Source organism: Oncorhynchus gorbuscha, linkage group LG03, assembly GCF_021184085.1.
Source record: "Oncorhynchus gorbuscha isolate QuinsamMale2020 ecotype Even-year linkage group LG03, OgorEven_v1.0, whole genome shotgun sequence".
NCBI lineage: Eukaryota > Metazoa > Chordata > Actinopteri > Salmoniformes > Salmonidae > Oncorhynchus > Oncorhynchus gorbuscha.
The window spans coordinates 87959686-88030028 of NC_060175.1; the positions used below are offsets into that span (position 1 = coordinate 87959686).

The window sequence follows — 70343 nt, forward strand, 5'->3', positions numbered from 1 at the left end:
ATGATATTCCAACCATTCACAAAGGGAAAGATTTAAAAGGAAAGGCGTCAATAGAGTGTGGGCTGCTGGCAAGAGCTCACTAGACACTGCTGCTGTAGACATGCACAATGTCTGACCATGTGGGTGTTTGTGTGGGTGGACAGAGAGAGCATTGCCAGATAGGCTGCAGCTTAGAGTGCTAATCATCAGAAATCATGATGTATAGAGGCCCTGCATGTAGGAATGACTCAATGGCATAAGAAAAAAGCCATGCAGTACTCTACCATGATGACAATCAAGATCACAATTTTATTTTTTTACTTCATCTTTACCCCACAGCACAAAAGATAAAAGGACACAAAATGACAAAACTCAATCCAAATGTATCTCATTATGGTGACACTAACGAAGTAGCATTGAAGTTAGATTTCCACATGGTTGTTTTCGACTGCATGTCTTTAGATCAAGTCCATTGTCACTCTATCAATCAGTAATTCAAAGCTTTTAGATAAAATAGTTTGGTAAAAATAAGAAATTGTCAATTAATATCAACACAAACAAGCATCAACCATTTATAAAAATAAAACAGGTAAAACTACACAATGTTACATTCCAATGGTTTAACGTCAATTGGCCCAACTTCATGTTCACTAAGTACAACGGAAGCAATGAACAATGAGCTTCAATTTTCTAAAATGACAAATGTATTTACATAACACAAAAAGCATCTTCAAGCATCCTGCTTCTGGTGTGGAGATCCCGCCCCAGCAGGTCTTCAAAATCTATAAATAAAATGCATGGCACAACAAAAATGTAATAAACGAGAAGCAAAACATCATGGCTTACAACTGTCATGACATGATTAGGAAAAAACAATGCTGAAGTGAGCAGAATGTCCAGAGCAGCATTCTTAAACACATGGATACCAACTGACAAAATCCACAGTCTAATTAGTGTATAACAAGAATAGCTTGAGAATGTGTATATATTTTTTCAATATAATATTTGTATTTACATGATTTTTTTTATATGAATTAATTTACATAGTACAAGGTGTAGGATGGGGGGAACCAGAGAAGCCTAGGAGATCAGGCATAGCTTTTATTATGCGACTCTCAAACATTCCATCTTAGAATATTCTGGGTATTATCAGTTAAGTTCTCTTTTTCCAGGTGTATTTGAAATGTCCTTTTAAGGCAAAGATATTAAATAAGCTCATATGTAAGTAATACTCTTCTGTTCATTTTAGGAGCCATTGATCTTTTCATTTCCCCTACAACTGCTTATCTTTAGAGACAAAAACTGACATATCAACTGTCATTAAGAAATAATTACCATATATTTTTTAGAGATGAGTAATAACTCAAGAATCAAAATGTCCGGTTTGCACTCCTCTCTGCCATGCTAGACCCCCCTGCTCCTAGTGTTGGGTTATTATAAGATCTACTTATAGGATCTCCTCCACTCCATGGGCAAAGATCATGACCAGGCCAGGCTCTAGGATCATGTCCTCCCCCATGTGTTGGTTCTCACAGGCCATCACCACCACCGCCTGTTTCCCAGGGATCCGCTTGGCCACGTAGTTTTCATAGTAGCGCCGGTTCATCTGCCGCGTCTCCAGCGTGGCCAGGCCCTGCGGCCAGTTCCTTTCGTGGGCATTCTCAATCAACTCGTTAATGATGGACAGTGGACAGCCGCTGTCGATGAGCGAACGCTTGATCACCGCCTGGAGAACTGCATCTGGCGTGGAGATCATCCCGCCCCAGCGCGTCACCCGCACAGGTTGGAGGGAGTTGACCCATCTGTTGGGCAGGTCAGGAACAGGTGAGATGTGGAATAGGATCTTTAGCTCTAAAGCACTGTGACAACAGGCTAATGTAAAAAGGGCTTATTAAATTAGATTTTTAAAGTGAGTTTGAATGATTGTAGCAGTCAAACAATATCCAACATAATAGACTTGAGGCTGAAATCAAGTGCTAAAACTCCTGAAAATATTCTAGAGGAGAGGGCCAAAGGGACAGGAGAGTAAACTCACTCCAGGATCTCGTTGTACTCAATGCTCTCCTCCAGGTTCTGCATGTTGGGGTTTGCACTGCGTATTGCTCTCATGTTTGCTTTTAGCAGCTGGATGTCCCGTTTCTGACAATGGAAGAAACACACACACACCAGATCCCTGAACATTGAGGAACAGAGCACTAATGGATTTGCATACAGGTATATCACAGGAGGTTGGTGGAGCCTTAATTGGGGAGGACGGGCTCACAATAATGGTTGGAGCAGAATGCTATCAAATACACTGCTCAAAAAAATAAACACTAAAATAACACATCCTAGATCTGAATGAATGAAATATTCTTATTAAATACTTTTTTCTTTACATAGTTGAATGTGCTGACAACAATCACACAAAAATGATAAATGGAAATCAAATGTATCAACCCATGGAGGTCTGGATTTGGAGTTACACTCAAAATTAAAGTGGAAAACCACACTACAGGCTGATCCAACTTTGATGTAATGTCCTTAAAACAAGTCAAAATGAGGCTCAATAGTGTGTGTGGCCTCCACGTGCCTGTATGACCTCCCTACAACGCCTGAGCATGCTCCTGATGAGGTGGCGGATGGTCTCCTGAGGGATCTCCTCCCAGACCTGGACTAAAGCATCCGCCAACTCCTGGACAGTCTGTGGTGCAACGTGGCATTGGTGGATGGAGCGAGACATGATGATGTGCTCAATTGGATTCAGGTCTGGGGAACGGGCGGGCCAGTCCATAGCATCAATGCCTTCCTCTTGCAGGAACTGCTGACACACTCCAGCCACATGAGGTCTAGCATTGTCTTGCATTAGGAGGAACCCAGGGCCAACCGCACCAGCATATGGTCTCACAAGGGGTCTGAGGATCTCATCTCGGTACCTAATGGCAGTCAGGCTACCTCTGGCAAGCACATGGAGGGCTGTGCGGCCCCCCAAAGAAATGCCATCCCACACCATGACTGACCCATCGCCAAACTGGAGGATGTTGCAGGCAGCAGAACGTTCTCCAAGGCATCTCCAGACTCTGTCATGTCTGTCACATGTGCTCAGTGTGAACATGCTTTCATCTGTGAAGAGCACAGGGCACCAGTGGTGAATTTGCCAATCTTGGTGTTCTCTGGCAAATGCCAAACGTCCTGCACGCTGTTGGGCAGTAAGCACAATCCCCACCTGTGGACGTCGGGCCTTCATACCACACTCATGGAGTCTGTTTCTGACCGTTTGAGCAGACACATGCACATTTGTGACCTGCTGGAGGTCATGTTGCAGGGCTCTGGCAGTGCTCCTCCTGCTCCTCCTTGGACAAAGGCGGAGGTAGCGGTCCTGCTGCTGGGTTGTTGCCCTCCTACGGCCTTCTCCACGTCGCCTGATGTATTGGCCTGACTCCTGGTAGCGCTTCTATGCTCTGGACACTACACTGACAGACACAGCAAACCTTCTTGCCACAGCTCGCATTGATGTGCCATCCTGGATGAGCTGCACTACCTGAGCCACTTGTGTGGGTAGTAGACTCCGTCTCATGCTACCACTAGAGTGAAAGTACCGCCAGCATTCAAAAGTGACCAAAACATCAGCCAGGAAGCATAGGAACTGAGAAGTGGTCTGTGGTCACCACCTGCAGAACCACTTCTTTATTGGGGGTGTCTTGCTAATTGCCTATAATTTCCACCTGATGTCTATTCAATTTGCACAACAGCATGTGAAATGTATTGTCAATCAGTGTTGCTTCCTAAGTGGACAGTTTGATTTCACAGAAGTGTGATTGACTTAGAGTTACATTGTTGTTTAAGTGTTCCCTTTATTTTTTGGAACAGTGTACATCAAACACATGGTTTCCATACCATTCCATTCATGCCGTTCCAGCCATTTATGAGCCGTTCTCCCCTCAGCAGCCTCTACTGGGGTATATGTAACGTGAGAGTGTGTATGCTTACTTGTTCCCCCAGCTGGTGTTTGTGCTCTGCAGCATTTTTCTCTAGTTCAGAGATCTTGGTCTGCTGCTGCTGTACCACACCACGTAAGTGCTTGATGCAGTTGTGGTTGCACATCTCATCTTTCGGCATCTCCAGCCTGCGGCAAAATTGTGACATTATGAAATTAAAGCCACTACGTCACTCTAGAGACCACTACAATACTAAATAATAAAAACAAGACCAGGTAATGTCACATTCTGCAGTGGTGGTGCGGCATCCCCAGCAACTCAAAAGTCACAGCCATGTTTTCCCATTCTGTCTGGTCTACTCTAATGTGTAATGTGCTTTAATGTCACCTACCCACAGCCCTCCTCACAGTTGACAGGTCTTTTGGGGTTGTGCTCGCAGTCCTTCAGGTGAGACTGTAGTTGATCTAGCCGCAGTGTGGCTGGGCAGCCGAAGCCAGCGTTGTCACAAGCGATTTGGAGTTTGGAGAGCATGTTGCGCATGATGCGGGGCACAGGCCGGAGGTGAGCCAGTGTCACCACGCTGCGGTCCACAGGACAGATCTGCTGCTGGTTGAACCACTGGGTGATGCAGGCGTTGCAGAAGGCATGCTCACAGTGTGGGGCCTAGACATAGGAGAAAAAGGAGCGGAGATGGGAAAAGGGAAGATGGGAAAATAAGTATATTGTTTGAAATCGGTGAAAGGTCTATATTAAGAACTCAGTGACAACCTGTCTAAATAAAGGATAAATAAAATAAGTCCTTGTAATAGATCTGGTCCAGAGGTATAGGAGGTATAGTAGGCCATTAACCTGCACTGGCTCCTCCAGTACCATGCTGCAGATGGGACACAGCAGGTCTTCATCCACCTCCCCTTGGAACCTGGTGACGTCGTACCCCATGGCACATCACTGATACACACCAATTTCTGCAGAATACAAGGCTAGGTGAGTCAATGCCTGGAGAAAATCCATCTCACCAATGTAAACCTGTCCAGGAGTGTTTATGGAATATCTGCAGAAGAAATGCAGCAAAATGAACATACCCACTTTATCCTGTGCAATTAACATAACTTCAAGGTCAAGCCTTGTTACCATATTAAACAACTTCAGCTATATCGTCATCCTAAACCATTTGGAGTGGCTCAAGCCAGTAGCTTAGTGAGTGAACAAAAGAAAAGCAGTAGTGGTACCTCACTCACAAATGGTCCTCATTTCTCCTATTCAGCAGGACTGTTAAAGGTCACATGGAGTGGTTTGGATGGCACACTGTATGGAGAGACAGACTCAATCAGACACATAGCTAAGTCTAACTGGGAAGCACATTTCCAGGCATTTACTACATTTACTGGACCTTACTTACTGACTATATTGTCCCCATGGGGAAATTTTGTTGCAGTGTCATGTACACGTTTAACGTGGTGTTTAAATACAAAAACAATTGGCAATACAACTTTCATAAGTCATATACCAATAAAACATTTTAAAAAAAAAATAAATAAAAAAAAGACTAGCCTGCGGGCCTTACTGAGTCGATAGGTATATTAGCCCGAGCTATTTAGGAGGGATATCACACCTGGCACAAATTAATGTCTAGTTCTGTTTTTCCTGCTGAGGGGTGCCCTATACCTGCGCCCAGAGGGGAGTAGTTCAAAGTCTGGGTACAGGGGGTGGCTTGGGTCTTATGACAATTACACAGTCATTAGGCCTACACAATATCCTTGGGATTAATCATGACATGCATCTTCGCAACAAAGCCTCCTTCACGCACGCCACCAAACTTACCCTAGTAAAACTGACTATCCTACCGATCCTAGACGATGTCCTCTACAAAATAGCTTCCAATATTCTACTCAGCAAACTGGATGCAGTCTAACAGTGCCATCCGTTTTGTTACCAAAGCCCCTTATACCACCCACCACTGCGAACTGTATGCTCTAGTCGGCTGGCCCTCGGTACATATTCGTCGCCAGACCCACTTGCTCCAGGTCATCTATAAGTCTATGCTAGGTAAAGCTCCGCCTTATCTCAGCTCACTGGTCACGATAACAACACCCACCCGTAGCACGTGCTCCAGCAGGTACAGTGGGGCAAAAAAAGTATTTAGTCAGCCACCAATTGTGCAGGTTCTCCCACTTAAAAAGATGAGAGGCCTGTAATTTATCATAGGAACACTTCAACTATGACAGACAAAATGAGAAGAAAAAAAATCCAGAAAATCACATTGTAGGATTTTTAATGAATTTATTTGCAAATTATGGTGGAAAATAAGTATTTGGTCAATAACAAAAGTTTCTCAATACTTTTATATACCCTTTGTTGGCAATGACAGAGGTCAAACGTTTTGTGTAAGTCTTCACAAGATTTTCACACACTGTTGCTGGTATTTTGGCCCATTCCTCCATGCAGATCTCCTCTAGAGCAGTGATGTTTTGGGGCTGTTGCTGGGCAACAGACTTTAAACTCCCTCCAAAGATTTTCTATGGGGTTGAGATCTGGAGACTGGCTAGGCCACTCCAGGACCTTGAAATGCTTCTTACGAAGCCACTCCTTCGTTGCCCGGGCGGTGTGTTTGGGATCATTGTCATGCTGAAAGACCCAGCCACATTTCATCTTCAATGCCCTTGCTGATGGAAGGAGGTTTTCACTCAAAATCTCACGGTACATGACCCCATTCATTCTTTCCTTTACATGGATCAGTCGTCCTGGTCCCTTTGCAGAGAAACAGCCCCAAAGCATGATGTTTCCACCCCCATGCTTCACAGTGGGTATGGTGTTCTTTGGATGCAACTCAGCATTCTTTGTCCTCCAAACACGACGAGTTGAGTTTTTACCAAAAAGTTATATTTTGGTTTCATCTGACCATATGACATTCTCCCAATCTTCTTCTGGATCATCCAAATGCTCTCTAGAAAACTTCAGACAGGCCTGGACATGTACTGGCTTAAGCAGGGGGACACGTCTGGCACTGCAGGAATTGAGTCCCTGGCGGCGTAATGTGTTACTGATGGTAGGCTTTGTTACTTTGGTCCCAGCTCTCTGCAGGTCATTCACTAGGTCCCCCCGTGTGGTTCTGGGATTTTTGCTCACCGTTCTTGTGATCATTTTGACCCCACGGGGTGAGATCTTGCGTGGAGCCCCAGATCGAGGGAGATTATCAGTGGTCTTGTGTGTCTTCCATTTCCTAATAATTGCTCCCACAGTTGATTTCTTCAAACCAAGCTGCTTACCTATTGCAGATTCAGTCTTCCCAGCCTGGTGCAGGTCTACAATTTTGTTTCTGGTGTCCTTTGACAGCTCTTTGGTCTTGGCCATAGTGGAGTTTGGAGTGTGACTGTTTGAGGTTGTGGACAGATGTCTTTTGTACTGATAACAAGTTCAAACAGGTGCCATTAATACAGGTAACGAGTGGAGGACAAATGAGCCTCTTAAAGAAGAAGTTACAGGTCTGTGAGAGCCAGAAATCTTGCTTGTTTGTAGGTGACCAAATACTTATTTTCCACCATAATTTGCAAATAAATTAATTAAAAACCTACAATGTGATTTTCTGGATTTTTTTCCCTCATTTTGTCTGTCATAGTTGAAGTGTACGTATGATGAATATTACAGGCCTCATCTTTTTAAGTGGGAGAACTTGCACAATTGGTGGCTGACTAAATACTTTTTTGCCCCACTGTATATCTCACTGGTCATCCCCAAAGCCAACACCTCCTTTGACTGCCGTTCCTTCCAGTTCTCTGCTGCCAGTGACTGGAACGAATTGTAAAAATCGCTGAAGCTGGAGACTTATATTTCCCTCACTAACTTTAAACCTCAGCTATCTGAGCAGCTAACCGATCGCTGCAGCTGTACATAGTCCATCTGTAAATAGCCCACCCAATCTACCTACCTCATCCCCATATTGTTTTTATTTACTTTTCTGCTCTTTTGCACATCAGTATCTCTACTTGCACATCATCATCTGCTCATGTATCACTCCAGTGTTAATCTGCAAATTGTAAATATTTTGCTACTATGGCCTATTTATTGCCTATCTCCTCACGCCATTTGCACACACTGCATATAGACTTTCTTTTTTTCTATTGTGTTATTGACTGTACACTTGTTTATTGCATGTGTAACTCTGTTGTTGCTTGTGTCGCACTGCTTTGCTTTATCTTGGCCAAGTCGCAGTTGTAAATGAGAACTTGTTCAACTAGCTTACCTGGTTAAATAAAGGTAAAATAAAAAAATTATTATGCTTCTCAGCCCAGGCACAGTGCAGGTACACACATCTGTAATAATGTCACCTGAAGTGCATGACAATGAAATCAATTATTGGTAGATCAGCTGTAAAATAAGTGGGGCACCGCGATAACATCTAGCTAGTATCTAAATATATGGTCTTTCTGGCATACTGACGATGATGAAACAGGGCATCAGCGTAGTTCGATCTGACTATGGTTTATCTTCTCAAGTGGTGGTTGAAAGTTGAAAGTATGTGGACACCCCTTCAAATGAATGGATTTGGCTATTTTGGGGCGGCAGGGTAACCTAGTGGTTAGAGTGTTGGACCGAAAGGTTGCAAGTTCAAATCCCCGAGCTGACAAGGTACAAATCTGTCGTTCTGCCCCTGAACAGGCAGTTAACCCACTGTTCCCCGGTAGGCCGTCATTGAAAATAAGAATTTGTTCTTAACTGACTTGCCTAGTTAAATAAAGGTAAAATACATTTTAAAAAATTAGCCACCTGTTGCTGACAGGTGTATAAAATCGAGCACACAGCCATGCAATCTCAATAGACAAACATTGGCAGTAGAATGGCATTACTGAAGAGCTCAGTGACTTTCAACGTGGCACTGTTATAGGATGCCACCTTTCCAACAAGTCAGTTGGTCAAATTTCTGCCCTGCTAGAGCTACCCAGGTCAACTGTAAGTGCTGTTATTGTGAAGTGGAAACGTCTAGGAGCAACAACGGCTCAGCCGTGAAGTGGTAGGCCACACAAGCTCACAGAACGGGACAGAGTGCTGAAGTGCGTAAAAATGGTCTGTCCTCAGTTGGAACACTCATTACTGAGTTCCAAACTGCCTCTGGAAGTAACATCAGCACAATAACTGTTCGTCAGGAGCTTCATGAAATGGGTTTCTATGGCCACACAGAAGCCACAAGCCTAAGATCACCATACCAAGCATCGCAATGCCAAGCATCAGCTGGAGTGGTGTAAAGCTCACCGCCAATGGATTTTAGAGCAGTGGAAACCTGTTCTCTGGAGTGATGAATCATGCTTCACCATCTGGTAGTCTGACAGACAAATCTGGGTTTGGCGGATGCATAGTGCCAAATGCATAGTGCCAACTGTAAAGTTCTGTGGAGGAGGAATAATGGTCTGGGGCTGTTTTATGGTTTGGGCTAGGCCCCTTAGTTCCAGTGAGGGGAAATCTTAACGCTACTGCGTTATTTTCAGTAATGTTATGTACAATGACATCCTAGACAATTCTTTGCTTCCAACTTTGTGGCAACAGTTTAGGGAAGGCCCTTTCCTGTTTCAGCATGACTATGCCCCCATGCACAAAGCGAGGTCCATACAGAAATGGTTCGTCGAGATCTGTGTGGAAGAACTTGACTGGCCTGCACAGAGCCCTGACCTTAACCCCAATGAACACTTTTGTGATTAATTGGTACGCCGACTGCGAGCCAGGCCTAATCGCCCAACCTCACTAATGCTCTTGTGGCTGAATGGAAGCAAGTCCCCACAGCAATGTTCTAACATCTAGTTGACATCCTTCCCAGAAGAGTGGAAGCTGTTACAGCAGCAAAGGGGGGGGGGGCAACTCTATATTAATGACCATGATTTTGGAATGAGATGTTCAATGAACAGGTGTCCACATACTTTTGGTAATGTAGTGTGGCTACCGGGGCTGCAGGGTAGCCTAGTGGTTAGAGCGTTGGACTAGTAACCGAAAGGTTGCAAGTTCGAATCCGAGCTGACAAGGTACAAATCTGTCGTTCTGCCCCTGAACAAGCAGTTAACCCACTGTTCCTAGGCAGTTAACCCACTGTTCCTAGGCCGTCATTGAAAATAAGAATTTGTTCTTAACTGACTTGCCTAGTAAAATAAAGGTTAAATAAAATATATGATAGACTGTAGTTTAAATCCAATTAGGCTGTTCATTAGGCTATTATGTTTTCCTAGATACAGGTGAAGACTGATCAAGGTATGTGGGGAAAGCTAGAACGACAGAACTATAATATTAGATTGAAAAACTATTTCCTAATGGTAGATTAAAATGACAATATTTCTGAAATTGAGAATCTGTTTTACACCCTTGCTGTCTAATCTTTATGCCAACTGTGTAGCCTCCCATTATATGGGTGGAAGCTCGTGTTATTCAAGCTGACCAGTGACCTATTTTCAGTAACGTTATGGCAGTGGGGTGGGTTTGAGGAGTGGTTAAAAAGAGATCCTTTTCGCATATCTAGCTATCTGATATTACTGGGCATTTTACAGACTGTGATAGCCAGCTCTAGCTAGCTAATGTTAGTTGGTTAGCAATATAACGTCAGCCACTACTAGATATACGAATGCACTGCAGCTTAAATATATTTTTGTTTTACTAGCTAGCTGCTAGTTAGTTAGCAAGTTGACACCAAGGAGTCAACATTCGTTTTTTTGTTTAGAAAATAGCTAACGTTAAACCCAACTAGCTAGTTAATGCTGGCTACCTAGCTAGCACTGCAGCTGACTAGCTAACATTAGCTAGCCAACTGTTGTTGACTTGCTAGCTATATCAGACTGTAACCATTAAAAAAATATATATATATAATAATCTGTGATCGGAATGAAAACTTACGTGTTTGAGGCACAAGCAAAATTGCTGCGACAATTTCACACCTCTCTGCTAACTAGGTATAGTAGCTAGTTTAGCAAGCAAGCCACTCCTACATCTCCTCGCGGTGCTATGCAACCAGAGCTTGGGGGTGTCCGAAATTATTGAAATCTATTTATATTAAAACATTTAGGATAAAAAGATTGTCTTTCGTTTTTCTGATGACATACTTGGGGGGGGGTCACAATTTTTTTTTTCAGCTTTGGAAACGGGCTCTCAAGTTTGGGGCCATTCGGGGGGGGCTCCATTTTCCTGTGTAAGTGGCAGACTCCTAGAGTCCTCTGGGAGATTACACACAGGGGGACCACTCACTGTCCTCTTTTTTTTGTTCAGGGTGTCACTGCCTCTTGTGGGGTCAAGACAACCATCATCTTTTGGCTCCCAAAGGCCATCGATGAACCAGCCAGGAGAGGGTGTCTTCTTCTCGAATGAGGTTTTAACGTAGGTTGGCATCCAATAAATGCTGCATTACCGCCACCTACTAGACTGGAGTAAAACTCAATTATACTTTGCTTGAAAAAAACCCCGAAAAAAAATCAAACCTACCATCGAAAAGAAATACACGTTAAAAAAAATGTATGCCATGCCGAACAACCTGAAAGGATGGGACACCACCACTTAACACACCCTGTAACTCTTCTGACATCAAATCTCGCACACCCCAATACCTCTCTGCAGCTGTTCCAACGTTCCATCCCTGCAGTACAGTTGATAACCATTACTGTAAATGCCAAAAATCCAATCTTACTGAAACATATATTACTTGTTTTATCTCTCTGTACTGGTTCATATCTACTACTCACACCACTCCTCTCAGGATCCACCCCCCTTGACCCATCCTCCTCTACTTTCTTCACTGCCTCAGCATGTGACAACTTCTACTCTAACCCTGGAAACATCAACCTTACCTCTCTCACACAGGACATTTTTGATCCCCAGCCCCATGGGCACTCCTATAATTAACACATACCACTAATTTCCCCAATGCTACACATTCCTTTGTCCTTCTGCACACTTCTCAAACCTAGGAACCTCCCTTCTACAGACTGCCGCCACATGCCCATAAGCTTGACACCTGTAACAACGTAATGTATTCGGCACAAAAGATTGTACAGGATGACATATTTCCTAACATCACTTTGTCGGGCAAAGACTCAACATCAAAATGCAAAAGAACAGACAATGACTGTTCTGTTTCACCAGTCACGCCACCCTGTCTGCGTCACATCAAATGACGAGCATCACTTCAAATGACGAGCATCACAAACACAGAGAATCTTCCCCTTCACTTGGTCAGCTTTCAGTTGGTACCTCTCTCTCTCTCAGGCCTCCTCTGCTTCTTTTCCTTCCATTCCTCCTCCAAATTCCAAGTATTAGTCTCCTTAGGATAATACTGCACTTCCCCTGACGTACATATTGTTCTTGCCTTCTCAAGGGACGCCATTTAACCGGCTGTCACAATCTCCATACAATCAGCACAAACACCTCGGGATGTATCGCTCAACAGTGCATCCCACTTATAAAGCCCAGGAGAGGGTGTGGTGGCTCTGGGGTTCAAGAGTTCTCTTCTTTGGACTTCTGTTAAAATCAGACGCATAATCTATTATCCCATTAGGCCCACTCATCCCTCTCTTTCATGAATGATTGTGAGATATTACTACTTACCTGTAATGTATTCTTCAACATTTAAAAGGGGCAATCTGTGGTTGAAACCATAAGAAAAGGGTCACCCCACCTCTGTTCTGGTAAAAAGCTGAGCTGCGGGCCTAGAGACATGTAACCACTCTCAAATTAATAGACAGAGCAATGGATGCAAGGACTGCCCAGCCAATAAATCAAGGTTATAGTTCTAAGTATGTTTTAAGCATGTGCAGTGTTTGTTTGCATGTACAATGTTTACAAACATTGGAGTAACAAGCATAGCAACTGCAGCTTGCCCCTTTAAAGTGATAACAATTTGCATAGGGTATGCCTATCACAAGAAAGGTTGAGAATTCAGCTAATTATTATTTTTGTGGATATTCATTCAATTCAACCCTTTTTAGGCTACATTGTTAGATCCTCCAACTATTATTATACTGGTTGAAGATGTTGCAGTAACCCAGTTATTGCAACAACTCTGTTCCAGGACATGGTTATTAAGAACACTTCTCACGTGCCTTGAGCAGGGCAAACCATCCTGCTGTATTGGAAAAGGTAGGTCAATTGCCTTGAGTAATGCTTTGCGGCCTGGCCTCCCTTATCTGTTTCGTGACTCAGTTAACGTGTAGTTATAATATTAACACAGAAAACCAAAAGACAATAACCCCAGGCTCTTCAACCCTCAGATCAGCAGGGCAAGAGAAGATGTAGTTCAGGACTGGGAAAAACAACCCGTGTGAGTAGCCTGTAGGCATAAAAAATATGTACGATTTTGTTGTTTCGCGGACTGTATAAAGTTTGGCAATTTTGTAGTGTTTCGCTGCGTGTTACAATTTGACAGACTAAATGATAAACAAACTGGAAGCATTAAGAAGTTGAGATTGTTCACGGTACGTGACTTTTGAATAAACTTGCCTCCATATTGCTTTCTGCAGTTAATTTCTAGGATGTCACCTCTACTGACGCTCGCAGTATTTGTCTGTCTGCCTCTGCTGGAGTTCGGGACAAGGGCTCGACCATCTCTCAGTAGCACAGTGGAAACGCCATCGAATACGACAGACAGGATATCAAATGGAAGCCGACAAGAGGTATCAACAGCCGAACATTTAGACGAGGCTTTTGAGGAGCAGGTGAGAATATTATGGAAGGCCGTCTATGCCATTACAGTTTTGCACATTTTTCAAATTTGATCATTCCGAATATTTCGAGAGTGCTCTTCTCGACGATTTGATGGCCTGATAAATCCTACCCCCTCTAACCTATGTGAACTTTCCTCCACATCTAAATGTGATGAGTTTACGGCATATTTCAGAGACAAGATAACCAACATTAGGCTTAGTATCAGACTTGATTAAAGTTTTATTTGTGCCCTAGCCTGCCAGGTAAAGGCACTATGGATTTATTTTCCCTGGTTGACACAGACATGCTCAGGAAAGTGATTTCACAATTTCACTCTTAAACTTTCCTTCTCGATCCAAGCCCCCCCCTTTTCAAAACCGTTTTTAATTGCATATCTGAAGAAGTGAAAGCTATTGTTAACCACTCCTTGTTCACAGGCACTTGTTCCCCACTGCACAAAACTTATATGGTGAAATGCCTTCTGAAGACATGTATTCTAGATTCTTCAGTTTTTAGAAATTTTCAGCCAATCTCCAAACTTCCATTCGTCAGCAAAATTCGGGATAAATTGATTTTCAAACCGTTAAATTATGATTATTTTTAAATGCCAACTGTATAAAAAAATCCAATCTGGTTATCATGCCCACCACAACACATAAATAGTGGTAAATGATCTTAGAGCCAACACAGACACCAAACAGCTCTCTGTCCTAGTACTCTTGGATTTAAATGCTGCATTCAACACTGTTGAACATGATGCCCTTCTGGACAGACTGGAGAGGTGGGTTAGCCAATTTCTAAATTGGTTTAGGACCTTTTTAACTGGTCTAGATTTTTTGTCACCCTTCGTGAAAATAACTCAGAGAAAATACATATCACACGTTCCACAATGTTTGATTTTTGGTCTGGTGCTGTTCAGTTGATATGTGTTACTCCTTGACAGCGTTATTAGAAAGCACAACATAGATTTTCACTGCTACGCAGATGATACACAACTTTAAAATTTCTGAGTCACCAGAGGATTTTAGCTCAATCATTTAGACTGTATTAGTGATTTAAATACTTGGATGGCTCACAATTTCCTCCAGATAAATTTTTAATTTTAATTTTTAATTTGACCTTTTTAACTAGGCAAGTCAGTTAAGAACAAATTCTTACTTTCAATGACGGCCTAGGAACAGTGGGTTAAACTGCCTGTTCAGGGGCAGAACGACAGATTTGTACCTTGTCAGCTCGGGGGTTTGAACTTGAAACCTTCCGGTTACTACTAGTCCAACACTCTAACCACTAGGCTACCCAGCCAAGACAAGGCCTAGGTACTTACTGTTGGAGCCAAAGCACAGAGATAATCTGGCCGCACATTTTAATTCACGGGCGATAAAGATAAAACACCAACTAAAAAACGTAGGTGTTGTTTTAGATTCTGAACTAAACTTCAAATCACACATTAGGAATGTGACCATAATAGCTTTTTACCATCTGAAGAACATTGCCAAGGTGCGGCCGTTTCTTTCTCAGGCTGATACAGAGACTCAATGCTATTATTACAAGCAGGCTTGACTACTGTAATGCTCTCCTGTCTGGTCTACCCAAGAAAGCCATTGATCAACTGTAAAACATACACAATGCTGCAGCACGGGTATTGACCAAGACCAGACAGAGAGCACACATTACACCGGGTTTAAGGTCTCTGCACTGGCTGCCTGTGAGTTTGAGATGATTCAATTGGTTTTTAAATCAATCCACGTTTGTGCACCCCCAATACATGTCAGACATGCTTTTAAGTTATGTACCCGGTAGGTCCCTCAGGTCCTCTGGCACTTAACTATCCTGAAGCCTAAGACCAAGAGACATGGAGAGGCAGCCTTAAGTTATTACGCCCCCAGCTTCTGGAATAGCTTGCCAGGGAACCTGAAGGGGGCCTAAACTGTGGACATATTTGAAAGTGGGTGCTTTTTATTCGTTCAGGTTTTGTGACTTTTGTTTTTCTTATGTTTGTTGTTTAGTAAATATTTTAGCTTTTATTTTCATTGTTAACTTTTTTCCTGTGGCATTCCATGTTAAATGTGCTGTATAAATAAAGATTTATTTTTATATTCTCCGGGCATCTCAAATATCTGAATTTGGCCTCAATATATCAGTGATACAACTTAATTTCACAGCGACATTGTGGATATCATAGTTGTTAAGGTTACAACTTAAACTTTCAGGAGAGACACTGATGTCAACAAGACACTAAACCTAAATTGCATCAGTAAAAAGGGGTTGCACTAAATTGCATCAGTTGAAAATTAGCTGGCTGGCTAAAACTGTCACTTTTACAGTAATATTCATTAATGTGCACTATCCCTGTAAAACAAAATTGAATAAAGTAAAAATAGAAAGTAGCCTAGCTATTATAAGTCTCATAATGGCAGTGTTTTAACACTAATGATTATCCTTCTTGCCGACAATTTCAGCTGACAATTTACTCTTGTCAATACCCTTTTTCCAGGTCTACTACTTGCACCGTCTGTTCCATCAGTATGGAGACAACGGGACCTTGAACTATAAGGGCCTTCAGATGTTACTGGGCAGCCTGGGACTAGGACAGGTCAGTGTGTTGGAGATCAGCCACCAAGGGTTGAGGCACAACCATAACACTCTGACACCCCCTCACCCACAGTCTCATGACCATGAAGATCAGGAAACGGACACCCCCAGTCCTAGTAGGCCTATTCAACCACCCCCCTCTGTAAAAGCATCCAGGTGAGACAGATATGGCAACTGATTTGATTCCATGATTGTTAGAGATGTGCAAAATACAGTGCCTTCAGAATGTATTCACACCCCTTGACTTTTTCCACATTTAAAATTGATTAGTTGATTTTTTTTTGGTCACTGGCCTACATACTGTACAATACCCCATAATGTCAAAGTGGAATGTTTTTTACATTTTTAATTTTAACTAATTAATACAAAATGAAAGCTGAAATGTCTCGAGTCAAAAAGTATTCAACCCCTGTGTTGTGACAAGCCTAAATAAGTTCAGGAGTAAAACATTTGCTGAATGAGACACTTAAGTTGCATGGACTCGGTTGTGCAAAAATATTGTTTAGCATGATTTTTGTACCCCACATATACAATTATCTGTAAGGTCCCTAAGTTGAGCAGTGAAATGAAAACTTGTTCTCAACTAAATAAAGGTGAAATAAACATTTGAACACAGATTCAACCACAAAGACCAGGGTGGTTTTCCAATGCTTCAACAAAGAGGGGCACCTATTGGTAGATGGGTAAGGGTAAAAAAACAGACTTTGAATATCCCTTTGAGCATGATGACGTTATTAATTACACTTTGGATGGTGTGACAATACACCGAGTCTCTACAAAGATACAGGTGTCCTTCCTAACTCAGTTTCCAGAGAGGAAGGAAACCGCTCAGGGATTTCACCATATGGTGACTTTAAAACGGTTACAGAGTTTAATTGCTGTGATAGGAGAACTGAGGATGGATCAAGGGGTGTGAATACTTTCTGAAGGCACTGTATGTAGCCGCTTTTGAAATACTGAGGTTTTGGCATTCCTAGTGTTCATTAAGCTATGAATAGTTACACAATGACACCTGAATAAACTGTGCTGCCTTTTCTCAACGCCCTCTGAAAGAACTCCACAGCCTGGGATATCAGGGCCCGCTGGATCTGGGTCTGAAGAGGGCAGCGCATTATCCTCTGATCATGTGATTAAAGAAGAAATTCTTCTATGGTCATCCACTATTGCACACTCTATTTCTGTCCAAGGAATGTTTGACTCCCTTGTGTCAAATCACCCCACTACGAGGCATCTTCATGGGAACGTGAGTAGTCAATAAAAAAATGTTGATCTGGCTAATGTTTTGTGCCAAATGCACAATGTTAACAACTGAATTCTGCTTACTGTTCTTGGCTAAATGTCATCCTCTCAGGTGATGGTTTTTATTCAAAATTGTTAAGATAAGGAGGAAGTTAAAGGAAAATGGTGTTCTGTTGTACATGCCTGGCCAATGAATGTTTTGGGTCCCTTTTGTCATAATAAACCACTCTTAGAGTTAATGAGAGAATCCACTATCAAAACATTCCCCATACAATAAACAGTTTCTGTGGACAGTGATGACTTTTAACCCTTTCCTTTTCAGTGTCTGAACGTTACTCAGCTGTTGTGGAATTTCGGTCTGGAAAAGGCATCCCACATCACTCCTGCCCACTTCACCCTCCTGTGCCCAGCTCTGCTGTACCAGATTGAGAGTGGCGTGTGTCTACGCCACCCAGAAACCCATGGTGCGGAGTCAGAAAGGAGTGTGACTTTCCTCAAAGGTGCATTAATGAAACTACCAGCTATGACAGGAAATTATTTATCGATATAGTATGTTTTAAAACTCGTTGCATAACTTTACATTTATGACACCTAAACTTCACATAACCCTGGAAACTACAATACCCTATTGACCAAGCAGAATGAATACAACATCTAAATGAATACAATATATTGTTTGTTTTGCAGCTCTGGGATGGAGCTCCTTGGCTCTGGTTGTGATCAGCCTGCCGTCTCTGCTGGCTCTGAGCCTGGTACCCCTCCTGCCACCCGCCCGCCTCCGTTCCTTCCTCTGCCCAATGACAGCCCTGGCTGTGGGGACGTTGTGTGGAGATGCCTTGCTGCATCTCCTGCCTCACGTAAGTACCCATCCAAACTGTCAAACACTATATAAATACCAGTGCTGCTGTCTCTGTTTAGTCATGGAGGGTGAATTTGTCAAATCTATTAGTAAATGTTTTAAGGTAAAACCTGTTGCTGATAGTGAAAACCGTGTCTTGTTGTATCTGTGTCCTGCAGGCCAAGACTGGGCCACACTCAAACCACTCTGAAGAACAGGACTCTATTCTGAAGGGCCTTTGCGTGCTGGGAGGTTGCTACCTCCTTTTCATCTTTGAGAGCCTTCTAGGACTGAAGACCCATTACAAGGTTAGCTGGATTAAGATAATAAAGGGGCGAGTTTAATGCTGTTGTCACTGTTTTATAATACACTGTGCATAGTATATTGAACAAAAATATAAATGCAACAATTTTAAAGATTTAGCTGAGTTAGTCAATTGAAATAAATTCATTGGGCCCTAATCCATGGATGGGTGGGCCTGGGAGGGCGTAGGTCCACCCATGTTGGAGCCATGCTGACCCACTGAGGAGCTAGGCCCAGCGCCTAGCCAAACTCGACTAAGTGAACCGAACGAATGTGCTCACATATCCCCTTTAAAAGACATTAGCTAGAAAAGTGGCAATGGTATTGTTTGTCCATCTTGAGATGCCGTAGCCAGTATACACTTCCTCATAAATCAGAATTAATCTAAGATAAGAAATCTGTCATTCATTTTTACATTTTTGCAGAGATCTTAGTTGCGCAATTTTTTAATCTCACCAAGATGTGTTGTGCAGTATTTTTCAAGTCAATTTTTTTGCATTAATACTTGCCGTCTGTTGTTGAACGACAACAAACACTTAATTGAAGAATCCCTACTGTTGACCAATCGCCGACAAAGGAGTGTAGTTCGGCTTCTGAGTGTAGTTCGACTTCGGCTTCTGATCTTTGGCTTGTCTCAAGAATGTTTTTGTGTGTGCACAAAAAGCCCCCAAAAAACCCTGCCGAAGACCAAAACAAACAAACACATAATATATGCCCAAACTGTTTCGGATGGGAAGCATGAGGACGCCTTTAGGCCCTATTCTCACTGAGATATGAAGACGTCTGAGGAGCAGGGGTGGCGAAAGAGAATTCTACTTTTCAATTCACATTACATCCTTGCCTAACATTTTGTTGTAGCTGACCACATTACATCCTTGCCTAACATTTTGTTGTAGCTGACCACATTACATCCTTGCCTAACATTTTGTTGTAGCTGGTCATATTACATCCTTGCCTAACATTTTGTTGTAGCTGGCCACATTACATCCTTGCCTAACATTTTGTTGTAGCTGGTCACATTACATCCTTGCCTAACATTTTGTTGTAGCTGGTCATATTACATCCTTGCCTAACATTTTGTTGTGGCTGGCCACATTACATCCTTGCCTAACATTTTGTTGTGGCTGGCCACATTACATCCTTGCCTAACATTTTGTTGTGGCTGGCCACATTACATCCTTGCCTAACATTTTGTTGTAGCTGGCCACATTACATCTTGCCTAACATTTTGTTGTGGCTGGCCACATTACATCTTGCCTAACATTTTGTTGTGGCTGGCCACATTACATCTTGCCTAACATTTTGTTGTGGCTGGCCACATTACATCCTTGCCTAACATTTTGTTGCAGCTGGCCACATGACATTCTTGGTCCGCAGCTCAAATTGACCTTAAATATTTCTGTAGCCAGTAAGCACAAACTATTCAACAATGATAGAAACATTTCTTCTAAAACACAATACATTATTGAATAACGCAACCAAACCATATTATACTCTTGAATAATGCAACATTTTACAAGCATGTATCTGCAGACAATTCATGTTATTTTCTTATCTGTAGGCTCCACTCATTAAATGTTCTTCAAGACATAAGCACAGAGTTGCTGTAACAGCATGTCTTCAAGTGACAGCATATCGAAAAAAAAATGAGTGATTAAACCTCTAATACGAATATGAAGGTACATTAGGCCTACCTTACAACAAAGCAGGCTTCATCATGCAAATCATTACATGAGGTAAAAGCAAATTGCGACAAAGTGGGTATAAGTGAATTCACTGCGAGGAGCTGTTTTACATGGAAGTCCATAAACTCCACAAAATAAAAAAAATAAAATGCCTCGTGATTTGTCAACGTGCACAATTAGTCTGTTCTTCAGTCTGATCAGCAGTAGCCTACTGATAACAACTGCAGCTTCAGGTAGCCTAGAGAAGCCTATGCGATCTGATCCCATTTGGGCTTGGCCAGGAGAAAATAATTTTTTTTATAGCCTCAGCTTTGTATTTATAGCCTAAAATAGGTCCATTTTATTTGTATTCTGAGAAAATGTGAATTTGATAAAATTTGGGTCATGTTCACACTTCGGGTGGCTAGGCTACTCAGGCCTTTTTAATAAAACATTACTGACTGGAATTAATCAATCAGCACAATAGTGATGACATACTCATAGTATCTTTTTCATTACAGATGCAAAGGCCTACACGATGCAACCAGCCATACAGCGAGCTCGGCACTGTTCTTTTTTTTGTGTTGTCCAATCGTAGTTCTCTGTGTAAGGGGTTTTAAAGTTGTCATCCTCCCTAGGGCCAGAAGTTATGTGACGTGATTAGAAAATGATCTGGTCCCATTTATAGCCCATGTGAAACTGCTTTTTATGTATTTTTTTTTTTTTACAGCTGATTTATTACTATGTCATACACTACAACTAGAGTCCCAGTGTTGGTTAGGTTAGCCTACTACCAGATCGGGGAAAACTCTGGGCCCCAGGAAAACAATCCCCCCCCCCCCCACTCTAGGACCTGTGGTGCTTACTTGTTTTTGATCCCCATTAGCTTTTGCAGAAGCAGCAGCTACTCTTCCTGGGGTTCACACAAAACATGGCAAGTAACAAAACACTGATACACTGAGAGAAGGAAAGTCACACAAACTAAAAATTCAACAATCTACAACAAAATGTATACAAACAATACAACAAAGTGTCTGTGTGTGCACCACCTCTGAAATCACCACACAATGCTACAAATGAAAAAAACGTATCCTATTTGTACTATCTACATTTCTACATTTGTATGATCTTCCATAGTTTTATGTAGCTCAGTGCATATAGCTGACAGCTACTGTGAAAATATCAGAATATAACAGGCTGTTACTGCAATTTCAGGTAAAAATCTATCTAAAATATGAGGAAAATGTCTACATTTCAGCTGTTTCAAAAACATTGCTCTGCTATTTACATTTATACCGTAGGCGTGTTGGTTCAACAAGACAATTGTGTTTACATTGCTCTGCTTCAAGGGGCCAACTGTCGGGGGAGTGTTGTGCACTAGAGGTAGTGGTTGACACGTAGCAAGTTTACATTTTAATATGTGTAGCCGACGGTATTTTTACAAGAAGTGTGAAGAGGTTCTATATAGTCTTTGTTAGGAAAGCAGGGTGGATTGTTTGGTCTTGTAGTTTAGTTTATTAATTTGACCATTTAAAAAAAAAACAAGCACACATATAACTTGAAAAAGCCATACATGCACATGAATAAAATCATCTCGGAGGATCACACAAATTCTGGGACTTATTTCCATTGTGGTCCTCTTGAGACAAGCTGGCTAGACAAGATCCAACACAGTATGGCAGGGAAATAATAAAACAAAAACATAGAAGAACATCTATCTCATTGCAGTTACATCATTGGGGTTATTCATATGGGCACAGAAGACATCAAACGTATTTTTAAAGCTGCCCAGAGAGGATGTTTTTATGGGCAGAGGCAACTCATTTCATTCTGAGGCTCCAGTATACAAGAAAGTACATTTCCCAGCATTACTCCTGAACTTGTATTAGCACACATCAGCAACACTTGATCTGGTGCTGTGATTGTGTGCATCCCTAACACGAGGAAAGTAATCACTTAGATATCTGGACGCAGGACCATAAATACTCCTGTAAACCAAACCTAGTCTAACCTAGCCTCAACAGGCAGCCAGTTTAGTTCCTGAAAGCAGCTCCTGCCTATGCGAGCATGTGGACTCGCCTTCAATACTACCCTGATCAGCTTATTCTGGGCAATCTGGAGCTTCCCCTTCATAAGTTTAGATAAGCCCCCAAACCAGGAAGTACTAGCGTAGTCAAAATGGCATTGAATGAGGGCAGTAGCTAGCACTTTCATGGAGTCCTTATCAAGCAGCTTGGACTTTCTAGCCAAAAACCTAGTCCTGGCATTAACCTTCCCTAGCACTTTATTGGCCATGCTCACACCTCCCAAGATTCCATCAAGGATACATCCCAAGTAGCTAATAGAGGTTTTAGTAGTCAGCACCTCACCCCCTAACTCCACTCTGATTTCAGAAGACCTGCACAATTTAGGTCTGGATCCCAAAATAATTGCTTCAGTTTTCCCTAAGTGCAGAGATGTCTTGTCAAGCCATTTGCTAATGTTAATAAGCTCTGTGCTAAGTATGCTCTCCAACATTGTTTTACTTTTGTGAGACACCAGAAGTGTAGAGTCATCCTCATAAAGAAAAAGACTGCAAGAACAAGCATCTTTCATATCACTAAACAATAAAAACAGCAGAGGCCCAAGCACGCTCCCCTGCAGAATGCCACAATTCATTGGTTTTGCCTGAGACAGTGATCCATTAACCTCTACTACTTGCTCCCTTCCTGATAAATAGGACTTTACCCAGCCTAGAGGGATACTGCTTAACCCCAGTGCCTCCAGTTTGGAGATTAGGAGACAGTGGTTAACTGTATCAAATGCCTTCTGTAGGTCAAGCAGTACCATTCCACACATATTTCCCTCATCAATATCTTTCTTGATGAAGTCAGTCAAGTAAAGTAGACATGAATCAGGAGTATGTTTTTCTAAAACCCGACTGAAAATCATACATTAGACCCATTAGTATTCAGTTGTGAATGTTTCACTCATATGGACATTTTTTTTAATGCTCTTTCTTTTGTCATCAGAAGGCTAAGAGGAAGGAGCAGAACACCAGTATAGAGCTGTATCCAGAGAGGGAGCGTACTGCTCTGCAGAGTGGGACACAATCCTCTGAGCATGGTCACGGCCATTCACATGGTCCACCTTCCAAGGAGGAAGCTGGGATAGGAAGCTTGGTGTGGATGGTGGTTATGGGAGACGGAATCCACAACCTTACTGATGGTCTGGCAATTGGTGCAGCTTTTTCTCAGAGTCTGGCTGGAGGTCTCAGCACCACGATAGCGGTGTTCTGTCATGAGCTTCCTCACGAGCTAGGTATACAAGAAAACCTTCCCTTTCAACTGAGTGTACAAAACATTAAAAACAGCTTCTCTTTCCATGACAGACTGACCTGGTGAATCCAGGTTAAAGATATGATCACGTGTTAAATCCACTTCAATCAGTGTAGATGAAGGGGAGGAGACAGGTTAAAGAAGGATTTTTAAGCCTTGAGACAAATTGTGTTTGTGTGCCATTTGAGGGTGAATGGGCAAGACAAAAGATTGAAATGCCTTTGAACAAGTTATGGTAGTAAGTGCCAGGCGAACCAGTTTGAATATGTCAAGAACTGAAACACTGCTGGGATTTTCACTCAACAGTTTCCCGTGTGTATCAAGAATGTTCCACCACCAAAAGGACATCTAGTCAACTTGACCACTGTGGGAAGCATTGGAGTCAACATGGGCCATAATCCCTGTGGAACGCTTTTGACACCTTGTAGATTCCATGCGCTGTTGATTTTGAGGCTGTTCTGAGGGCGAAAAGAGGATGTAACTCAATATTAGGTTTGGCGTTCTTAGTGTTTTGTACACTCAGTATGTACTGTAGGCTACAAAGGTATAACGCATCATAAAATCCACGTTCAAATTTTCAGGTATACCTCTGATCTGTAATGTTCCATGGAGTATACGGTTCATTCAATGTGTTGACTGTCTGTGTAGGTGACCTGGCAGTGCTGCTAGGAGCAGGGTGGCCTGTTCGCCGACTAGTTCTCTTCAGTGCTGTTTCAGCCTTGCTGGGCTTCGTGGGACTGCTGACTGGCTCTGTCCTGGGCCACCAGTCTGCTCAGATCTCACCCTGGATCCTCACCCTCACCGCTGGGGTCTTCCTCTACGTGGCCCTTGCTGACATGGTGAGCCACTAGAGTGGATCGATTTCCACACGTACATTTTCACACTAAACACACTTTGACAACTGCTGATGTAAATAGGGCTTTATAAGTACCATTGATTTAATGATAATGTCAACCATAACCATACTGTGCTGGCTGATATCTTTTCACATTGTCCTTTCCAGCAGGGTGGATGTGTAAACAGGCCAGGGTCCGGTTTCCTTATAGCGATGAAACTTAGGCTTATGAGTGTTTTAACAATGCATCTTTCCTACAATGGCCGACGATGTAACATTTCCTAAAACGCCACGCAGAGAGAATGTTCGCTAAGTGTGGCATTTTGTTGATCGAAAGTAAGGCAGTGCTGGTCTCGGATCAGCTTTCTCCTTTAAAATCTTACCTTAACATTAGAATTATTCCACAATACTGACAATGTATCAACTCCTAGAGCGATATCACCTATGGCTTCAAATACTGAGGCGACTTATTCTAATGCTTATCCTACAACAGGGGTGTCAAATTCATTCCGTGGAGTCCTAGTGTATGCTGGTTTTTCTTTTTTCTTTTCAAATAAGACCTAGACAACCAGGTGAGGGGAGTTCCTTACTAATTAGTGACCTTAATTCATCAATCAAGTACAAGGGAGGAGCGAAAACCCGTAAACACTCTGCCCTCTTTGAAATGAGTTTGACACGTGCCCTATAATAATGCACAAAATCAAGATTTGGCCATTATTTTTGACAGTAGCCAAATGGCAAAATAGAACAAACATGTATTTAAATAAATGTCAGTATATAGGCCTATGTAGGCTATTTATCAGTTTTCATTTTAAACATTTTTATCCTTTGGGAATTTATCAGCGGTTAGAGACTGAGAATTAATATGTTTAGTGAAAATCTGTGTATAATGTGACAGTTGGGAAAAAACACATCTAACAGACCTTTTCTGAGTGGTCAGTAAATAATAAGCGCAATTTTAGTAACAAGTTTTGGTTAACAGCTTGGAGATTTAACCTCCTATGAAAGGTTCAAATGATGAACTTAGCCTTAAGATGCTTTTGGGAAACCAGGCCCAGCTCAGTACAACTCTGCTGGGCTCCGTGGTGTGAAAATGTCACATTCTCTCCCCTCAATAGTTACCTGAGATGCTTCATGGTGATCCTGGCCCGATGGGACCCTGGACTCGCTTCCTGCTACAGAACCTGGGCCTGTTGGCAGGGGGAGCCATCATGTTGTGTATCGCTTTGTTTGAGGACCATATCGCATTCAACCTGGGTGACATCTGACTCAATGGGAAGGATATGAGTGGATCAAATTCTAAACTACCTGAGGTTCAGATGGTGATTCAAACCCACTGGATTGGCTACTCTTAATTCAAAGTTCAAACGGCCAATATCAAGACCTCAAAGTAGACTTCATTTACAGTACTTTACTACTAAAGACCTGAAAAACATTATTTGAGATGACTTCAATTAAGCACCAGCTTCACTTTTAGAGCACTCTGAGGCACATTTACATTTTTAGTAATTTAGCAGACATTCTTATCCAGAGTGATTTACAGGAGCAAGTGCCTTACTCGATGGCAGACAGGTTTTTCCCCCCATCTAGTTGGCTTGGGGATTCGAACCATCAACCTTTCGGGTTACTGGCCCAAACGCTAGGCTACCTGCTGCCCTACTGACACAATTTGATGGTTAATGTAAACAACCCATGAGTCACTGGTCCTGCCGGGCAAGATGATTATCACATGGCCAAGAGAATGGCACTGTACTGCACACAATTTGCTTTCTTATTACCATGTTCTATGAAACTACATTCTCTTAATGTAGTGTGCAACTTGTTTTTTTCCTATATCATGAATGTATTTTTATGGGAATGGGAAAAAAAAATCTAGTCAATTATTTCAGAATGTTTTGCATGGGTTGAACCACACTAGCAGGAAGTACAAAACATGTAGATTTTCAATATGTACTTTTTGTTTTTTAAAATCTTGAATACTGAATAACCATGTCAAATTCACCAATAAAGGAGTCCCTTTTATATCTGACCATGACTCCAGAGCACTTCTCACTAGTTGTACATCTAGGAATCAAATCATAACACATGACGCAGTGAATATTTATCAATAGCACTTTATTTAACACAACCAACCCTAAGCCACAATACTGAATGACAAGACCAATTGGCTGCAGAAAACCTTGTATAAAATAGATTTAGGTTCAATGTTTAAATCATTTTATTATTTTAACGTCAAAGATTGATGCAGATTAGTCCGAAATTGTGAATGAATGATACACACATCCGTAACAAATTACAATTTACATAGTTCACACAATGGAAAAACAAGGCAAAGTGCTTTTGGGATCAATTGCATTGTTGTCAACTAAAGAAATGGCTTGAGGTTTTGGAGGGACAGTGGATGGGGAGTGAGGGGATGTTCCTCTCCTTGTGTGGGAATGAGGGGCAGGGTGAGTGTGTGTCTGGTCAGAAACCAGACTTCTCACCCTGTCCTCTATCGCCATGGAATTAAAGCTAGAATCTTTAGTTCCTACATTCATTTTTGGACTTAAATTAATGTTATGGCCATTTATTATTGAAGAATAGTTTGTCATAAATTCAACGATCATACCCCATTAAAACCCCAAATATACATGTTTTATTCGTTTTACAATGTTGGTAAACAAACACTGTATAGCCTCAACATGGTTAACTATATTTTATATCATGGGTGGTCAGTCCTTGCATCCATAGCTCTGTCCATTTCTCCAGGCCCAGCCGTCAGCTTTTTACCAAAACAGAGGTGGGGTATCCGCTTTTGTTTCAATTAAGGATTCTAGCATTAAAGCTGATGCACAATGACAGTGGGAAGGCAAACACCTATCAAATTGAGTGGATTAGTGTTTCTGAAGGCATACGGCTTGAGGGGAACAAAATTCAACCTCGTACAGAATATATTAATGCATATAACCGGTCTCCACTGTTAAAAATATGATATGCAATAACTAACCCAACCAAAATTCACATTCCAGGAAGCTGTAAACATTAAGAGACTAGAGCATAACATGAAAGCAGAAGAATGGAGAAATTAGGTTTTAAAAAGACATCAGTCTGGCTTCACATCCCAGTGGTATTTTGTTGTAGAAATGCGTATCATAAATCTCATGAACACACACAATTATACATACAATCAAGCACACTTCATCAAGTTGAATTATTGTTCATGGTCAAATTCTCAGTTCCCATAGGCTATTGTGTATATATTTGTTTGTCAAAACAGGTGCAGATTAACTCTAGCTGCAATGTATGGGAGGTAGGAAAAATGCTACTATTGAAAAAGACAAGTGTATTTACATGGATAATACCATTATATGCATGAGCCTTACAGAATTAAGAAAGTGAGAGGCGTTGACTATTCATGTTAACTCAAATGTTGAAATCGCGCTACGTCATTGGTCCTGTTGCCATTGTCATCACAGGTCTAGAGCACATGCTGGTGATGGCATTTTCTACTCACAGTAGAATAGTATTTGCAGGTTTGTAAATGAGGTAAGAGTTAAATAGGGAATCTTTCCTTTCTCTGACAAACACACAGCATGTAGACTAGGCCTATGCCAGATGTCAGTTACTACTATTCAACAGCAAAGCAGTTTAGACTGTTCTGTTACCCAACAGCAAAGCTTGCAAAACTTTTGGAATGTTTAGCTGACAAACCCATTTTTTTTTTTAAGGTACATTAAAAAACCTTTTCATTGTAACTATTGATGTGCCCTGATTTAGACTCCTCCTCCTTTCCTGGTATGGGGTCCATAGTATTTACAATACATAAGCCACGGAGTGAAACGGACAACTAACCCGTAGTCGGTCTTCATCAGTTCATTCAGTTAAGGTGCTGCAGAATAAACTAAGGAATCAGCAAAGGGACCAACAAGTCACAGGATATGCCAATGAATGTATCCATTATTCTGTACTGCTTTGAGCACATTACCATCGTGTACCTCCAACGGATGGTATCAAAGAGACTATGTGAATCACCATTGTGGTCCCTTACGGATTCCAATGATAATATCTGGCCCCAGACTTCATTGTGGGTGACCGCGCATCTCAAGGCAATTCCCAATAGGAGGCTACACTCTAAGCTAATAAATGGGCAATTGGCATTGATCCTGTGCTTATTCTAAGAGTATGTCTATGTGCTTTTACAGCAAATTACTGCCAATAGTGGCAAACAATGTAAGAACATTTCCTTCCCCTGCTGGTTAAAAAGGTCATTTCAAGGGGAATGTTATTCTACAACTAATATCACAGGGCTTCTAACAATGTCAACACATTATACCCTAAGCACTAGGCTGTTCTCATGCTACTACACCTTTCATTCCCTACCTTTCATTGTCATCTATATGTCTGATTTAGACAGGCTTGGTTACTTGCCCAAAGTAACAAACATACATGTGCAACACTGTTTCTTTTAAGTAGTTGCTTGTAATAATTCTTACGTAGTTTTGTTAATGTAACCCATGGGTCACCATTTCAACACACCTCCATTATTGATACTAAAACATACATGATCAGAACAGCTGCAGAAAGCTTAACGTAACACATATTTTAAGATTAGTGAGGGGGAATGAATGGGAGGTCTCCCTTAATGTTTTCTGAAAACAAGGCATTTCATAATTCCTTTAATACACTTAATTTACGGCCAGACAATATTTAATTTGATACGGAGGAAGATGCATACATACACACCTTGACATGCAATCAAAATATTCACATTCAAGGAGATTGAATCCCAAAAATGCCTCTAACACAATACACACAGTTAATGTATCATGGTCCCCCTTATGAGAAAGCAGCTTTGATACTTGAACATCACAGTTGTAAGAATGCAGTTCTTCACATCCTAGTGCCACTTCTCTGGATGCGAAGCAGCAAGGAGGGTTTACAATCCCACTGCATTAACCAGCTACAGAAAGTTACTTGATTTTTTTACATGAGGAAGCAAATGATAAGTTTATTGCACTCGTCTTTTTCATCCACTTCAAAAGGGAGGTCAGCTTAAAAAGCGAGGATGATTCATCACGCCCTAATGCTACTAGAATACGACGCATGTTATATTAGACCACTTCAACAGAATGATCACATGCTTAACACTGCACACCGCTACTGATGAACCACTACTTTTAATAATGCAAAAACACCACACGATTACGACCAAAACATTATCATTATTACTGTTATGTACCCTAATATGACTTCACAACCTGAACTATTCTGTACAGTTAGCACATCTAAGTATAAATACATTTAAATTGATATGCTCAGACTACAGTTACTGGTAATGACTATCCAATCCCATGCTTTCCTTCTCTTTGTGACCCCCTCGTTCTAACTCTTCTTGGCTCTAACCGCCACATCTTTGCTTGGAGGTATCGTCAAAAAATATGGTTCCATGTTTGGATTTGTGCTTTCAAAATAAAAAATAAAAAAACTCCAATATTGGTGTTCAACATCAGGTATGATGGTACACTCGGATTCACCATATGACAGGACTCACGCGCAGAGATCCATAGCATGCACACGGAATAGGCCAAGAACATAAACAACAGTTGCTTATTTTATCAAACATCACAAAGGTTGAGTGTTGTTTTCAGAGAGATGTGCTCTTATTTTACATGGAATTCATAAGACTTCCGGAAGGTATAAATGGAAGACCATGCCGTAGCTACAACATTCATTTAGAAACACATGAAAAGGCACCATGCCACCTCTGTGCTGGTTATCACACAGGTTCAACTGATGGAGAACAAAATACCAAGCAAGGATGAAGGGAAAAAAATGAGACCACAAGCAGGGGGAAAGCTAGAAAAATCCTCCCATATTTACTAACCCACATTCACCAACTTGAGGGGGTAAATAATTACTGCATAGTACTCCCCCCCCCCACACTATAGATTGTGTTTTCACACTATTTTTCCTCAAGACCTTCATTGAATTACACATTTCTGCTCTTCACGTACCAGAACTTAAATCTTTAGAATCAAATTGACAACTGTTTGCATTTATAACAAGGTAGACTTTATTTTTGCCCTTTGTCTTCTCTCCAACGGGTACTTAAATTAATAGCGTTATTTGGTTTTGGAGATTTGTCAAACTGAACTAGACCGGTAATAAGTCAAATCCAATTAATGTTTTTCACTCAATGTAGCAACTATGCCAAAATCCCAAAACAATCTCAGGGAAACCTTGAGTTGTTCGCCATTAACATTGGATGTGTGCTTCCAGACACCCAAGGATATGTGTGTGCTCATCCAAAATGGCACCCTATTCTCTAAAACAGTGTACTGCTTTTGACCAAGGACCAACTTTGGTCAAAGGTTGTACACTGTGTAGAGAATACAGTACCATTTGGGATGCACACCATAATAGCAAAATCAGCAGAGATTTGATCAGTTCCACTGAGAAATGGAACTCCAGAGGGGTCACGTGTCATAACTTAGTAGGTACTGCAAGATATTGGTTCCTCTGCTTTAAAGTTAAGGCTAGGCTGTGAATGAAAATTTTACATTTTCCTTCTATGAAAGATACTTCAAGTAAGAATAGGGGCATCCATCGAGGTAAATCTATTCCCTGTTAACCACACATCTGCCAACATTAAAAACAGTTCCTATAATAATTACAAAACCAGCTATTACAAAGAAATTAACATACATTTTGATCATTATTATTATATCATTGCCGACTTGTTACAAAGTCTGTCCAATTATAAATACTTTAACAAATCTTGCATCCATTCTTTTTTCCAGACTATCATGTCTGTCCTGATTGCTTTCCTCTTCCTAGTTTCCACCGTACGATCAGTACTAAGTAGTAATGCAAACCATTAGTCACCACTGACATTCGGACCTCTATCTGTGACAGCAATGTTTCAAATCAGAGCTTAATACCATTTTTATTTTACTTTCTAACCATGGCTATCTGGGTAAATGAGTCCCAACAAACACAACAAAGAAATGAGTTACTGACCAAATATGACTATTATGCTTGAAGGCAAATAAAGGTTTCTATGGCACTAAATGGATGTAGCTAGGTGTATTTTCCTATCAATTAACGCAAAACAATTAAAGCAACTACAGCGTAGTCTAATTTTCTGTTCAAAATATATTGTAAGGCTATCTCAATGGTATTAACACAGATGAATGTTCAAACTCTCTAACCTGCTGTTTCCATTGTCAATGCATGACAAACACATAGGGACCTATAGGTATAGCTCGATCACATTCAAGAGACAAGACCCATAACAGGAAGACTAAACTTACATGACAGTTATTTCATGCTGCTACTTGGTAAATTTAATGAATGCCAGAGCAGTAGTTCAAAAGGTCAGGAGAAAATAATTGTTCCAATTTGACCCCATATTCACATTTGCCAGTGAAGTCATGGGTCATATTTGGAGTCAGTGTGTACATTCCATGTTCTCGGAATTTATCTTTTTGTTTTTTAATCCAATGTACTTTGGCAAATAAGGCCTTAACTGTGACCTAAGATTTGCACAATAACTCAATTGTAAGTCGCTCTGGATAAGAGCATCTGATAAATTACTAAAATGCTTTGTTGGATTAGCTTAAATACAGTAGAAGGCAGTGCAATATTTGTGCTGCACACATTGTTCACACGCTCTTTATTGCTACAAATGAGAAATGTCCCATTTAATTGTTTCTTTAAAGTCAGAAGAATGATCTCAAGCTCCTTTATAATGAGTTCTCTGTCAAGCAATGGAACACATATATATGGATAGAGGTCCAGATGGGATATATGCAGGAGAACTGGTGCCATCTGCTGGACAAGGGCATTGCAAGAAGAAAACTATTTCTGACCTGCTAGCCAGACACACCTGCTGTTGGATTATTGATGTAATCAGTGTCTGTTATACAACATACAGATGTTGCTCAATGTGGAGTCATGGGAGGAGGATGCAAGCATGGTGAAAACAAGCCTAACTAATTCACTGGACTAACCAGAAGGACTGGCATCGAACAAACCACATTGTGATAACTGGATTTTGGACCATGTGTGGACGACTGACCATTTTAGACCCTGAGAGTTTTGAAGTTAAATCTGTCAATTAAGCAACAGTACATACATACCTTGCAATCTTTGCCATGACCTGTTTTGCACCTCTTCTCTCCCACAAAGCAGACTTGCTCATGTAGCTACAACACATATGCACTATTCAGAGTGATAATGCACACGAAGACACTGAACGTGTTAAAGTGCATAACTACCTCAATAAGTGCCTTGGATCAGGGTTGAATGAATAACTATAGAACTGTATGCATATCACAAAATGTCAATATGACTTGCATGTTATCAATCCATGTGATATGCTTACTGGCTCCACACAGCCTGAGACTATTAACTGTTTACACATGACACCAAAGACTAAAACACTCCCTTTGTTCCTCCTCTACCCCAGACAACACAGAACACCGACTGTTGGGCACCACATGACTTGTTAGTCCATTAGATTAGGTCCTCATCTTTATCATCCAGAAAGAACTAAGGCATGTCATTTAGCCATCATCAAGAGATGTTATGGTGAAGCATCAAATAAATATGTAAATTAGTCCGGAATCTGTGAAATGTAGCTGTCCACTGATGATGCAATAGAAATGGTAGTGTAAAAAATATTTAAATTAAGTTGAGCAATGAGCTCCAGTGGTCTGATACAATCTACAATGTAGTACCACCAGACAAGATACACGTGTAACAAAAGGAATACCACGTAGCAAAAAGGAATTACACTTTTTGGCTTTACTAAAAACACAAGTACTACTACTGCCCATATGAGTGTAACATTTGTTTTTTCAGTTCATTCCTACAGTAACCCTGCCAACCTACCGGGCTTTCAATTATCTCTAGTAAGTCATGACTTCTATCTGGAGACATGACCAATCAAGCCCAACCAAGGAATCCTCTTCTTACCAGATTCACAGGTCTAATTAAGTGGGTGAGATCCTAGGGTTCGTCTTATTTTGCCATCCTGCATTCATACTGCCAAGATGTCATATGGTTCTAAATGAGATGCCATGGTGGCAATCAATTTAAATGTTTTCTTGGCACAGAAAAATGCCTTGACACAGCAACTACAGTCTTTAGTCTAGAACAGATCATGTCCATGTAGCTAGGCCTAGTGTCAGAACTAAAATAAAGTGATCAAACAAGATTACCAAGGAAACAAAAGCCCTTGAGACTATGATTGTCTTTTCAATAACGTTCAAATGCCAGAAAGTAAATATTGCTTATATTATACAAAAACGAAAGAGCATTTCAATCTCATACTAGGACTGACCATTGTACTAGTCAAGATACAAGCGTTGAGAGGAACAGTGGTATTGCTCCATCTCTTAATTTCTGAAGAACACCAAACAAAAATATTAAACGCAACATGTAAAGTGTTGGTCCCATGTTTCATGAGCAGAAAAATGAGATCCCCAAAATGTTCCAATCGCACAAAAAGTATTCCTCAATTTTTGGGCACAAATTTGTTTACATCCCTGTTAGTGAGCATTTATTCTTTGCTAACATAATGCATCCAACTGACCGGTGTGGTATATCAAGAAGCTGATTAAACAGCATGATCATTACACATGTGCACCTTGTGCTGGGGACAATAAAAGTCCATGAAAATGTGCAGTTGTGTCACACAACACAATGCCACAGATGTTTTTTCAGGGACTGTGCAATTGGCATGCTGACTGCAGGAATGAGCTGTTGCCAGAGAATTTAATATTAACTTCTCTACCATAAGCCACCAACATTGTTTTAGAGAATTTGGCAATATGTCCAACCGGCCTCACAACTACAGACCACGTGTAACCATCTCAGCCCAGCACCTCCACATTTGGGTTCTTTACCTGCGGTATCGTCTGAGACCACACGTTGATGTCAACGTTGTGAACAAAGTGCCCCATGGTGTTGGTGGGGTTATGGTATGGCAGGCATAAGCTACGGACAACGAACACGATTGTATTTTATCGATGGCAATTTGAATACACAGAGACAGCGTGACTAGATCCTGAGGCCCATGGGGTGCCATATCTCAAGAATCTGTACACAATTCCTGGAAGCTGCAAAATGTCCCAGTTCTTCCATGACCTGCATACTCACTAGACATGTCACCCATTGAACATGTTTGGGATGCTCTGGATCTGTACACCCAGTCATAAAATCCACAGATCGGGGCCTAATGAATTGATTTAAATTGACGGATTTCCTTATATGAACTGTAAAATATGAATTTATATGACCTCAGTAAAATCTTTGAAATTGTTGCATGTTGCATTTATATTTTTGTTCAGTATAAATTCAATTTCAGATTGACCAAGGCCAAATTTGGGGAAATAATCCCATTCAATGTACCAAAGTCTTTAGAGAATGATAAAAAAAAGAGAAATCAATTGAAATGGCTGGTTAAGATGACTGAGCAGTAATCTCAGAATACAAGAGAAAGTGCTCACAATACAAGAGGCTTCACTGAGGTGCAATGGGGCGAGCCCGCTCCCAAAGGCAAACTAAATAACCAAGGCCTCATTGCTACTACTCTCCCTGTCTAATCGTTCAGCAGCTGCAAAATTATTTATCGAGGTATCTCAAGATCGATCTATCGTCTTTCTCTATACAGTACATCTCAAATAAATATTTTTGTTTTGCCATAGTAGTGATGATCACCTTTGGTCATAACTGATATGCTTTGAACCACATTCTAGCTTAGTAAACACAAAACTGTGTTGTAGACAATACTTCAGCATTGAGAATAAATTGATGCTAAAATCTCAACCTGAGCACTGTACTCCTTTGCAAGGAGACATGCTTACATATACATTTTTCAAACTTTAGCAGCTCTATGAAATTGACAAACTATTTTAGGCTAAAAGTTTAAATATAGGCTACTACACAAGGTACATATTATAATCATTTTTAAAAAAAAGTCAGAATAGATATATTTTAGCATTGCACTCTTGGGCAGGACTTCCTTCTGTATGGTTCCTTCATCAAGTCCTCTACCCTACTTTAACCCGTTTGATCATTCTCCTTTGGGGAAGGCTGTGCATTCCTATTCAAGGCCACCACTACTAGTCCTAGTTTCTGATATAATATTAAATACTGAATGATAATGAGAAGTGACTAAACAAGAGACTACAAACAAACACAAAAAGGAGAATAAAAAGTCCTTTAAGCTGTCAGTCATTTTTCTGTGCTGACAAGTACCTATTTGCGGGACATTTTTTTAAAGGGATTGATTATTTAGATGATTTTTGTGGTTGGTTATTAGCAACCATTTAGGGACAAACAGCGGTATTCCAGTGACATTACAGAAAGAGAGATCAGTCTCTCTGCGTTAAGCACTAACTACTACAGAGCTGAGATAGATTCTGTGGGCTCTATTTGCATATAGGTTTGACTGCACTTCAGGAGAAGACCATACGCGCACACATGTAGGTGGGTGTACTCAAGGGAGTCACCCTGTGGTGGTGGTTGTAGTGGTGTCAGATTGTAGGTGTAGGATGACCTCACTCAGAAAGGCACCCGTCCAGGCCGATGGCGGCGCCATGGTGGTCTTTGACTTAGCCGTGGTGATGGTGAAGGCTTCCGTTGGGCAGGGGTGTGCAGGCTGCGGTGATGCCGCAGTGCTTCAGTAGGTTGAGACCGGGGGAGATGGAGGAGGAGACAGAGATGGAGGAGACAGAGATGGAGGTGCAGGGGCAGGAGGAAGAGGAGCAGGAGCACGAGGAAGGGTCCAGAGATGGGAAAGGCTTCATGGTAGAGAGGATCAGAGCCAGGCAGTCAGCCACATCCTTGTTGGGGGCGCAGGCCAGGGCTGGAGTGTGGCCTGGTCAACAACAAAAACACCATCAGACCAGATAGGCCATAGACAACAGCTTTCTAGTGTCTGTGGTCTATGCTCGAGGAGGAGAAAAAGGCCTAAGTAAGTAACAATCAGAAATCAATAAGAAAGCCCATAGCATTATGTTAAAATGAAGACAAGGTTTTGAGAAAGATGGAATAGTGTCTCTCCTTACCCTCCTCATCCACTGCCAGCACTGTGGCTCCTCGACTCAGCAGTGCCTGGACCACGGTGGCCATACCGTTGCGTGCTGCTAGATGCAGGGGCATTTGCAGTGCAGCGTTGGTTGCATTGACGAGGGTAGCGTTATGGATCTCCCCCAGAATCAGCAGGGCACACATCTCATGAGCCTGCAAGACAAATACAGAAACATGCTTACATCAACCATCATCAATACATGCACTTCATTAATCTCCGTTCATCAGAGAGGTGCTGAAAGCTTGAATGCTATGTTATGCTCCATTTCTTTCCGAGCTCTGATGATATTGTGAGGGCTGCTTACCTTGCTGCAGGCCAGATGCAGGGCAGTGTTTCCATTGTCGTCCAGCAGTGTCAGGTCAGCCTTGGCCCGTTGCAGGAGGATGGCTGGGGACACCAGGGGAGAATCAAGAGATAAATTAAACAAGATTCCTCTTTACAAATCTACCCAACACATAATGAATTCACTCCAATCAAGTGGTAGTTCATTCTTCTTCAGAGACTGATGAGAGAGAATCTGCTAAACTCTATCCTTTATCAAAACATCAACGAAAATGTGTTCCGTAGACTTACCCACGGTGCCACTCTGTCCATTGTCAGCAGCAACCATGAGAGCAGAGCGTCCGGTGTGGTCCACGGCGTTGATCTCAGCGCCGTGGCGTAGGACCAGCTGCAGCCCCGACACGTCCTCGGCGCACGCTGCGGCATGAAGCGGGGTCCTACAGGCAAAGAGAGGCAGCCTGACCTTGGTGAAGTCAGTCTCGCATGACAATGAAACAGGAGATCAAATCTGGAGTCCACACTGAGCGCAGAGGTACAGCACAGAAGACATACCAATGAAACAGGAGATACCCAAGTAAACATCTAGTAAGGTAATGACACCTTGCCCTCAATTGACTTACCTTCCTTTAGTATCCCTGGTGTTAACCATCTGTACACCAGCAGATTCCAACAGCATCTCTGCAGCTCCACTACGGCCATTCATTCTGCAGCATCACACAACATCAAAAGATCACCACAAAGACGGGTTGACTGATAACGTCACAAAAGAGATGCGCACGTCGATGTGGCCGGAAGGCGTGCGTTGTTACGATTCTGAAAGGTCAGATAACTAGCAACAATGACAAGAAGCTGCCCTGTGGGGAATGATTGGGGGCTCGTTTCATCATTATTGATACCATGTCTTGTTTTGAGGTGTATTGACTGATGTCTATGCTAATATGGCTAAAATTAGCTCGCTAGCAAACCAACAATTGTAACGATGTATTTGAGACAAGTGCTCATTGTGCAAATGTATTTATGTTTTCAATAAACATTTGGAGACTAAATATAGTTCACGTTGTCAACAGTCTAAGCCAACCATGTCAAGTTGTTGCTAAACAACCAACCCGTTTATAGAACCCATCATTACTGATCCTTTCCCAAACACATTGTATTATCATGTTTAAAACATTGATTAGAGAATACTCACAGAGCACAGTGCAATGGGGTAAAGCGGTTTCCCTCCTGGCTATTACATGTTTTGTGTTCAAGTAAAACCTCCAAACAGCCTTCATGCCCTGATAGGAGGAAAAAAAGTGTGTTCATTTGAATTACAAAGACACTACAAAACAAACTGTTTTCCCCCCACATTTCATTTATACATGTAATATACACCCTTCTTGAAAGAGGGTGTTTTGGGATGTAACCAATAACCACGCAGACCTTGGTAGGCGGCCCAGTGTGACGGCGTGTACTCTTCGTGGTCCAATAGGGAGTCCAGAGGATCGGAGCGCGTGGCGGCACGCAGCAGACTGGCCAGGATGTCAGTGTAGCGGTGGGAGGCAGCGTAATGCAGGGGGGTACGACCCTGGCCGTCCCGACACAGGGCAGATGCCTCGTGATCCAGCAGGGCTGTCACACAGTCCTCACGGCCCACCACCGCCTATGGGACAGGTTACAAAGAGTTACACAGCTATATTTCTAACTTTTACAGTGTTTTAATAATTATTTCAAACTAATGTTGCAGTGTTCCTCTGTACCGCACAACAACCAGACAGGCTAGGTGTAGCTGAAGAATTTGACCTTTTTCTCAGCTGAGTAATGTGAAAAGCCTCTAGGCGTGTAGCTCACCCCTCTGTGCAAGGCTGTGCTGCCCCCCTTGTCCTTGGCGTCAGGCCAGGCCCCCTTCTCCAACAGCAGGTGGACACAGTCTGTGTGGCCACCTAGCACGGCCAGCATCAGAGGGGTCCTGAGGAGGAAGACAGGGAAGACCACACCCACACAGTCATTTATATTACAACGTCAACAACAACGCATTCTAGCAGACAGGATGTGCGATTCTGTAAATCTTCCGTGAACAACCTAAACTGTTTTGCTAACACTGTATCTATATGTAGTTATTAAAAGTAAATAACAACACGTTTACATTACAAAAACAAAGTTTCCTGCCAGGTAGCAAGAAAGAGAGACCACTCACTGTCCCTGTGTGTCTGTGACATTGGTAAGGTCTGCCTCCTCCCCGCTTTCCACCAGCATGTGGAGACATTCCGTGTGGCCGTTGGCAGCTGATATGAAACAAATATTCAATCACATATTCAACCCTGACTGCTTTGTTTCTAAGCTATTCTATACTTGCTAATATTGAACAATATACAGGGACACATACTTGCATGTATTCATTACACATGGCAAATAAACTAACTAATTTCAACCCACATCTGGTTCTGAGGGGGGGACCGTACCTGCGACGTGTAGAGGGGTCCACATGTGTCTGTTCTCGTTGAGGAGGCAGGAGGCCCCCTGGGCTAGCAGGACCTCTACACAGCGGGCGTAACCTCTCTGGGAAGCCAAGTAGAGCACAGAGCGGCCCGAGGCATCTTGCACATCTACGTAGGCAGCAGTCTCTGTCAGCACACTCAGCGCCTGCCAGTGGCCATTATCAGCCTGAGGGGGAGAGGAGATGGGATACGACAGGAAGCTGTCATGTTTTGGCTGCTCTATATGAACAAGGCATCTTCTCCATACGAAACACACACTCAGTCTCAAGCCACAAAGTAACAGAGAGGATTTTAGGAATGAAAAGCACACTTACAGCTAAATGCAACGGACTCACTGGAATACTGCTCTCAATGTCTCCTAGGGCATTAAAGGACATTTCCAGGAGCTAAAGGGACAAGAGTTATAATGTAATATGATCCACAGATACAGCAAAGTCATGATGAAAAACAATTTACCTAAATGGCTGGAGCTATACAAGTTACTGAACACAAACAGAAGGACTTACCAGTTCCAGGTTCTGCTTGTTGCCGTGGGAAGCAGCATAATGAACAGCACTGTAACCTTTAGAGTTGACCAGGGATGGATCTGCACCGTTGTCCAACAGATGCTCCAAGCAACTAGTAACAAAAACAGACAAAAGCCACATTCAAGTAGGGGTCATGAAATAAACAACACATTTTGAGTTCTTTAAGCGGATCTTTAAATCAGTAGAAAATTATACAAATTTTTAAAAGATACAAAATAATGGTTGCAGACAGTAAACTAACAAATAGGACTCCTTATCTCCATCCTCCTCGCTCTGAAGAGTCCCAGGGAAATGTCGGTCCATTCTGGAAGTGCAGAATGAACACGTTTATTCACAAATTCAACACAGCTATGTTTCCTGAAAGCTTCTTGGTGTATTTGTCGATGGAGTGCGAGTTCCTACCTGCAGAAGGCCTGGGAGGCAGCAGAGTAGTGCAGGGGAGTGCAGCCTGTACGGTCTGGCTCATTGACCTCAGCGCCAGCACTCACTAGGGTCACAGTGCATTGGTACCTCCCATTAGCAGCTGCATAGTGCAACGGAGTCCTGAGAGACCAAGAGAAGGCCCAACTAATAATCAGTGCATCAATCAAATGTATTCATAAAGTACTTTTTACAATAGCTGTTCAGAAAGAGCTTTTACAGTACCCAGGTGATCTCAAATTACTGACTATTCCATATAATATTACTATCTCGTACTCACACCAGCATGAGTACAAACACAGACAAAGAAAATAATCAGTGGCAAAAACTCACCTTCCCGATTGGTCCCTCTGATTCAAGTCAGTACCACTGCTTAAGAGCAAGTTGAGACATTCAACGTTTCTGTCAGCAGCGGAGAAGTGAGTAATAAGATGATGAGAATGACAGACTCATTTGGGTATATTATCCAATAGTTCAGAATGGGTCAAGTTTTGGAGTGTGATTCTGTGTCTTACCCTCCAGAAGCAGCAGCATGTAGACAGGTCCTTCCAAAGTTGTCTGGAGTGTTTATGTCAAACCCGGCTGATAGTACGTGCTCCTTACTCATAGATGAAACAATACTGTACAGCTGACCTGAGGGGAGAGGAAGAGGCAACCAGGAGTGATCCATCAAATACAGATATAATGTACATTACCGTTCAAAAGTTTGCGGTCACTTAGAAATGTCCTTGTTTTTGAAAGGAAAACACTTTTTTTGTCCATTTAAAATAACATCAAATTGATCAGAAACAGTGTAGACATTGTTAATGTTGTAAATGACTATTGTAGCTGGAAACTGCAGTTTTTTAAATGGAATATCTACATAAGGGTACAGAGGCCCGTTATCAGCAACCATCACTCCTGTGTTCCAATGGCACGTTGTGTTAGCTAATCCAAGTTTATAATTTTAAAAGGCCAATTTATCATTAGAAAACCCCTTTGCAATTGTTAGCACAGCTGAAAAATGTTGTTCTGATTAAAGAAGCAATAAAACTGGCCTTCTTTAGACTAGTTGAGTATCTGGAGCATCAGCATATGTGGGTTTGATTACAGGCTCAAAATGGCCAGAAACAAAGACTTTCTTCTGAAACAAAAGGGTTTTCAAATTATCAACTAACCCTTTAAAATGATAAACTTGGATTAGCTGACACAATGTGCCATTGGAACACAGGAGTGATGGTTGCTGAAAAATGGCTTCTGTACGCCTATGTAGACATTCCTAAATCAGCCATTACCAGCTACAATAGTCATTTACAACATTAACAATGTCTACACTGTATTTCTGATCAATTTGATGTTATTTTAAAATGGACAAAAAAAAGTGTTTTCCTTTCAAAAACAAGGACATTTTATAAGTGACCCCAAACATTTGAACGGTAGTGTATGTATGGAAGTACCAACCTGAGGAGAGTAGCTTGCGACAACAGTCTGAAAACCCATAGAGCACAGCCAGGTGCAGCGGGAACATCCCATGAATCCCTTGTCTGGCTGTATCTGCACCGTTGGTCATCAGAGTACTGATCAGTAGTTCATGGCCGTACTTAGCAGCAACATGGAGGGGGGTATTGCCATATTTATCCACACTGTCAATCTCTCCACCTAACAACAAACATAGAATCAGAGACCCAGTGGGACAGGACTTGTATAAAGCATCCTAACATGTCATTCAGTTAGAGGGGTTGTCATGGTTACCATTTTGGATGAGGATCTGAGAGCGTGTGAAGCGTCCATGAATGGCTGCCATGTGCAGGGGGCTCTTCCCTGCATTACTCTAGCGAAGGGAGAAGAGAAATATGACAAACTATTCTGGCAGAGAACAGAAATCCTCCCATCGCCACCCATTAAACAACATCTAAGGCTACTGATTGCATTAGCCTCAGAGTAGAGCTGCTGATCTCGGATCAGTTTTTCATTTTAGACCATAATGAATAAGATTACATGGACAGGTGGGGACATAATCCGAGATCAGTATTCCTACTCATTGACACTTTATGAATAAGGGCACAGACCTGCTGGTTGACGTCGGCCCCATTGTTGACCAGCAGCTCCAGGCAGAGGGCCCCGTTGGTGGACACAGCAGCCAGGTGCAGTGGGGTATAGCCACTCCTGTTGGGCTGGTTGACGTTAGCTCCTTGGTTCACCAGCTCATTGGCCACAGCCTCTTGGCCTGTGTAGCAGGCCACATGCAGAGCAGTGTTCCCAAAGGCATTAGGCTCATCCAGCTGAAAGAGTACAAGATCACACAAGACATAAGGAGCTAGCTAAGCAACAAACAAACAAACAAACACATGAAGGCGGAAGTTTACATAAACTGATTTTAATGACTCCAACCTAAGTGTATCATCCACTCCACAAATGTCTTGTTAACAAACTTTAGTTTTGGCAAGTCATTTAAGACATCTACTTTGTGCATGACAAGTCATTTTTCCAACAATTGTTTACAGACAGATTATTTCACTTATACAGTGCCTTGCGAAAGTATTCGCCCCCCTTGAACTTTGCGACCTTTTGCCACATTTCAGGCTTCAAACATAAAGATATAAAACTGTATTTTTTTGTGAAGAATCAACAACAAGTGGGACACAATCATGAAGTGGAACGACATTTATTGGATATTTCAAACTTTTTTAACAAATCAAAAACTGAAAAATTGGGCGTGCAAAATTATTCAGCCCCCTTAAGTTAATACTTTGTAGCGCCACCTTTTGCTGCGATTACAGCTGTAAGTCGCTTGGGGTATGTCTCCATCAGTTTTGCACATCGAGAGACTGATATTTTTTCCCATTCCTCCTTGCAAAACAGCTCGAGCTCAGTGAGGTTGGATGGAGAGCATTTGTGAACAGCAGTTTTCAGTTCTTTCCACAGATTCTCGATTGGATTCAGGTCTGGACTTTGACTTGGCCATTTTTGAACCATTCCATTGTAGATTTTGCTTTATGTTTTGGATCATTGTCTTGTTGGAAGACAAATCTCCGTCCCATGTTTAAAGCTTGGGAAATCTTTTTGTATCCAAATCCGGCTTTAAACTTCTTCACAACAGTATCTCGGACCTGCCTGGTGTGTTCCTTGTTCTTCATGATGCTCTCTGGGCTTTTAACGGACCTCTGAGACTATCACAGTGCAGGTGCATTTATACGGAGACTTGATTACACACAGGTGGATTGTATTTATCATCATTAGTCATTTAGGTCAACATTGGATCATTCAGAGATCCTCACTGAACATCTGGAGAGAGTTTGCTGCACTGAAAATAAAGGGGCTGAATAATTTTGCACGCCCAATTTTTCAGTTTTTGATTTGTTAAAAAAGTTTGAAATATCCAATAAATGTCGTTCCACTTCATGATTGTGTCCCACTTGTTGTTGATTCTTCACAAAAAAAATACAGTTTTATATCTTTATGTTTGAAGCCTGAAATGTGGCAAAAGGTCGCAAAGGGGGCCGAATACTTTCGCATGGCACTGTAATTCCCTGTATCACAATTCCAGTGGGTCAGAAGTTGACTGTACCTTTAAATAGCTTGGAAAATTCCAGAAAATTATGTCATGTCCATCATTTGAGTCAATTGGAGGTGTACCCATGGATGTATTTCAAGGCCTAACTTCAAACTCAGTGCCTCTTTGCTTGACATCATGGGAAAATCAAAAGAAATCAGCCAAGACCTCAGAAAAGAAATTGTAGACCTCCACAGGTCTGGTTCATCCTTGGGAGCAATTTCCAAACGCCTGAAGGTACCATGTTCATCCGTACAAACAATAGTACGCAAGTGTAAACACCATGGGACCACGCAGCCGTCATACCACTGAGGAAGGAGACGCCTTCTGTCTCCTAGAGATTAATGTACTTTGATGCGAAAAGTGCAATTCAATCCCAGAACAACAGCAAAGGACCTTGTGAAGATGCTGGAGGAAACAGGTACAAAAGTATCTATAAAACGATTCCTATATCAACTTAACCTGAAAGGCCGCTCAGCAAGGAAGAAGCCACTGCCATAAAAAAAGCCAGACTATGGTTTGCAACTGCACATGGGGACAAAGATCGTACTTTTTGGTGAAACAAAAATAGAACTATTTGGCCATAAATACCATCGTTATGTTCGGAGGAAAAACGGGGGAGGCTTGCAAGCCGAAGAACACCATCCCAACTGTGAACCACGGGGGTGGCAGCATCATATTGTGGGGTGCTTTGCTGCAGGAGGGACTGGTGCACTTCTACAGGAGCTCACCCCCTATAATCATTTTAAAGCCAGGGTAAAATCTTTGGTGGAAAATGAATTGGGCGGCAGTCAATGGTTTGACCCCTAGCTGAACCGCTCCTCCCAAAACCAATGTGCCTATTCAAATGTGTCAGATGTTTTTTTTTAATGTAGTACTTTGTGTTGTAAATGTTTGAAACTTTGTGTACTGCTATATTGGCCAGGTTTCTCTTGTAAAAGAGATGTTTCATCTCAATGAGACTAACCTGGTAAAATAAATACAATTGGACCTCTACACTCACCTCAGCCCCGAGCCTCAGTAGGTACTTGACTATGTCAATGTGTCCGCTGGCAGCGGCAGCATGGAGAGGGGTGTAGCCCTGCTTGTCCTTGCAGCCCTTGTCTGCACTCCGAGACACTAGCAGCTTCAACACCTCCAGATGCCCTATAAGTCACATAGGAGAGGCAGTGTGAGTACTGTTTTAATGTCACCCTCTAGTGAGGAGTACATCCATAATGTTCACCCAACTTAAAATTGGGAAACACTGAATATTTATCACCTGCCATTCAAGCTAGTTCTATGAAATTCTGATAATTCGGTACTCTAAGAAAATCACGTTAAGAGTTTTCCCAGTGCAGAGTCCAACTCACCTAAGTACGCTGCCCAGTGGATAGGCTGTCTCTCTCTCTTATCATTGGTACTCAAGTTGGCCCCTTTATTCAGCAGCAACTTCACCATCTGAGGACAGACAAGAGGAAAAATTACATATAAACAGAGTTTCATTATTCACTAAAGCATCTCAGAGTAGGCATGCTGATCTATAACCAGGTTTTCCTTCAAAATTATAATGAACAAGATGGGAGAACTGATCCTAGAGTTGGATGGTGGTTGGAAGAGCGCGCTTACTTGAAATGGAAAAGCGTTGCGGTAGCTTTTGATGAAGAATAACATGAAGATGAAGCAGCTGCTTTATAAGTGGGATGCAGTGTTGAGTGCTACAATCAAAGGGGTTCGTGCTGATTGTGCACAACCTCGTCAGTTGTGTACAACTGAAGGCCTTCAACTGAAATGTGTCTTCTGCATTTAACCCAACCCCTCTGAAGTAGTGGTATGTGTTAATTGTAGGAGTGCCCATGGGGCTGGGGATCAGAAAAGTCCTGTGCGAGAGAGGTAGGTTGATGTTTCCAGGGTTAGAGTAGTGTAGAAGTTGTCACATGCTGATGCAGTGAATTAAGTAGAGGAAGATGGGTCAATGGGGAGGGATCCTGAGAGGAGTGGTGTGAGTAGTGGGGAGGCAGGTAGCCTAGTGGTTAGAGCGTTGGGTCAGTAATCGTAAGGTTGCTAGATCAAATCTCTGAGCTGACAAGGTAAAAATCTGTCATTCTGCCCCCGAACAAGGCAGTTAACCCACTGTTCCTAGGCTGTCAATGTAAATAAGAATTTGTTCTTAACTGATTTGCCTAATAAAGGTTTATAAAAATAATTGTAGATATGAACCAGTACAGAGGGATAAAACAAGTAATATATGTTTCAGTAAGATTGGATTTTTGGCATTTACAGCAATGGTTATCAACTGTACTGCAGGGATGGAACATAAGTTGCAGAAAATAGAGGTTTTGGTGGCAGCTGCAGAGAGGTATTGGGGTGTGCGAGATTTGACATCAGAAGAGTTACAGGGTGTGTTAAGTGGTGGTGTCCCATCCTTTCAGGTAGTTGGCCTGAAGTAGGACTAAATCGATTTAAATAGTGGAGTAGGGTGGGATTTTTTTGTGAGTAGTGTAGTATTTGTTTTAAAAAATTCAAGCAAAGTATAAGGGAGTTTTACTCCAGTCTAGTAGGTGGCGGTAATGCAACATATTGGATGCCAACCGCCTTTAAACCTCATCAAAGAACTGATCTTAGATCAACAGCTCCACCCTGAAATGGTTTGTAAAAACAGCCCTGTTCCAAAAGCACACAGTATTTCCAGCCCTCACCTCCATGTATCCGCTCTGAGCAGCGTGGTGCAAGGCGGTTCTGCCAGTGCGGTCTGCCATGTTCAGATTGCTCAGCTGGGGGAGCAGGGCCTCTGCACAGCGCGTGGCTCTATTGGCAGCTGCAACATGCAGTGGAGTCTGCCAGAACTTGTCTCGTGCATTGGCCTCTGCTCCCTGCCGCAGAAGTAGCCCCACTGCCCTCTGAAGAGAGAAGAAATCAAACTGGGCTTGAGAAAACACTTATTGTCAACACCCAAACAGTACCAAACATTGATACAGTGCTTTATAGTCTTCACATGAGCAACACTGCTTACTTCATTCCGGGAGGCAGCAGCTCTGTGCAATGGAGTTAACCACACATGGTCCTTAGCATTTACATTTGCACCTATGAGAGTGTACAAAACAAGGAGCAATATTAGAGGGCCTTGACAAGTACGGTTGAGTCATTTATTTCAAGTTTCAGACTAATGAACAGACACTACACATTGTTACTACAACTGTACATAGACCAAAAACCACTTTTCATTGCAAATATAGCAGGTCAGGCGTGGAGAGTTCTGTTTAGTTAACAATGGTTGGTCAATTTTGGTCACAATCACCTGCATTGATGAGGAGGTCCATTATATGAACATCCCCCAAACAGGCAGCAGCATGTAGTGCTGTACGGCGCTCTTGGTCCTGTGGGAAAAGTTAAGACAAATGAACCATCTACATTAAGACGCAAAATCCATCTCCCTCTTACACTGGCAGCCACAAATAAGTATATTGATGAGATACTGGGCAGGCAGGTAGCCTAGTGGTTAGAGCGTTGGACTAGTAACCTAAAGGTTGCAAGATCGAATCCCAAGCTGACAAGGTAACAATCTGTCGTTCTGCCCCTGAAATGTATTAGCCCACTGTTCCTAGGCTCTCATTGAAACTAAGAATGTGCTCTTAACGGACTTGCCTAAAAAAAAAAGCCTTTAGGCCTTCTGTTCACATTCTACTGTTTGTAGATATATAAATGAGGTTTTAGGGAAATACAAAAGAATAACCTAATCACTTGAATTGGGAAAAGGATCCACCTGGCACCCCTCTACTTGCAATAACTGGAGAAATGTTGAGATACAGTAGCTAGCTTACGTTACAATATCAACACACAATAAACCAGAGCCAGTGCTGTGGCACCACAAACATACCAGTGCATTGACGTCCTCTTTCTTGTTGTGCAATAGTAGTTGAATTTCATCAGCATTTCGATTAAAAACTGCTTGGACCAGTGGAAGCTGGAGACAAGCACAAGAGAACGTCAGACTGTGTGGTTAGCAAGGAATCGCAGCTAGTTAACGTAAGCTAAGTGAACCGTTGGCAGACAGCATCAGGCCGCGCCGAGGTTTAGCTAACAATCCTACGACACATTGCTTGCATTTACTTGCATCAGTAACGTTATGGAACTGATCAACTTTCAGGAAAATGCAATCAAAACATTTGATTAGCTAACTAGCCAGCCAAATAGCCAGGCTTTTCATCTAACGTTAGCTAGTTAGCATGCTAACTACTTGCTAGATCACCTGGTCTGTAATATTGTGTACTCCCATCTCCCAAAGTCAGCCAGGACGGAGCTCCTTCATTAGAGTGGAACTGCAAGGTATATTAAACGATTAACTCATGTAGATTGTTAGTTATTAATACGAAAGTTCGTAATCTGTGTTTGCTGTCCGTCTCTGCTTGATGTTTGTTTGTTAGTTATTTCTGCTATCACGCACATGCGCAGTTCCACGCCCCCCGTTTTGCCCTCCCAGACAATGTGAAAGCCTGGCAATGTTTGAGGAGAATTACAGTTATATACTAAATGCATTTCAAAATAATCTCGCCATTTTAAAATGGTACTCGTTTATTATATAATAAATCATTGCTTACTCCCAGTAATGTTCTTTGGGAGCAGGGCGGTTGGGATTGTAATACCTCCGACACAGTTGGTGGCAGCAATGCACTGATAGGACAGTTGCTCTGTTTTAGAACAGTGTGTCCCTGGCCATGAGCCTGACCAATACCGGTGTTTACTTTACTAAACAGATACGGTCGAGATAAAGAGTTTTCGCCGTATGGGGAAAAACTTGAACTCGCATTTGATGTACCTTCAGCGTCCCAGGACATCGAGCTTGGAATAAATAAACGATTTATGTAAACGCGGCCCTTTTGGTTGAGTCTACTTGGATAAGTGAACTGAAGCTTATATACACGGTGTCTGACGTTGATGGATGCCTTGAAATAGGACTGGGAAAGGCTTCAAATAGCCAATCCGAAATTGGCTAAAGTCGGTGTTTAACATAAACCTACAGATCCGGTTTCCGTGAACCGTTATTCTACTTGAGGTTCTGATAAAGTAACCCAAAATACAATGGCAGCAACTGCCCGGCGAATGCCGATGGGTGTGCGGACATTGAGTGAGTTTTTGGAGATTGCTGTAGGCTCTGGGCGCTCACCATGTCACACCGCGGGGTCAAGAGAACATATGAGACAGACTATCAGGTGAGATTAATAAATTGATAACTTCATGTGACACAATTAACCAATCAGTGCTGTGCATGCGCATTGTGCATATCTTTGAATCCCCTTTGGTGCGGGTTTTTGTTCCAGCAAAGCACCCACACATCTGGTTCAAATAGGTCCACACTGAAGAACATTCTGTTTTTTTCAGAGAATATAAACAATTAGTAACTTGTGTTCTTCCTATTAATCATCAAATTGGCATTAAGGCCTAAAAAGTTCCCTTTTCAATCCTATCAATGTCACCATTGTTGTATATGCATATTGTGGCTTTCTTCGTGTTGGTTTCACTTTGTCAGTCGTGCGCTCTGTAATTTTGTCTGACTGTAATTACATTTTTTATGACTGTCACACAGTTATTTGTAGTGAGCACATTCAGACCCCAATAGCAAAACATGCCAGCTCTGCAAGCCACCTCACGTAACCTGACTGAGTGGGTCGCATTACACATAGTTCCATTCATGTGTTTACTCAGAATACAGTAGCTTGTCCTAGACATTGAAGGTTAGGACACTATTGGCAACCTTTTCCCCCTGCAGGCAATATATTATTTCTGCCCTGACTCTAAAGGCAGGAAGCCTGTCTGGAAAAGTGTGTTTGTTAGAGATGTTACACTCCAGTATTTTTAACATGATCCTTTCTCTCCCTTCCCTATCAGACACTTGTCATCATGTGGTATTGTAATGACTCGGACTCCCAGAGTGCTTTGCCATCAGCAGAATTGGGACACAATGACATCAGTTCCCCACAGCAGAAACTTCATGGGGTTTACAAATAAGAGAAAGGAGTACTCCGAGCGGAGGATACTGGGGTAAGATGCTACCATACATGAAATAGAATATATTGTAGGACTTGCTATTTCTGTATGTCGTTTTTAAAATGTATTTTACCTTTATTTAACTAGGCAAGTCAGTTAAGAACAAATTCTTATTTTCAATGACGGCCTAGGAACAGTGGGTTAACGGCCTGTCCAGGGGCAGAACGACAGATTTGTACCTTGTCAGCTCGGGGATTTGAACTTGTAACCTTCCGGTTACTAGTCTAACACTCTAACACTCTAACCACTAGGCTACCCTGCCATTACAGGCTTGAATGAGAGCTTGAATGCATAGATAGATTTCATATTAAAGGAAAAAATAGGGCTTAGCCTATTTGAAACACGAAGTGGAAGGGATGTAATGTTGTTTTCAAACTCCTTTTGCTATGCTGCTTCAGGTACTCTATGCTGGAGATGTATGATGTGGTAGCCAACGTGGATGACTACAAACTCTTTGTCCCCTGGTGTAAGAAGTCCCAGACCATCATGAAGAGGGCAGGCCACTCCAAAGCTCAGCTAGAGGTGGGATTCCCACCCATCGTAGAGCGATACACATCCATGATCAGTGTGGTGCGACCCCACATGGTCAAAGTAAGTCCCTCCTGTTTAATTATGGTTTAAAAATCCCAGTAACTTCCAGATTTCCTGCTTATTCCCTCCTGGTTTCAGGAGTCTTCCAACTAGGATTTCTTGAAAACCTGGGATTCTTGAGAAAGTTACCAGATGTTTTGCAATCCCATTTAGTCCCGCTTAATTGAGGATTCATGAATTATGATGAGATATGTGATGATCATTGTTGGTTTGGTGATAGATTACTCTAAGTAACCCTTTCTTATTGGATTACATTTTTTAGGCAGTGTGCACAGATGGAACACTTTTTAACCACCTGGAGACGATATGGCGCTTCAGTCCTGGAATCCCTGGTTATCCCCGCACCTGCACTGTGGACGTTTCGGTGAATATGACAGCCCCAGCTTGCAGCCCTTTTGTTTATCTCATGCTGCCAACCTCTCACTTTCTTCTAATCTTGCTCTCTATTTGTGCATAGACCTTGTGCATGTGAATAGTCTTAAGTTATATCCGTTAACAGAGCTTATCCTCTTTCTCTTTTGTATGTCTTCTCCGACTGACATTCTGCCCTCTCCTTCCTTCCTGCCACACAGATCTCGTTTGAGTTCCGCTCCTTGCTCCACTCTCAGTTAGCAACTGTGTTTTTTGACGAGGTGGTAAAGAAAAATGTGTCTGCCTTCGAGCGCCGGGCCGGAACGCTCTACGGCCCACAGACTCGCGTCCCACGGGAGTTAATGTTCCATGAGGTACACCAAACGTGAGGTCCATCTGCCATTGTGTGCCCTTGACCCAAAACAGCCTGCACCTTCACCCTGGCTGTCCCCTGTATCACCTAGCTGGACCTGCATGACACTACACCACCAACCACCTCCATTGCCACCCAGGTGCCATTAGCCTGGTCCCAGAACTGTTTGTGCCGTCTTGCCAACTCCTAGGGTCACACTGGCGTGAGACAGCACTTCTGAGATCTTGGACCATCTGGGACCAGGCTAAGAGGCCACTTCGTGCAACCTCACATCACAGAGTAAGGACCAAGCAATCAGTGTGGGCATCAGCCCAGCTAAACACCCTTCACAACTAGTTGAAAGTCCCATATCTTAGCCTGGATCATGTCTTGTAAAAATCTGCCATCTACCTCCTCACGAGGGTTACTCTTCAATGTTGCATTGGTGCTTGTGCACAATTTAAATAGAAGAATCCTTCTTCCAAATCTAGTTGTAAAACAAAAAAGCCACTACACATATTGGAACAGATTTAATGTATTGCTGTGTAAGCGTGAGTGAACAGGACACAATATTGAGTCAACCAATGACATGGACCATTTTGAGTCTGTCATACAGTATGTCTGTTGATGCTTCAGATTGTTGAAGAATGGATGCAGGTGCACTCCACTTACCTGCCACATTAAAGTCGTACATTCATGTCAAATTTATTTATCTTAGAAATATATTTTAAATGTACAGTATTGCTTATACCAAGAAGTGCTTATTTAAAATGTATTTGTTTTGAAGTTATTGATTATAAATATACACTGAGTATACAAAACATTAGGAACACCTACTCTTTCCATGAGAGTTTTCACCTGGTCAGTCTATGATCCCTTATTGATGGAACCTGTTAAATCCACTTCAATCAGGGGAGGAGACAGATTAAAGAATGATTTTTAAGCCTTGAGACAATTGAGACATGGATTGTGTATGTGTGTCATTCAGAGGGTGAATGGGCAAGACAAAAAAGTGAAGTGCCTTTGAACGGGGTATGGTAGTAGGTACACCAGTTGGTGTCAAGAACTGCAACACTGCTGGGTTTTTCACACAAGTTTCCGTGTGTATCGAGAATGGTCCACCAACCCAAGGACATCCAGCCAACTTGACACTTCTGTGGGAAGCATCGGAGTCAACATGGGCCAGCATCCCTGTGGAACGCTTTTGACATCTTGTAGAGTCCATGCCCTGACAAATTGAGTCTGTTCTGAGGGCAAAGGGGGGGTTGGGGGGTGCAACTCAATATTAGGAAGGTGTTCCTAATATGTTATAATTGTGTGTGTGTATAGTCGTGGCCAAAAGTTTTGAGAATGTCTGTTTCAAAGTCTGCTGCCTCAGTTTGTATGATGGCAATTTGCATATACTCTAGAATGTTATGATCAGATTAACTTAACTGAAACCCCAAAAACATTTCCACTGCATTTCAGCCCTGCCACAAAAGGACCAGCTGACATCATGTCAGTGATTCTCTCGTTAAGACAGGTGTGAGTGTTGACGAGGACAAGGCTGGAGATCACTCTGTCATGCTGATTGAGTTTGAATAACAGACTGGAAGCTTCAAAAGGAGGATGGTGCTTGGAATCATTGTTCTTCCTCTGTCAATCATGTTTACCTGCAAGGAAACACGTGCCGTCAACATTGCTTTGCACAAAAAGGGCTTCACAAGCAAGGATATTGTTGCCAGTAAGATTGCACCCTAATCAACCATTTATCAAATCATCAAGAACTTCAAGGAGAGCGGTTCAATTGTTGTGAAGAAGGCTTCAGGGTGCCAAAGAAAGTCCAGCAAGCGCCAGAACCGTCTCCTAAAGTTGATTCAGCTGCAGGATCGGGGCACCACCAGTACTGATCTTGCTCACGAATGGCAGGTGTGAGTGCATCTGCACGCACAGTGAGGCAAAGACTTTGAGGATGGCTTGGTGTCAAGAAGGGCAGCAAAGAAGCCACTTCTCTCCAGGAAAAACATCAGGGACAGACTGATATTCTGCAAAAAGGTACAGGGATTGGACTGCTGAGGACTGGGGTAAAGCCATTTTCTCTGATGAATCCCCTTTCCGATTGTTTGGGGCATCCGGGAAAACAGCAAGGCCGGATAAAACAAGGTGAGCGCTGCCATCGGTCCTGTGTCATGTCAACAGTAAAGCATCCTGAGACCATTCATATGTGGGGTTGCTTCTCAGCCAAGGGAGTGGGCTCACTCACAATTTTGCCTAAGAACACAGCCATGAATAAAGAATGGTACCAACACATCCTCCGAGAGCAATTTCTCCCAACCATCTAGGAACAGTTTGGTGATGCACAATGCCTTTTCCAGCATGATGGAGCACCTTGCCATAAGGCAAAAGTGATTACGAAATGGCTCGGGGAACAAAACATCAATATTTTGGGTCCATGGCCAGGAAACTCCCCAGACCATGAATCCCATTGACAATTTGTGGTCAATCCTCAAGGGGCGAGTGGACAAACAAAACCCCACAAATTCTGACAAACTCCAAACATTGACTATACAAGAATGGGCTGCCATCAGTCAGGATGTGGCCCAGAAGTTAATTGACCGCATGCCAGGGCGGCTTGCTTGTCTTGAAAAAGAAGGGTCGAAAACTGCAAATATTGACTCTTTGCATCAACTTCATGTAATTGTCAATAAGCCGTTGACACTTATGAATTGCTTGTAATTATACTTCAGTATTCCATAGTAACATCTGACAAAAATATCTTAAGACACTGAAGCAGCAAACTGTGGAAATTAATATTTGTCATTTTCAAAACTTTTGACCACGACTGTATTGTGGTCACATAGAAATGTACTTTCCTTTTTGTCCATTTTAAAATAGCATCAAATTGATCAGAAATACAGTGTAGACATTGTTAATGTTGTAACTGACTATTGTAGCTGGACATCTAGGCAGAGTTGCAAAGAAAAAGCCAAATCTCAAACTGGCCAATAAAAAGAAAAGATTAAGATGGGCAAAATAACAGACACTGGACAGAGGAACTCTGCCTAAAAGGCCAGCATCCCGGAGTTGCCTCTTCACTGTTGACGTTGAGACTGGTGTTTTGCGGTACTAATTTAATGAAGCTGCCAGTTGAGGACTTGTTTCTGTTTCTCAAACTAAAAACTAATGTACTTGTCCTCTTGCTCAATTGTGCACCGGGGCCTCCCACCCCTCTTTCTATTCTGGTTAGAGACAGTTTGCGCTGTTCTGTGAAGGGAGTAGTACACACCGTTGTACGAGATCTTCAGTTTCTTGACAATTTCTCAACTAGTCTAAAGAAGGCCATTATAATTGCTTATTTAATCAGGATGACAGTTTTCAGCTGTGCTAACATATTTGCAAAAGTGTGTTCTGATGGTTGCTGATAATGGGCCTCCATAGATATTCCATAAAACAATCTGCCGTTTCCAGCTGCAATAGTCATTTACAACATTAACGATGTCTTCACCGTATTTCTGATCAATTTGATGTTATTTTAATGGACAAAAGTGTTTTCCTTTCAAAAACAGAGACATTTCTAAGTGACCCCAAACTTTTGAACGGTAATATGTGTGTAATTAATATATGTATGTGTGTATATGTATGTATGTATATATATATATATATATTACAGTTGAAGTCAGAAGTTTACATACCGTAGCCAAATATATTTAAACTCAGTTTTTCACAATTCCTGACATTTAATCCTAGTAAAAATTCCTTGTTTTAGGTCAGTTATCACCACTTTATTTTAAGAATGTGAAATGTCAAAATAATACTATGTACTAATAGAATGATTTATTTCAGCTTTTATTTCTTTCATCACATTCCCAGTGGGTCAGAAGTTTACACACACTCAATTAGTATTTGGTAACATTGCCTTTTAAATTGTTTAATGTGGGTCAAACGTTTCAGGTAGCCTTCCACAAGCTCCCACAATAAGTTGGGTGAATTTTGGCCCATTCCTTCTGACATAGCTGGTGTAACTGAGTCAGGTTTGTAGGCCTCCTTGCTTGCACACGCTTTATCAGTTATGCCCACAAATGTTCTATAGGATTGAGGTCAGGGCTTTGTGATGGCCACTCTAATACCTTTACTTTGTTGTCCTTAAGCCTTTTTGCCAAAACTTTGGAATTGTGCTTGGGGGTTATTGTCCATTTGGAAGACCCATTTGCGAGCAAGCTTTAACTGATTTCTTCGAGACGTTACTTCAATATGTCCACATAATTTAGCTTCCTCATGAAGCCATCCATTTTGTGAAGTGCACCAGTCCCTCCTGCAGCAAAGCATCCCCACAACATGATGCTGCCATCCCTGTGTTTCACGGTTGGGATGGTGTTCTTTGGCTTGCAAGCCTCCCCCTTTTTCCTCTAAACATAACGATGGTCATTATGGACAAACAGTTCTATTTTTGATTTATCAAAGTAGATGTTCTGACTTGCCAAAACTATAGTTTGTTAACAAGAAATTTGTGGAGTGGTTGCAAAACGAGTTAACGACTGCAACCCCACCTCAGTGTATGTAAACTTCCGACTCCAACTGTGTGTGTGTGTGTGTGTGTGTGTGTGTGTGTGTGTGTGTGTACACACATATATATCAACACACAGTACCCGTCAAAAGTTTGGACACACCTACTCATTTGCAAGTTTTTCTTTATTTTTACAAATAGGAAAGACATCACAATTATGAAATAACACACATGGAATCATGTAGTAACCAAAAGTGTTAAACAAATCCAAATATATTATAAATATATTATATATTTGAGATTCTTCAAAGTAGCCACCATGCTGCCTTGATGACAGCTTTGCACATTCTTGGCATTCTCTCAACCAGCTTCACCTGTAATGTTTTTTCAACAGTTTTGAAGGAGTTCCTACATATGGTTAGCACTTCTTGGCTCCTTCTCCTTCACTCTGCTTTCCAACTAATCCCAAACCATCTCAATTGGGTTGAGGTCGGTTGATTGTGGAGGCCAGGTCATCTGATGCAGCACTATCATTCTCCTTCTTGGTCAAATAGCCCTGACACGGCCTGGAGGTGTGTTGGGTCATTGTCCTGTTGAAAAACAAATGATCGTCCCACTAGGAGCAAACCAGAGGTGATGGCGTATCGCTGCAGAATGCTGTGGTAGCCATAATGGTTAAGTGTGCTTTGAATGCTAAATAAATCACGAACAGTGGCACCAGCAAATAACCATCACACCTCCTCCATGCTTCGCAGTGGGAACCACACATGCAGAGATCATCCATTCATCTACTCTGCGTCTCAGACACAGCGGCTGGAACCAAAACTCTCACATTTGGTACAGATCTCCTTCAGTCTAATGTCCAATGCGCATGCTTTTTAGCCCAAGCAAGTCTCTCTTCTTATTATTGGTGTCCTGTTAGTGGTTTCTTTGCAGAAATTCACCATTTAGGCCTGATTCACGCAGTCTCCTCTGAACAGTTGTCTGTTTCCTGTGGCAGTCCTCATGAGAGCCAGTTTCATCATAGCGCTTGATGGGTTTTACGACTGCACTTGAAGAAACTTTAAATTTTCCAGATTGACTGACCTTCATGTCTTAAAAGTAATGATGGACCGTCGTTTCTCTTTGCTTATTTGAGCTGTTCTTGCCATAACATGGACTTGGTATTTTACCAAATAGGGCTATCTTTTGTATACCCCCCCTACCTTGTCACAACAACTGATTGACTCAAATGCATGAAAAAGGAAAGAAATTCCACAAATTAACTTTTAACAAGGCACACCAGATGACTACCACATGAAGTTGGTTGAGAGAATGCCAAGTGTGCAAAGCTGTCATCAATGCAAAGGGTGGCTACTTTGAAGAAACTCAAATAAAATCTTTTGATTTGTTTAACACCGATTACTACATGATTCCATGTGTTATTTCATAGTGTTGAAGTCTACTATTATTCTACAATGTAGAATAATATAAATACATTAAGAAAAACCCTGGAATGAGTAGGTGTGTCCAAACTTTTGACTGGTACTGTTGAGATATATATAAAATAGCTTTCCTTCACTTCTGTGTGTGCAGAGAGAATGTTGTTCAAGTGCTTTATTTTTCTTGGAGAAAAAAAAGGTTTTAAATGTGGTCTGCACCTTTTAAATGTTAAGCTTGTATGTAAATATGGAGAAAAGGAGCTTTGTCGATATGCTGTGAAAATTCTATAAAGCGTGTCAAGATGGCTGTGTGTCAAGACAGGCTACCTAGCCTGTAATTTTAATGCAGTATTTATGCATGAAAGATATGGCTACTTGTGTAGGATGTTTTCTTTTGAATTGTATTTGTTGGGTTTGCCTACGTTGTAATGGGAAAACATGCACATATTTTAGTTATTGTGTAATAAAGGACTCAGCAAAGTCTAACAGATCATGTGTAATGTACTGGTATGTATTTGCCATTTTGCTATGATGGTGGAATTTACTCTAGGTCATGAAAGGTTAACATAGGAAGCTATTTTAAGTGTGTCTTTTAGATTCAAGACTATTCATTTTTTCTCAAGCAAGACTCATAACCACTGTCGCAATACTTCAAAGCAACTTCCTTTTTGTATTTTATGTTCAAAAGCAACCAATAAGTTGCTAGTGGTCATCCAGTTTGATGTAACAGTATTGCACCTCTAGCCTTTCTAAGAACCACTGTATTCATTGCTTTTCATTTTCCGTCGGGTGTTAATATAGGGCAATTGTATTTGTGTGCATTGTAAAAAAAGATGGAGGTGGAATTGTGAATCATACTGTATTCCTAATTAGGCCTACCTTTTACTTATTCTGCCAATTAGATATAAAGTGAGCAATAATGGACAAATGGGTGTTGAGACGCAGTTTGAGCATGTTTGAGTTTGGCGTGCTGATCAAATTGGTTTTAGTGTGTTCATTTACACTTCTGTAACCATGGTATCAGTTGGAGAACAAACACTACTTGTGCTCTACTTTTTTTTGCAATTATAATTTCAGCAAACTGTTACATTCTGGTTGACCATGAGCAGTTGGTCACTGCTCACTGGTCCTTCTGTAGCTCAGTTGGTAGAGCATGGCGCTTGTAACGCCAGGGTAGTGGGTTCGATCCCCGGGACCACCCATACGTAGAATGTATGCACACATGACTAAGTCGCTTTGGATAAAAGCGTCTGCTAAATGGCATATATTATATTATTATATTACAAAATCACTTATCAATGCAATGGAATATTGGAAATGTGCATCCATACAATGTTGTCCAAATACATATTGCCATAACTCCTTATCGAGTCGTTTCCTTCGCAGTGTCAAGCACAGAAGCTGAAGAGGGGAAAAAAATCTAATCACATTTTGTCACGTTCCAAATGCAACAGGTGAAGTGTGAATCGGTGGTGGTGGTGGTGGGGGGGGGGGGGGCTCCGCTATGTGTGGATGCTGCCTTTTCAAAGGGAAACCAGAGTAGGGTGGTGGTATCTGGGCCAGTTATTAATAACAGCACAGAGAGATGGGTCCTTTAACCATCTGACAGTTATTATTACACACATCTAACCAAAACACCACCATACCTATACAAATGAAATCACAACGTAAATGTAAAGACTACCACGTTGGGTAATACTGTACTCAAACTGATTGTTGGACATGAACTAAAGTTCACTAAACAAAGCCCCACTTCCTTGTGATTCAGCTGTCTAGCCATGTATACAGAAACAGACAAGGCCTGGTGCAGTGGGGGCTCATGCAACAGCAGCTGAGTGGTTGTTTCAGTGTGTAACATTATCCCCAGTCAGGTCTCATGACGGCAGTTCTCCAGAGCCAGAAACAAGAGTGCCAGAGGTGAGACTGCTGGGCTTATTTGACATAAGGTAAGCTGGCTGGCTGTGTATTTTTATCATGCACAAGGGTATTCTCATTCCTTAATTTCAAAACCTGGAAATGCCAGTCCAAATATGATTATGTACAGTTCATCCAGGACATTGACACAGGAGGACAATCTGCCAGGACTAGACTACCAACGACTTTGCAATTTTCCAATTGTTATTGAAATAACCTTGATAGCTTAACCTCTTTTCACACCATGAGTAAACATGAACATGACACCAAGTGTTAATAAAAACATTTATTGGTTTCCCATTTGTTCTAAGCGCCCTTCACCCATTTGACCCATCCCGTCATCCCCTGGTTCCACACGTTCTTTAGACCCTCTATGATCAGAAATAACCACGCTCCACAAGACAAACCAAGAAGAATGAACACAGAAAAACATCAAGCCAAGAGGGAATAGCAAGGTGTAGAAATCTGAGGGGACTGACGTCAGTGAAGTCTGACAGACATTGAATGAGTTGTTCCAGAAAGCAGTGGTAGAAGTGTAACAGCTGCTATATAGTATGTTGTGTTGATAAACATAAGCACAGGAAAAGCTGCTATGTGCCTGAAATCTATATCTGCTGCCTGAGAGCAAGCTTGAAAACAGTCAAAGCAAACACCCCCTAAACAGCAGAAAAAGCCCATATAAAACAGGCAATAGATTTATTTACAAGAATAACTTTCAAAACGACACGCAAAACAGAAAGATGTAATGAGCAAGGTTGGAATCACACAGCTGTATGACTGAGCAATACTTTTTGAAAATCACTCATTCAGTCAAGCTATACATAACTATATACAAAGTATACATTAAAACCACAAATTATTATCTTTATACATTAGAGGTTTAACATTCAACACCCAAAAAAGGACAAATCTAACAGAGGTTTTACTATTGCTAAGAACTAAGGATTCTAAACCAACAAGTGCTCATTTTGAAGTAGCAGCAGCTCGATCACTGAAGCGCTTTTCTGGGGCATTAGTAACATAACCCCTCAGGCCTTATTGCTTAAGTATAGTGTATGCTATATGACCATTATACTACGGCTAAGGGCTGTTCTTAGGCGCAACACAATGCCTATACAACAAACCACCAAGGTGCCTTATTACTATTAAAACTGGTTACCAACGTAATAATAGCAGTAAAATCAAATGTTTTGTCATACGCGTGATATGCCATGGCTGTCAGCCAATCAGCCTTCATAGCTTGAACCACCCAGTTTATAAACAAAATTAAGACAGGACCTCAACAGATACATAGCCCGACTGTACACTTATGCCCAAGCTTGCATTCATGTGCATACTAAAATCAGAAGACCTTGTCCTCCCAATCATTCAAAGATGACAAGTCTATGCTATTATTAAATCAGGCCTTTAGGTACTCCAGGCTTCAATTCAGAGCTCTATCATATACATCCTACCCACACAAATCCCACATTACAAAAGGTGCCCAGACAGAAATTGAAAGGAAATAATGTAAGACACGATTGAAAAACAAAAGGTTATTTTGATCGGAGGTGTGTTCAAGGTTAAATCTATTTAAGTCAGGGAATCAAGCCAGACGAATGAATGAAATCTATATATATATATTAATTTTAAATAAAGGGGGCAGCACCCTTTCTTTCCTGATTTGCATCCTTCTTCAGCGAAATTGAACATCTTCTGTGGAAGTTCGATACTTTTACAGAAAAGGACTTTTTTCTTTACTGGAGTGTTCTTGGGAGTGAAATCAGAATGGTTTGAGTGACATTGTGGGAAATGTATAGATAAATGGGGTGAGGGTTTCAGACAAAAAAATACATATGTTTCCCTGTTTTAGATTAGGCCAGGCTTTCCAGACAATCAAAGATTCAGCAACTAATACCAGCAGAATGTGACCGATATTAATTGTGCTTGCTTTTTGAAAGGGTTAATCTTGATGTCAAACTACCACAATTTAAAATCTCAATTGATGACCATTTGGCATTTGTTTGTAACTCCCCACATAATTATATGTTTACGTAGCCTGGAAACCAAACGGATATGCTCCAATTCAAACAATAGTAAAACAGTATACGAGTTTGGATTTCATGCTACTTTTTATGCCCCTTCACATCTTCAATCTGTTGGTGGCCCTGTCCTCCCAGGCACATGGGGAAATCTGATGTTGCCTTTGAACGGGGTATGGTAGTAGGTACCGGGTGCACTGGTTTGAGTGTGTCAAGAACTGCAACACTGCTGGATTTTTCTCACTCAACAGTTTCCTGTGTGTATCAAGAATGATCCACAACCAAAAGGACATCCAGGCAACTTGACACAACTGTGGGAAGCATTGGAGTCAGCATGGGCCAGCATTCCTGTGGAACGCTTTCCACACCTTGTAGAGTCCATGCCCTGACAAATTGAGGCAGTTCTGAGGGCAAAGGGGGGGGGCAACTTATTATTAAGAAGGAGTTCTTGTTTTTTTACACTCAGTGTATGAGTATGTGTTTCGCATCTCTCCATCTTCCAAATGTGGAGGCATAGCGGGGATAATATAGGATGTCTATGAATACCTAACAGTCTCACACCAAACAATGTAAATATCAAACGCCCTTTTTGGGGATTTTTGATTAATAATAATAAATTTAAAAAGTGTACTGTCTCTTTGAATCTCTTTCATGGGGATGGGGGCAAGGTCAGCTTTTAGTTGTTATTTCCTCCCTTCTCTCCCTCTTCAGCCTGACTTGTTGGCCCCCACCAGGGTCATGAGTCCATCCGTGCTCATGGACTTGGGGCGTTCCAGGGGGAAGCCCAGGGCTCGGCTCCAGATCAGCTGGGCCAGCACTCCCAGGGCTCGGGACACGCCGAACAACACAGTGTAGTAGTTCATCTCTGTCATCCCATAATACTGTAGTGGATAGAGGTCAGGGGGATGGCCAGGGAGAGGTCAAATATGTTTTGTTACAGAGGGTCAACAAAAACAGAATGATTAAAAGACTAAACTAAAAAACACAGGTGCTGTGTTTTGTGATGCTTATAATTGAAGTATAATTGTAATGCTGACTAGTCAAAATACATTTAGAATGCACTTTCAAATTCAACTTCCAAAGTTTCAGAATGGATCTGCATTACATTGCAATACGTAACATTACAATAGGACATTGTTGAGCAGAATGCCTGAATAAAGAATATTGCTTACCTGCAGCAGCACTCCACTGTGGGCATCTACATTGGGCCAGGGGTTCTTGGCCTTACCCTGCTCTAGCAGCACTGGGGGCACGATCTTGTAAAGCTGGTGCACCAGCTTGAACATGGGGTCATTGGGCAGGTGCTTAAAGGCAAACTCCTGCTGGCATTGGTACCTGGGGTCAGTCTTCCTCAGGACAGCATGCCCGTAGCCTGGCACCACCTATGGCAGAGAGAGAGGGTGTGAGGAGTAGGGTTGAAAACTACCCCCAAATCTCCTGTGTTCTTCAGAATCCCCGTTCCTGATTCCCAGAATCCTCGAGAAGTAGGGACTTCTTGGTAAGATGCGTCGTAATAGTGAAGCCAGACGCACTCTTACCCTGCCAGACTTGAGTGTGTTCCAGATGTAATCCCTCATCTTCTCATCAGACACCTCCCCTCCCATCTCCTTCTGCAGGGCCGTCAGCCACACCAGTACCTCCTGCAGGGCACACAGAAACACACTGTTATAACCTCAGCACTGTTGTGCTAATGTTAAGGAAAAGCCAGTTACGCCAACATGACTATCGTTCTGTCCATCCATGTGACTGTGCAGAACAAAGGACAGGATTGACACAGACCTGGTTGGCCAGCCCATGCAGAGGTCCAGCCAGCCCATTCAGAGCAGCACTAAAGGAGAGGTAAGGGTCGGACAGAGCACTGCCCACCAGGTGACTTGTGTGCGCGCTAACGTTGCCTCCCTCATGGTCACTGAAACCAAAGGGTCACATTCATTTTAATGTATAGTAATTCATTACAAAATTGTACCTCACATTATTGATTATTACTAACTAACATTTATACAGAGCTATATTGAAATACAGACTTATCCCCCCCAAAACTGTAGAATAATTATAATGCAACATATAAACACTAGGGGGCAGAATTTTTATATTTGAGGGTTTCACAATTCTCAGAATTTAGTGGCAAAGGAAGGGGAAGGAACTACAGCCAAAAAATAGACAAAATGGCAACCCCCTTCCCCCCAAAAGTAAAATAAATCAATGACTTATAATGGTTAATAATATGAATACCTGGGTTTTATAGAGTGCGTTTCAATGACTACAAAGGCACTTAAACTAATTATGCTTAATATATAAATCCTTCAGGGCTGGTTTCAATGGAGATTCTTCAGTGGAGATTCTTAACCTGAAACTGGCCCATAGTAAAATACCTGTGGATGGTGAGGTAGAGCCTCATAAGTTCAGTGAACTCAGCAGAGTTGCTGTAGCCCAGCATGTTGGCGAAGTTAGCGGACCAGTCCTGGTTGGAGTCAATAGCTCCAATGCTGCTGCCCTCACGGTACAGGTTACGGTAGATCTTAGCAGCAACACATGGCAACTTGGCAATTAAGTCCATGGAGTCCTCATAGATGAACTGGAATAGAGTAGATTAACTGAATAGATGAACAGGAATGGAGTAGATTAACTGAATAGATGAACAAGAATGGAGTAGATTAACTGAATAGAGAAGGGTAGGTGGTTTAATCAACAGTCAGTAGACTGTCTCCCACAGGATCTCACTGAAAGACATGATAAATCCCACACACGATTACCTCGGTAGGTGATTTCCTGTTGATGTTTTGGTCTGTGAGTTCTCAAGTCTCTGTTGAACTCTGGGGCTGAAATTCCCTGCTCTACACAAACAGTGTGGTTGTGTTTCTATTTACTTAAATTTAGCCTCATCATTAACCAGGAAGTCGAGGAAGAGATTAATATGCTCTTGTTCAAGGGAGACCTGGTGTGCGTGTTAAATACGAATTTTAAGAACTGACACTTGAAAGGTACTTTAAAATAAGTCAAGGTTTAATGAAGATGACTCATTGATCTGACAACACACACTGGTTTAATGCCTTTTACCACACCTCTGCCTGTACTGCATTGTCGTGTGAGGAATGAAGACCTAGGTTCAAATCATATTTAAAATCTTTCAAATACTTTGAGCGTCGGCTTTAGACTGCCTGAAGCGCCAGATGTGCAAGGTTTACACCTTAATGGCTATTCTGTTTGTTCCATTTCACCAGGTACGCTCAAACACAGACAACGTATTTTTAAAATGTCAAATACCATTTGAACCCAGGTCTGTGAAGAATACATGCTAAGATCTATCTGTGTGTGACTTACCTCCCAGTACTTGGCCTTGTTGACGCCCTCGGAGTAGGCCCGGGCAAAGCTGCTCTCACTGTTCAGAGCTGTGATAGCGGCGCTGAACTGGGACATTGGGTGAAGGTTGGTAGGGAAGTTATCTAGCATGGTGACGACGTGGGAGGGGAGTGCTGCCCGCTTAGCCCATTCTTTGGACAACCAGCTCACCTGGAGAGATGATGCAAACATGATCGGTGAGTACAATTAGGGCCTATAAAAAAAATTGAGACAGGAAATGTTCTTCAATCCCAAACATTATAAATCCCCATAACTTTGCTATGGTTGTAGAACTTCAATGCCTTCCTCCTAAACCATAAAGAGTAGGTGTCCAAACTTTTAACTGGTACCATAAAACCTGTAATATAGGAATTTCCTCCAGCTGAGCCATATTAGGGTGGAATTAGACCTCATCTCATGGTGGCTTCAAGAAAGAGCTGCAGCAAACACCAAATGCCAAGGATGTGTGTTGGAGTTGAGTTGTTGCTGGGTGCAGTAATACCCACAATTTGTGGCCTAAAAACGAGAAGCTAGCTTTGTAGTGGGAACGGTTTGTCCAGTTGGAGCGAGCGGATTGGATGAAGGGAACCACGGGAACATCTACTGTATGCAGTGCTCATTTAACCACGGAGGACTTTGATAGCTATAACCAGTGGAAGGCAGGATTCGGAATGAGTGACTGAAACCAGGTGCTGTGCCGAGCGTGAATGTTAAGCCAGCAACGTCTGTTCCCTACCGGTACATCACGAGAGTCAGCAGTAATGAGATAAACCGGGTAAATTCTATGTGGATTTACCTCCCTATATCGCTATTGGATTAGCTGACTCCCTCAGGCTGGTGAAAAGGCCTTTTCCTCAGCTCTTCTTTGGTCGTTAACTCAGCGGTAAGTCTCCACGCTCTACTTTATACAATGGGGCAAAAAAGTATTTAGTCAGCCACCAATTGTGCAAGTTCTCCCACTTAAAAGATGAGGCCTGTAATTGACAGACAAATGAGGGGGGGAGGAATCCAGAAAATCACATTGTAGGATTTTTAATGAATTTATTTGCAAATTATTGTGGAAAATAAGTATTTGGTCAATAACAAAAGTTTCTCAATACTTTTATATACCCTTTGTTGGCAATGACAGAGGTCAGACGTTTTGTGTAAGTCTTCGATTTTCACACTGTTGCTGGTATTTTGGCCCATTCCTCCATGCAGATCTCCTCTAGAGCAGTGATGTTTTGGGGCTGTTGCTGGGCAACAGACTTTAAACTCCCTCCAAAGATGTTCTATGGGGTTGAGATCTGGAGACTGGCTAGGCCACTCCAGGACCTTGAAATGCTTCTTACGAAGCCACTCCTTCGTTGCCCGGGCGGTGTGTTTGGGATCATTGTCTCACGATACATGGCCCCCATTCATTCTTTCCTATACACGGATCAGTCGTCCTGGTCCCTTTGTAGAAAAAACAGCCCCAAATCATGATGTTTCCACCCCCATGCTTCACAGTAGGTATGGTGTTCTTTGGATGCAACTCAGCATTCTTTGTCCTCCAAAGTTGAGTTTACCAAAAAGTTATATTTTGGTTTCATATGACATTCTCCCAATCTTCTTCTGGATCATCCAAATGCTCTCTTGCAAACTTCAGACGGGCCTGGACATGTACTGGCTTAAACAGGGGGATACGTCTGGCACGGCAGGAGTGGAGACCCTGACGGTGTAGTGTGTTACTGATGGTAGGCTTTGTTACTTCGGTCCCAGCTCTCTGCAGGTCATTCACTAGGTCCCCCCGTGTGGTTCTGGGATTTTTGCTCACCGTTCTTGTGATCATTTTGACCCCACGTGGTGAGATCTTGCGTGGAGCCCCAGATCGAGGGAGATTATCAGTAGTCTTGTATGTCTTCCATTTCCTAATAATATCTTCCACAGTTGATTTCTTCAAACCAAGCTGCTTACCTATTGCAGATTCAGTCTTTCCAGCCTGGTGCAGGTATACAATTTTGTTTCTGGTGTCCTTTGACAGCTCTTTGGTCTTGGCCATAGTGGAGTTTGGAGTGTGACTGAGGGTGTGGACAGGTGTCTTTTATACTGATAACAAGTTCAAACAGGTGCCATTAATACAGGTAACAAGTGGAGGACAGAGGAGCCAGTTAAAGAAGTTACAGGTCTGTGAGAGCCAGAAATCTTGCTTGTTTGTAGGTGACCAAATACTTATTTTCCACCATAATTTGCAAATAAATTAATTAAAAACCTACAATGTGATTTTCTGGATTTTTTAATCTAATTTTGTCTGTCATAGTTGAAATGTACCTATGATGAAAATGACAGGCCTCTCATCTTTAAGTGGGAGAACTTGCACAATTGGTGGCTGACTAAATACTTTTAAAATCAAATCAAATGTATGTGTCACATACACATGGTTAGCAGGTGTTAATGTGAGTGTAGCGAAATGCTTGTGCTTCTAGTTCCGACAATGCAGTAATAACCAACGAGTAATCTAACTAACAATTCCAAAACTACTACCTTATACACACAGGTGTAAAGGGATAAAGAATATGTACATAAAGATATATGAATGTGTGATGGTACAGAACGGCATAGGCAAGATGCAGTAGATGGTAACGAGTACAGTATATACAAATGAGATGAGTAATGTAGGGTATGTAAACAAAGTGGAATAGTTTAGTGGCTAGTGATACCTGTATTACATAAAGATGCAGTAGATTATAGAGTACAGTATATACATATGAGATGAATAATGTAGGGTATGTAAACATTATATTAAAAACTTCTTAAGGATGACGCAGAATATAGTCCCAATGCAGGAACATCAATCAGCGGATATTTCAGAGCGCCACCTATAGTTTTCGTTAAAACTCAAACTTTCATTAAAACACACATTCAATGTATTGAATTAAAGCTGCACTCGTTGTGAATCTAGGCACCAAGTCAGATTTGTAAAATGCTTTTCAGCGAAAGCATGATAAGCTATTATCTGATAGCATGCACCCCCCCAAAATACCAGGAAGTCACATAAACAGATTTTGCGGGAGCCGGCACTACACAAAACGCAGAAATAAAATATAAAACATTCATTACCTTTGACGAGATTCTTTGTTGGCACTCCTATATATCCCATAAACATCACAATTGGGTCTTTTTTTCAATTAAATCGGTCCATATATACCCAAAATGTCCATTTATGAACACCGTGAAATCCATGGGAAAATGCACGTTTCCCAACGCAACGTAATTTTTTAAAATTCATAAAGTTGCCTATAAACTTTGACAAAACACTTCAACCTACTTCTGTAATCCAAGTTTAGGTATTAGTAAACGTTAATAAACGATCAAATTGATCATGGAGCGATCTGTATTCAATAGCTGAAATTGAAGTCCATTTTGAGAACGACAGGTTTCCTGGGAGCGCAGTTCAAAAAATGGCATCCTTGTCAGTGATCTAACCAAGGATAAAGGGACCTGGAAAACAGTACACTGGCGACATCGTGTGGAATCTGTAGGAATTGCAAACACTGTTCCAACATTTACAACATGCCTTAACCTGTCAGTGCTAGGGCTGTTTACTGCCCCTACTGGAGGAATTTGGTGCCCTTATTAAACAGGATAAATTTTTGTCAAAAGTTGCTAATATATGCATATAAAAAATATTATCGAATAGAAAACTCTAAAGCTTCTAAAACCGTTTAAATTTTGTCTCTATGTAAAGCAGAACTGTCAGGGCATGCATTCTCCCAAACTATCTCTTGTCATGATAAAAGTTGGCCCAACTTTGACGTCATCGCAAACACCCTTCCCAAACAGTTACAGCTCTGGGAACAGTTCCTACGTGTTCAGCGCGATCCCTGCTTTCAATGGGGCTTCTCATTGTGAGAATCGCGCGCTCACGAGAGTTTGAGCGTGCGAAAAGCTCTCGGTCACGCGAAAAAAACAGGTCACTTTTATGCGCGCTCTGGTCAAGTCCTGTCTTTTTTCCAAGATCGATAGAACGGTGCCTGTGTTTCTGTTCGTCCTCACGATTGCTGTACACCTTTATAACATGTTAAAGCTTGATTATGAAGTTAGTTTGACAAGTTTACTCGACATATAATATGTAAGTTCGACGTTTTGGTGCGCATCCACTTGACTTTTGGCTACATTTCGACCGAAATGTGTAGTTTTTGAGAACCGAAAGACGCAGACTTGAAAACTAAACGCTGTTTTGGTAAGTATAATCCCTTCCAGGTCTTCTGATGGAAGAACAGCAAAGGTAAGGGAATATTTATGTGGTAAATTTGGGTTTCTGTGGACTCCAAGATAGAGGAGCCAGAATGCTACTTTTGGAGCGCCGACTCCTAGTATAGCCTAGTGAACGCAACCTGTAACGTTAAAAATAAATGTAACACAGCGATTGCATTTATAAGAAGTGTATCTTCCTATACATATGTAGAACATGCATATTTAGTCAAAGTTTATGATGTGTATTCCTTGTTAGCTGACGTTATCTGCCGGAGCTATCGTCATTTCTCCTGACATTTTAGTAGCATTTTTTGAACGATGAGTCATTGTAAACAGAGATTTATGGATATGTATTGCAGATTATTGAAAAAAAAATGAATGTACTGTGTAACATGTTATATTACTGTCATCAGATGAAGATTTCAAAAGGTTAGTGAAATGATTTTTCTTTTAATCCTGCGTTTGTTGATTGCATATTTTTTCCTACTTGGCTATGCAAATGAGCTATGTCTGCGGTGGTGGTTTGACATAAATATGTGCTATGTTTTCGCCATAAAACATTTTAGAAATCTGACTTGCTGGGTAGATAAACAACTTGTTTATCTTTCATTTGAGCTATTGGACTTGTTAATGTGTGGAGGTTAAATATTTTTGCGTTCCATGCGCCACGTCCCAGCTGGGAACAGGTGTCCCCAACAGGTTTTAAACAATACGTATACTGGCGGATTGATTTTTTCTCAGTCAAAAAAGTAACCAGGTTTTCTGGCGATTTTGACCACGGAACTCGTTCTGTTATAGTCACAGACACCATTGAACTAGTTCTAGAAACTTCAGAGTGTTTTCTATGCACACATACTAATCATATGCATATACTATATTCCTGGCATGTGTAGCAGGGCGTTGAAATGTTGCGCAATTTCTTACAAAAAGCTGCGAAAATTCGCATCATCCTTATGAGGTTTAAGTAGCATTGTTTAAAGTGGCTAGTGATATATTTTACATCAATTCCCATTATTAAAGTGGCTGGAGTTGAGTCTGTGTTGGCAGCAGCCACTCAATGTTAGTGGTGGCTGTTTAACCTCTTGCTCCTACCTGACACGCAGGCGTCCCATCTAGACATCTGGAAATGCAAATGCACTACGCTAAATGCTAATAGTACTAGTTAAAACTCAAACGTTCATTGAAATACACATGCAGGGTATTGAATTAAAGCTACACTCATTGTGAATCCAGGCAACAAGTCAGATTTTTTAAATGCTTTTCTGCGAAAGCATGAGAAGCTATTATCTGATAGCATGTAACACCCCAAAAGACCCGCAGGGGACGTAAACAAAATAATTAGCATAGTCGTCGTTACACAAACCGCACAAATAAAATATAAAACATTCATTACCTTTGACCATCTTCTTTGTTGGCACTCCTAGATGTCCCATAATCACTATTGGGTCTTTTTTTCGATTAAATCGGTCCATATATAGCCTAGATATCGATCTATGAAGACTGTGTGATAAACGGAAAAAAATAGCATCTTATAACGTAACGTCATTTTTTTAAATTCACAAAACACTTCGAAATACTTTTGTAATGCAACTTTAGGTATTAGTAAACGTTAATAAGCGATCAAATTGATCACGAGGCGAAGTATATTCTTTAGCTGTCAGTCTGGAAATAATGTCCGGGTAAATCTCAACCAAAATATCCGGTCGGAGACCGGAAGAACTGCGCTGCCTTGCGTCTGTTTGACCAAGAAACAAATAGTAGGCAAATGACAAGACTCTAGACAACGTGTGGAAGCTGTAGGTATTGCAACCTCAGCCCCATTAAATGTGGTTCGCTTTTATCAATGGGTTCAAGTCGCGCATGGATATATTTTTCCATTTTCAGTGATCAGATTTTCCTGCACTTTTCGATGAAACGCACATTCTGTTATAGTCACAGCCGTGATTTAACCAGTTTTATAAACGT

The 70343-nt window shown here is 41.7% G+C and overlaps 5 protein-coding genes across 11 annotated transcripts in view; 2 read left to right on the forward strand and 3 right to left on the reverse strand.

Annotated features, from left to right (window-relative positions):
* Nucleotides 1–268: 268 nt before the first annotated feature.
* Nucleotides 269–10960, reverse strand: LOC124032152 (E3 ubiquitin-protein ligase NRDP1-like). 3 transcript variants are annotated; one of them, XR_006838217.1, is made up of 8 exons: nucleotides 10764–10960; nucleotides 5126–5201; nucleotides 4746–4861; nucleotides 4288–4559; nucleotides 3949–4084; nucleotides 2015–2118; nucleotides 1315–1781; nucleotides 269–761 (listed from the first exon to the last, which is right to left on the reverse strand). XR_006838217.1 is itself a non-coding variant. In XM_046344302.1 (7 exons), exons 3-7 carry the CDS (start codon nucleotides 4833–4835, stop codon nucleotides 1427–1429), a joined length of 957 nt encoding a protein of 318 aa, XP_046200258.1. In that variant the 5' UTR covers nucleotides 4836–4861; nucleotides 5135–5201; nucleotides 10764–10960; the 3' UTR covers nucleotides 269–1426. The 3 variants fall into 3 exon arrangements, 2 of the variants coding, with proteins under 2 accessions (XP_046200258.1, XP_046200257.1); XM_046344302.1 differs by having other exon boundaries at nucleotides 269–1781; nucleotides 5135–5201; XM_046344301.1 differs by having other exon boundaries at nucleotides 269–1781.
* Nucleotides 10961–12883: 1923 nt separating this feature from the next.
* Nucleotides 12884–26376, forward strand: LOC124032154 (zinc transporter ZIP10-like). Of its 3 annotated transcripts, none has more exons than XM_046344307.1 (11): nucleotides 12884–12995; nucleotides 13127–13176; nucleotides 13376–13570; nucleotides 16054–16307; nucleotides 17205–17394; nucleotides 17713–17890; nucleotides 18078–18247; nucleotides 18408–18536; nucleotides 23207–23495; nucleotides 24161–24351; nucleotides 25466–26376. In XM_046344307.1, exons 3-11 carry the CDS (start codon nucleotides 13388–13390, stop codon nucleotides 25613–25615), a joined length of 1734 nt encoding a protein of 577 aa, XP_046200263.1. In that variant the 5' UTR covers nucleotides 12884–12995; nucleotides 13127–13176; nucleotides 13376–13387; the 3' UTR covers nucleotides 25616–26376. The 3 variants fall into 3 exon arrangements, with proteins under 3 accessions (XP_046200263.1, XP_046200261.1, XP_046200260.1); XM_046344305.1 differs by lacking the exon at nucleotides 12884–12995 and having other exon boundaries at nucleotides 13019–13176; nucleotides 16054–16152; nucleotides 16225–16307; XM_046344304.1 differs by lacking the exon at nucleotides 12884–12995 and having other exon boundaries at nucleotides 13020–13176.
* An 8038-nt stretch (nucleotides 26377–34414) lies between these two features.
* Nucleotides 34415–48074, reverse strand: LOC124032153 (serine/threonine-protein phosphatase 6 regulatory ankyrin repeat subunit C-like). Its single transcript, XM_046344303.1, has 26 exons — nucleotides 47896–48074; nucleotides 47524–47610; nucleotides 46945–47023; nucleotides 46660–46730; nucleotides 46346–46546; nucleotides 45020–45107; nucleotides 44671–44813; nucleotides 42184–42396; nucleotides 41867–41945; nucleotides 41576–41773; nucleotides 40651–40768; nucleotides 40469–40537; nucleotides 40118–40258; nucleotides 39957–40019; nucleotides 39695–39806; nucleotides 39503–39574; nucleotides 39153–39354; nucleotides 38888–38975; nucleotides 38542–38659; nucleotides 38134–38353; nucleotides 37901–37988; nucleotides 37332–37415; nucleotides 37003–37148; nucleotides 36734–36816; nucleotides 36407–36581; nucleotides 34415–36216 (listed from the first exon to the last, which is right to left on the reverse strand). The coding sequence occupies exons 1-26, from the start codon at nucleotides 47920–47922 to the stop codon at nucleotides 35951–35953; spliced, it is 3231 nt and encodes a 1076-aa protein (XP_046200259.1). The 5' UTR covers nucleotides 47923–48074; the 3' UTR covers nucleotides 34415–35950.
* Nucleotides 48075–48351: 277 nt separating this feature from the next.
* On the forward strand, nucleotides 48352–51872 carry LOC124032155 (coenzyme Q-binding protein COQ10 homolog A, mitochondrial-like). 3 transcript variants are annotated; one of them, XM_046344308.1, is made up of 5 exons: nucleotides 48352–48856; nucleotides 49533–49685; nucleotides 50090–50282; nucleotides 50545–50646; nucleotides 50855–51872. In XM_046344308.1, exons 1-5 carry the CDS (start codon nucleotides 48726–48728, stop codon nucleotides 51020–51022), a joined length of 747 nt encoding a protein of 248 aa, XP_046200264.1. In that variant the 5' UTR covers nucleotides 48352–48725; the 3' UTR covers nucleotides 51023–51872. The 3 variants fall into 3 exon arrangements, with proteins under 3 accessions (XP_046200264.1, XP_046200266.1, XP_046200265.1); XM_046344310.1 differs by lacking the exon at nucleotides 48352–48856 and adding an exon at nucleotides 48970–48993; XM_046344309.1 differs by lacking the exon at nucleotides 48352–48856 and adding an exon at nucleotides 49176–49307.
* A 9247-nt stretch (nucleotides 51873–61119) lies between these two features.
* The window catches only part of LOC124032156 (citrate synthase, mitochondrial-like), a 20391-nt gene continuing 11167 nt past the window's right edge, over nucleotides 61120–70343 (reverse strand). Inside the window, exons 6-11 of the mRNA XM_046344311.1 lie at nucleotides 64146–64334; nucleotides 63197–63399; nucleotides 62604–62733; nucleotides 62363–62464; nucleotides 61997–62206; nucleotides 61120–61705 (exon numbers count right to left, since the gene is read on the reverse strand). Of these exons, the coding sequence (XP_046200267.1) occupies nucleotides 61532–61705; nucleotides 61997–62206; nucleotides 62363–62464; nucleotides 62604–62733; nucleotides 63197–63399; nucleotides 64146–64334 (1008 nt within the window). The 3' untranslated portion in view covers nucleotides 61120–61531. The remainder of the gene's footprint in view (nucleotides 61706–61996; nucleotides 62207–62362; nucleotides 62465–62603; nucleotides 62734–63196; nucleotides 63400–64145; nucleotides 64335–70343) is intronic.

Bases quoted from the DNA above. Each gene is read 5' to 3' on its own strand.
- LOC124032155 (XM_046344308.1), top strand. From the start codon at position 48,726: ATGGCAGCAACTGCCCGGCGAATGCCGATGGGTGTGCGGACATTGAGT. The intron at 48,857-49,532 runs GTGAGATTAATA...CTTCCCTATCAG, and splicing joins CATATGAGACAGACTATCAG to ACACTTGTCATCATGTGGTA. The intron at 50,647-50,854 runs GTGAATATGACA...CCTGCCACACAG, and splicing joins CCTGCACTGTGGACGTTTCG to ATCTCGTTTGAGTTCCGCTC.
- LOC124032153 (XM_046344303.1), bottom strand. From the start codon at position 47,922: ATGGGAGTACACAATATTACAGACCAG. The intron at 45,108-46,345 runs GTGAGGGCTGGA...GTCTGTCCTCAG, and splicing joins CTCAGAGCGGATACATGGAG to ATGGTGAAGTTGCTGCTGAA. The intron at 38,660-38,887 runs GTGAGTGGTCTC...CTTCCTCCTCAG, and splicing joins GTCACAGACACACAGGGACA to GACCCCTCTGATGCTGGCCG.
- LOC124032154 (XM_046344307.1), top strand. From the start codon at position 13,388: ATGTCACCTCTACTGACGCTCGCAGTATTTGTCTGTCTGCCTCTGCTG. The intron at 13,571-16,053 runs GTGAGAATATTA...CCCTTTTTCCAG, and splicing joins ACGAGGCTTTTGAGGAGCAG to GTCTACTACTTGCACCGTCT. The intron at 17,395-17,712 runs GTGAGTAGTCAA...TTTCCTTTTCAG, and splicing joins CGAGGCATCTTCATGGGAAC to TGTCTGAACGTTACTCAGCT.
- LOC124032152 (XM_046344302.1), bottom strand. From the start codon at position 4,835: ATGGGGTACGACGTCACCAGGTTCCAAGGGGAGGTGGATGAAGACCTG. The intron at 4,085-4,287 runs GTAGGTGACATT...ATTTTGCCGCAG, and splicing joins AACTGTGAGGAGGGCTGTGG to GCTGGAGATGCCGAAAGATG. The intron at 2,119-3,948 runs GTAAGCATACAC...TTCCATTGTCAG, and splicing joins AACACCAGCTGGGGGAACAA to AAACGGGACATCCAGCTGCT.